This window comes from Phalacrocorax carbo, chromosome 14, assembly GCF_963921805.1.
Source record: "Phalacrocorax carbo chromosome 14, bPhaCar2.1, whole genome shotgun sequence".
Classification (NCBI taxonomy): Eukaryota; Metazoa; Chordata; class Aves; order Suliformes; family Phalacrocoracidae; genus Phalacrocorax; species Phalacrocorax carbo.
Genome location: NC_087526.1, coordinates 11,660,051 through 11,715,590, shown reverse-complemented (window position 1 = coordinate 11,715,590; position 55,540 = coordinate 11,660,051). Strand labels below are relative to the sequence as shown.

The 55,540-nt window shown below is 54.0% G+C and overlaps 3 protein-coding genes across 6 annotated transcripts; 2 read left to right on the top strand and 1 right to left on the bottom strand.

The window, feature by feature from the left end:
- Positions 1-7,762: 7,762 nt before the first annotated feature.
- Positions 7,763-13,371, top strand: LOC104042476 (neuritin-like). Its single transcript, XM_064465157.1, has 3 exons — positions 7,763-7,805; positions 8,327-8,474; positions 12,569-13,371. Exons 1-3 carry the CDS (start codon positions 7,763-7,765, stop codon positions 12,792-12,794), a joined length of 417 nt encoding a protein of 138 aa, XP_064321227.1. The 3' UTR covers positions 12,795-13,371.
- A 4,035-nt stretch (positions 13,372-17,406) lies between these two features.
- Positions 17,407-20,035, bottom strand: SYS1 (SYS1 golgi trafficking protein). The gene is made up of 3 exons (XM_064465733.1): positions 19,836-20,035; positions 19,021-19,088; positions 17,407-18,434 (listed from the first exon to the last, which is right to left on the bottom strand). The coding sequence occupies exons 1-3, from the start codon at positions 19,995-19,997 to the stop codon at positions 18,194-18,196; spliced, it is 471 nt and encodes a 156-aa protein (XP_064321803.1). The 5' UTR covers positions 19,998-20,035; the 3' UTR covers positions 17,407-18,193.
- Positions 20,036-20,073: 38 nt separating this feature from the next.
- SDC4 (syndecan 4) lies at positions 20,074-46,570 on the top strand. Of its 4 annotated transcripts, XM_064465737.1 has the most exons (6): positions 20,168-20,194; positions 23,617-23,700; positions 41,138-41,282; positions 42,214-42,266; positions 42,506-42,689; positions 43,965-46,570. In XM_064465737.1, the coding sequence occupies exons 2-6, from the start codon at positions 23,680-23,682 to the stop codon at positions 44,114-44,116; spliced, it is 555 nt and encodes a 184-aa protein (XP_064321807.1). In that variant the 5' UTR covers positions 20,168-20,194; positions 23,617-23,679; the 3' UTR covers positions 44,117-46,570. The 4 variants fall into 4 exon arrangements, with proteins under 4 accessions (XP_064321806.1, XP_064321807.1, XP_064321805.1 ...); XM_064465736.1 differs by lacking the exon at positions 23,617-23,700 and having other exon boundaries at positions 20,074-20,194; XM_064465735.1 differs by lacking the exons at positions 20,168-20,194; positions 23,617-23,700 and adding an exon at positions 26,928-27,085.
- Positions 46,571-55,540: the final 8,970 nt, after the last annotated feature.

The window sequence follows — 55,540 nt, the reverse complement described above, 5'->3', positions numbered from 1 at the left end:
CTTCTGGCAACAAGCTCTGACAGCTTCTGCCTGGCTGCCGGCCCTGGCTCAGCTGCATCAGACGTGCTGGATACCAAATGCTCCCCAAAGCTCTCCAACATGGTTGCCACAATCTCTCAAGCCACGCGTCCAATTTCATCCTGGCGATCCAGAGAAGTGTCCAAAGGCTCTGCCCGTCTAGCACTGGCAAACAACCTTCTGCTGACCTCATGGGGAGCCCTCCTTAGGATGTGGATGGACTGATCCAGTGCCTTCACCTGCCCCACCACTTCCTGGAGCATGGTCTCGGCCATCTCTTTAACCTCCCAGTCTTCTGCCAGCGTAGCTCGCAGCAGCACAGGCTGTACGCTGGTAGGCGCTTCTCCAGCACACTTTGGAGACTAAAATGATGAGCAGTTGATGAGTGAATGCGTTCCTTCACCTCAGTTTGCTTCCCTCTTCCTCCTCACAAGCCCCCTGCCCACACAAGTCCCTAGCAGTCAAGCTTGAAAAACTGGTTTCTCTGTAGGCCATCTGGCACATGGAGGTCTCTGGTCTCCCACGGCCAGGAGCCAAGTGTTGTGGGCACTTCTCAGAATCAAGCAGGTGCCATTTTGCTTAGAGCAAAGGGCGCTGTAACCCCCCTCCCTGGACCTCAGCATGGTGAGCCAGGTGCTGCGGACCCTGAACTAGATGCGAAACCAGCACCATGGACCGTGTGGCCATTTAGTGCAGCTCACAGGCTTGTGCTAAATGTGTGAGTCCGTCTGCAGACGTGGCCACTGGGAGTGCCCAGGCACGCTTTTGTGTCAGGACGGGCTAGTGCCTCGTGTCCGAGAGACACAGGAATGAAAGCGCCCGCTTCTTGGTCTCTGACAGCCACCCTCAAACGAGGGCACGTCGCGCTCCAGCCGGAGTCCAACCTCCTCAGCGACAAGCACGGCTCGCTAGCCCCCAGCGGCTGTGCTACCACACAGCAGAGGCGGCCTCCAGCATCTGCCCGGCTCCTACTCACTGGCCTCCCTTTGAGAGCGGACTTTTCGGAGGTGCTCCGGGTGCCTGGCTGTCTCCTCTTTTCCAGCTGCTGCTGCCGTTGGCGCTCAGCCTGCTGGAGGAAGCGTTGCTCTTTTTCAAGAGCCTCCAGTCTCTCAATTCACTTCTCAATCACAGTGAGATGCCTGTCAAGAGAAAGGCAGCTGAGAAGGAGCTACTCTGTCTGTCTCGCCCAGGCCATTTTCCACTCAGCCACTCCCATCGGGTGGCTTTGCTCCAGTAGTCCCTGCAGCAGCTTCCAGACTCCTGTCCAAGGCTCCAAATACAGACCGCGCCAATGTGTTTGCAGCTGGCACCGGCTCCTTCCACCGCTGGGCTTTGTTTGTTTACTGGACCATGAGGCTCCAGGACTTCTCTCAGGGACCACAGGCGCCCTTCGAGAGCAAGCATTACTAGGCCTTTTCTTACCTCTGCCTCCTCTTCCTCTCTCCATGTGGCAAACTCTTTCTTTGCTCCTGCAGCAGCCACTCTTGCAGGCGAGAAACATCGGCTCTCCCAGCGGTTCGGAGGCATCCTCTAATTTGGCCAGGTCTTGCAGAAGCTTCTTCTGAAAGGTGACACCAGGCTGTGGCTTGCTGTTGCCTGCACAAGCGCTCACACCCCTGCACCCCAAGGTGTCCCGTGGGCCTAGGACAGGGCTCTGCTTCAGCCACGTGGTGAGGGCAGAAGAGAAATGACCCCCTCGGGACTCTGCGGGCTTGCACAACCTTCCTGCCCGTGCCCACCCCAGGGCTGGCCCGGCTGTGAGACGGGTAGTCCTTTCCCTGCCACAATGCCCAGCCCTCATCTCTTCTGCACTGACCGCCTCCCCGAGATGCTGCAAGCAAAGCCCCAGCCCTCGGCACCGTGCCACTGACAGGTGTCCATGAACACTCCGCTTTGCCTATCTCCTCTCTCATGAACGTTTTCTCTGCCTCCAGGTTGAGTGTGGTCAGATACTGCCAGTACTCATTGAACTCCTTCAGAGTGCAAACCACCTATGCAGAGACAGCCCCCAAGAAGTGTCAAGCCAGCTACGCAGACTGCCTTCCCCCAGACAGCAGCGGGAGGGGAGCTGCTCCTCTGCGCTCCCTCCTGTCCCGGGTGGCGGGGCCCTGACTGCCCCCCACACTCTGCCAGGGCCAAGCGGCGCACCGGGCCTCGCACCAGCTGCCTCCTCAACGCTCGGGCAGCGCGGCGCAGCCCGAGAAGAGCAGGAGTGGGAGTTGCCAGAGGGATGCCGGCGCCGCTTCTGCTCCCAGGGCAACCCGCCCCACAGTGCTGTGTGTCCTCCGCCAGCAGCGCGCGGCTGCAGCAGGCGCTCTGGGGACCCTGCTTGATGAGGGCTGTTTTTATCAGCCAGACGTCCAAACCTACGTTGCCGTCACTGGTGATGTAACCCCCCTCTCTTCAGCCTCCGCAGGTTGTCCTTGTGGTAGGCCTGCAGGTGTGGGTCATGCAGGCTGTTGTATTCTGTGCTCAGTAGGCGGCAGTATGGATCTCCCAGATTGAAATAACCAGAGGGCTGGTGAAGCTGTAAATTTCTAGAGTGTGGAGGAGGCAGGTGAGAGCAGCAAAGAAGTGCCAAGAGGTACTTGTGAAAAGGTCAAGGTAGTTTGAAGACCAACAAACACTCTTCTCCATCCTTCTGAAGGTGCAGAGGACACCACAGCCAGACTGCAGGCCCAGGCTGGACTGGGCTAGACTGTGATGGGGTGGGCTGTGATGGGCTGGGCTGGGGAGAGAAGACAAACCCCACCAGCAAAGTAGGCATTTTAGGCCACCGTGAAGAACTACAGGCCTTGTCACAACAGAAACAAACCTTTAGAGTGAAAAGTTCAAGCCCAGTGGTTCAAAAGCAGCAAATGGATAATGCACTGAAAACAGTCTCCTCGGGGTTAGGCAGGCCCAAAGGGTGTGTCAGCTAACTCTGCCTCCATGGAAGTCTCTGCCTTGAGAAAAATGCACTGCAAGCTGGAGTAGGAGGACACTGCGCACATTAACCAAGCAGAGAAGCCTGAGCTTTTCCAAAGACGCCGACCAGGCAAGCAGGAGGAGGTTGGCCTCTTCCTCAAGAGTGCCCCGCAGGCTGCCTCGACATTGCTGGGTGGGCTGGAAGGGCACATTGCCCGGCACTCGGACACACTGCCGCCTGCTGCAGGCGGGGCCGCCGCCTCACGCTTGCACAGCGCCAGAAAACAGTCCCAAAAACTGACAGCTCCTCCTTTTTGTCTCCATGCCAGGGAGCCAGGAGCTTTCCTCTAATCCCTAAACTGAAGGGCTGCAGTGCTCACTGTAGAGCAGGTGGCCACAAGGGCTTCTTTGAATGACGGGAACCCCGTAAAAAAGGAGAGCTTTTCTACCCCTTTCCACTTCCTTTACCTTTTCCCCCAGCTTTGTCCTGCAGAAGACAGGCTTGGATCTGGGCAGCAGAGGGATTTTGACCCCAAGGGGGAGGTCCAGCAGCCCAGTACCTCCTTCTGCCAGTGGCCGTCTCCTGTTCCCGAGCTAGAAAGGGAGACACTCATGGGCACTCAGGCACTGCCTCCATCAGCCTCCCACACGGCAGTTGCTAGAAAGGCTTTCGCAACACTCCAACCCGGGAGAGCGCCAAGAGTGGCCCAAAGCTGCTCTCTGCTTCCATACCCCCAACTCCCACCCCTTCCTCCACCCCCGTCTGCAGGCCCTCCCACCAGTTTAGCTGTAAGCCAGGCTGGGCAGAGAGGCAGGACTCCCTGCAAACTCTGCAAGGCCCATCCACCTTTGGAGCCCTCTCAGCTCCCCCGGCACATCCCGAGGCCCCAGAGCAGCCCTGCATGTCCCAGGCTCCCGGGCTGAGCCCTCTCCATCGGCCTGTTGCTCACCTCTCCCCTATTCCCTGCTGCACTCAACAGTGCATCTACGTTTCGGACGCCAGCAGTGATATGGTGCTCCATGACTCCTTCCAAGAGCTCTCCTGGAGCTGCGACACTGCGCCAGCACCTCTCGCCCCAGAGGCACCCAGCTGCGGCCACCCCAGCTGGTCTCCCAGAGAGCGGCTATACAGCGCAATCGCACAATTTTGCATCATCACGTTGCTGCGCCACCGCACTGTTGCATCCTTGTGTTGCCGTGCTGCCACCAGGCTGCTGCCCGGCCGCCCCGGGGCCCACCTGGACTCACATGTGGGCCACCCGCTCTTGCTGACCTTGCTTTGAGCAGGGGGTCTCGACTAGGTGCTGACCTGCTGCCCCTTCTTCCTCCTTGGGACCTCTTTTTCCCAGCTGTGGTCTTCTGATGGCAGGGCTGGAGCCGTGCTGCCCGCAGGCTGCTGCTGCACTGGCTTTGGTAGACCATTTTTAGAGCCTTGCCCTGTCTCGGGCAAAGCAGCCCCCACGCAGGCAATGGCACTGACTCGGCCCCACCCCTGACCCAAGGCGCCATTTGTGCCCTGTACCTCCCCCAGCTTTCAGCTGTGGAGGACAGGGTGGGAGGCCACTGCAGCCAGTCTTGAGGGGAAAAGAGGGTAAAAGGAGTTCCCTGGCACATACAGAAAGGCAGAAGGAGGGCTCTGTGTCCTGCCAACTATTTGACTTGTCTTCCTGAGGGACTGAAGGCCTCCCTTCCCCAGGGGACGCTGCCTGTCAGAGGGTCAAGGGCCAAGCCTGTGCCAGGTCCCTTCTTCCCACCCTGGTGCCCTGGGCTGCCCCCTGCCCCCTTCCCAGGCCTGGCCAGGCGCAGGAAGGTGCCAGGAGCTTGGGAGAAGAGGAAGCCCAGAGCTGCTCCGGAGCTGGGAGCTTGGCTCGCACTCTCAGGCCATGAGCTGGGTGGCCCTTCTGGGTGGCTCATCCCCTACTGAAATTGAGCATCCCTGCTCCGGGCTCATGCCGGAGGGGTGCTCACCGGCCGCAGCTGGGTCCCGCCCAGAGCCTGAACCAGTGCCTTCTGTGTCTCTTTCCAGGCTGAAGCCATGGGAGCCCAGCCCTGCCCGCAGGGCAGCATTGAGCCAAAAAGCCACCTGTGCAGAGTAAGGAGCTTCTGGGTGCTGAAGCAGTCACTGGGCTGGGGTCTGTGCCCAGGGCTGCTCACCCCTGCCCTCTCTGCTCCTGTAGATCTGCAAGACCTTGCCACTCCCCAAGCTGCTGAAGCAAAGTGCAGGATCCTCTGGCTGCAGGCGTGGGCCTGTCAGTTCTTGTGGGTGCTGGTGGCAAAGGAGCCACCCAGCCTCCAGCCAGCTCCTGCTGGGGACGTGCCCAGGGGAGCAAGAGGGGGCAGGGATGCTGAGACACCCTTCCCACAGGTCTGCTCAGCTGGCCAGGTCAGGACCAATGCACTTTTCTGCTTGCCTTTCGGCTTAGAGAGGTCTGGACAGACTGGAGAGCTGGGCAATCACCAACCATATGAAGTTTAACAAGGCCAAGTGCCGGATTTTGCACCTGGGGCACAGCAACCCTGCATGCACATACGGACTGGGGAACGAGGGGCTGGAGAGCAGCTCTGCAGAGAGAGACCTGGGGGTTCTGGTCACCGGCAAGTTGAACACGAGCCCCCAGCGTGCCCTGGCAGCCAAGAGGGCCAGCCGTGCCCTGGGGGGCACCGAGCCCTGCATCGCAGCCGGGCGAGGGAGGGGATTGTCCCGCTCTGCCCCGCGCTGGGGCGGCCTCACCCCGAGTGCTGTGGGCAGTGTTGGGCACCACAGTACATTCAGGATATAAAGCTACTGGAGAGTGTCCAGAGAAGGGACACGAAGTTGGTGAAGGGTTTAGAGGAGAAACTGTACGAGGGAGCAGCTAAAGCCACTTGGTCTGTTCAGCCTGGAGAAGAGGAGGCTGAGGGCAGCCCTCATCGTGGTCTGCAGCGTCCTCCCAAGGGGAGGAGGGGGGGCAGGTGCTGATCTCTTCTCTCTGGTGACCAATGTCAGGACCCGAGGGAATGGCAGGGAGATGTGTCAGGAGAGGTTTAGGTTGGGTATTAGGAAAAGGTTCTTCCCCCAGAGGGTGGTGGAGCTCTGGCACAGGTTCCCCAGGGAGGCATCACGGCACCAAGCCTGATGATATTCAAGAAGCACTTAGACAATGCCCTCAGAGACATGGTTGTCCTGTGCAGGGACAGGAGTTGGACTTGATGATCTTTGTGGGTCCCTTCAAACTCAGGACATTCTATGATTCTATGATTAGGATATGCTTCCTCATGCTGGAGGTTGCGAGGTGTCTGCCAGCAGCATGGAAGTGGGGATGGAGGAGGAGATGGAGGTAAGACATGGAAATTGATATGGAGGTGGAGATGGAGACAGACCCACCAGCAGCAGGACAGGCACATGCACCCCCTCCACGGTGCGCAGTCAGGGTGGGTCACCTGCTGCTGGGCTGGGGCTGGGGTGGGTGGGCCCCACTGCAGGGACATGGCACCCACTTCCCTCATCCTGGTGGCACAACTGCCACCACCGTGCTGCCCTGAGCACCCATCCACTCTGGGAGGGGAGCCATTTCTTAGAGCCAGGCAACCCAAGTCTAACACTAAGCCCATCTGGGGCTCGGTGCTGGCAGCAGAGTCCTGCTCTCCCTAGCGTGTCACAGGGCTGTGGCAAATCTAATGCCCATCAGTGGGCTGACTGAAACCACCGTGCCACTTGCTTTTCTCCCAGGTCAGACGGAGGTGTGGGGCTTGGTGGTGTGGGAGTTCACATTAGAAGAGGGAGATCTGTAGTTTGTTGTATTGTTTTTTTGTAAATAAAGAGATTTATTATGTTTTTTCAGACCCATGCTCTCTGTCTTAGGCTTGCATTTGCTTTGGGCACATGCAGCGTTTGCAGAGTTGCGGTTTCCACTTGCAGTGGTTCCTGGGGCTGGAGGCAGCTGGGGGTGCTGGCACTGCCGCCCAAGGGCAGGGTGTACCTGTGCACAAGGGGGTCTCGCTTATGGAGGTCACAGCACTGGGAACTAGTGGGGCTCATGGGCTGCTGGAGAGCGGTGTCCCCATCAGCAAAGCTGTCACCAGCAAAGAGTAAGCTCTGACATGACCGACCCCTGCAGTGGTGCCATCAAAGCAGCCAGGAAACCTTTGCTCCTCTTCTTGCTGGAAGAAAAGTAAAAGGACTAATGGGGCAAGAGCCAGGATCAGGCCGTAGAGATGCAAAGTGCAAAATCTTGAAAGCTTTGAATCTACACACATTCAGGGCTTTGTTTAATGTCCTGCATTGCTTCACCCTGTGCCATTCAGAGCATTAAAAGTGTGGCTGCACAGAGAGAGATGAAACCTGAAGCAAAGCAATCCTTGCCCTGCGCTGATTCCTGCTGCTGGTAGAGACCCCAGCCCCTGTTGCCCCCTCGGGGTGACACATGGAGTGGGCGGTGCAGCTTGCTGGAGTGAGGGTGCCGGGGGGGCTCTCGGGAGAGGGTGCCAGTGAAGGGGTGCCATGGGGCCTGTGGGTGCAGTGTCCCTGGATGTGGGTGCAAGGTGTGGGGAGCCATGGGTGCTGGCAGAGAGTCCCGAGGGGATCCGATGCCGTGAGTCGGGGGGATGCAGGATCCAGGGAGCTGCGTGGTACGATTGGGCCGGGGGCGCGGGGTGCAGGAACTGGGGGTGCGGGCACGGGGGTGCTCCCGGGCGCTCCTAGCCACGGCCCAGCCCCCTCCCTAATTGGCTGCGGCCAAAGCCGCTCCTTAGCGGCGGCCGGGGCCGGGCGCCCTCCCCGCGGAGGCGGGGAGCGGTACCGGCAGCAGGAGCGGGGCTGGAGCCCGTGGCCAGGCGGAGGCGCGGAGCCGGCGGCGGGATGGGGCAGCGGCGGGGCACGGCCGTGCTGCTCCTCGCCCTGGGTAAGGCTGGCCCGGCGGGGTTTTGGGGTGCCCGGGCTGGGGAGGGACCGCGTCCCAGGTGGCCTCTGGGCTGTCCAGGCGGGGGGTGATGCGGACACCCCCCCCACACACACCCTTCCCCCGGGCTGGTGCCATGCATCTCTCCCCGGCGGGCCCTGGCTGCCCGTGCTGAGCTGGCGGGGCTCCCCCTCCGGTCCCGGCCCTCTGCCCCGGGCCGGGAGCGCTGGTTGCAGGTGAGCAGCCGGGGCAGGCGGGGAGCGGGGTGCCCCGGCTGCCCCCGCATCAGCTCACTTCCCTGGCAGAGCGGCTCTTTGGGGCTCTCTGCACACTCGGGCAGGGCTGGGCAGGGGCAAGGGATGGCGCAAAGTTTGTGTGCATCCTGCATGCAAGGGGGAGCTCACTGTGCCCGGGTGGCACCAGCACTGTGGTGGCCCAGGGCTGCCCAGTTCACCCTGGGGAAGGAGGTGGGCTCCATCCCCAAAAGTCTTGGTGCTCACGCCGACCCCCTTGATGGCCAGCAGGGCACCTGGCTGGGCTGCTGGCACCAGGCACCGCCTGCACCAACGTTTACCAAGGCTTCTCACGCTGCGTCCTCAAGCTGGGGGAGAACATGGCCGTGTACGAGGAGATGGATGGTACTGAGCTGCAGGGGTTGCACCAAGTCTGTGGGTGAGTAGGGCCCCACGCTGGGACCCCCTGCCTGTCCCACCCTGCAGGGCCTGTCCCCAACGGAGGGTGAGTTGGGGGGCTTATCTGTGGTGCATGGCCAGTGTGGCTTTTTGGCGTTGCCCCTGTGCCAGGTGCTGCTCTCTCAGCTCTTTTCCTGCACGCCTGGATCCTGCTGGTGCATGCACACGCACGCGTGCTCCCCACCTCGCTCTGATTTCAGATCGACGCGGTAAGCTCCCTCCCTCTGTCTGTCTGTCCACCTGCCACACGGCTCCAGCCGGAGTTTGTGTCTGTGGCCCTCAGCAATAGCTCCAGCCCCAGGACTCGTACTGCAACTCCCTGCACGTCTGCAGCTGGGAGGAGCAGGGGTGGTGGGACCAGACCACCCTCTGGGAAATGCTCCCCTGCACACCCAGGTTTCAGACAGGGACTCGCACGTTGCTGGGCTGTCTCAGGGTCCAGTGCTGTGGGGAGCAGCCTGCAACCAGCCTTGAGTTAGATCCTGCTGCCCAAACCAAGCTTTCTCCCTCCTTCCCTGCTGAGAACCTTTGTCTGGCTTGAATTTGCCCCACTCCTGGTTTTCATGTGTTTGTAACAGGTGCCTTGAGATGTCCGTGTTGGGAGGATGTTAACTTTAGCAGAACTAAAACAATAGTAAAAGAGTGGTGTGAGGCGGGTTGGGGGAAGGGTCTTCTCAAAAATCAAGCAAGCAGAGGCGGCAAGACGGGGCAAGTGAAAGGTGGAAATAAAATGCTTGCAGAGATAAATGGGGGCAGCCCTGTGTGCCCAGCAGCGAGTCGTGGGGAATGAAAAGGAGTTAAAGGAAACACAGGCAGCAATTAAGGGAAAACCCGAGTGCCTCGGGGCAGTGTAAACCTGCCTGGGCAAGGTGAGGGCTGAGCGCCCTGTGGGTCAGGCTTTCCAAGCCGCTGAAAACCACCTTGTGGGCTGGGAGGGGAAGGCATCGCCCTTAGTGGTGGGGAGGAGGCTCTGGGACTTGCTCCACCATGCCAACACAGCTGGCTGGCATCTGTGGGGGCTGTGGCAGGGCAGGGGTCAGCCAGGATGGGGCAGTCAGCATTGCTGGAGGCAGGCTGGGCTCCGAGTGAGCCAGCACGAGGAGTCAGTGCTGCTGCCAAGGCAAGCAGAGGGTCCCCAGCCCTCCCACCTGCCCCAGCTGAAATATCTGACTTTGGTTGTTGCCAGAGTAAAAAACACTCAAAAAACCCCTCTTGCTCAAGGACAACAGAAAACTAACTAGCCCCCACTCTTTAAAATTTTTGTTTATTCATTTTGTCCATGCATTCCCCTGCCAGCAAGCATGCTGATGGGAGGTTGGCTGTGACTTGCTTTTTCTTTTCTCTTTTCCGTGCGACAGCCTAGCTCAGGATGAAAGTCCTTTCTGGCATGTGGCTGAAGGCTGGGTTGAAATAGGAACTGCTCTGTTTTGGGCTGTAATATGTGCTTTTTTGAACATGTGGTTTCTCGGTATTAGAGAAAAAAATGAGCACGCTGCCCAGCACGTGCTGTGGTTGACTGCTGGAGGCATGATTCCTCTGCTGAAACTCACATGAAATGTGTGAGATGAGTTTGTTTTTTTTTTTTTTTCTACAGGCTTTGGGGCACTAACAGCAAAGAACAGGTCCTGGGACCTTCCCTGCAGCCAGGGCTGGGGCCCTGCACCTTCAGGGACATGCCAGCTTCTGCCAGTCCCAGTGCACAGCTAGCCCGGCTTGCCGTGGCGGGAGGGAAAAAGTGATGGTGTCCCAGCTTCGTGCCAGGAAATACTTCTGAATTATTAGCCTTTAACCTTCCACTTTGCCCATTGCTGTATGCTTTCCTGGTGCTGCGCTCCCCTCTCCGGGAGCGCAGATGAGGGCAGACCCAGAGCTGGGAGCCGGCACGGGGCTGGTGGCGTCTCGGCTCTGTGTGCGCGGTGCTGCCCCAGAGCCGGCCTGCCTGGCTGAGCAGATGGAGGCTGCGAAGGGTGAAACATTGGGAATTGCCATCCCGGCTGACAGCTGAACCAGGCAGGAGCTGTCATCCCCCTACAGGTTTAACCCTTTCCTGGCAGAGCTGCCTCCTGCTGCTGCTGCAGCTCGGGAGCGAGCGTGGGAGGTTACCTGGGTTGGCACCAGATTTTCTCATTATCTGGGGGCATTTATTCTGCCCCAGTGACTCGGTTTAATGAACTCCCTCACAGCTGGTGTTCTGACGTAAGCCCTGGTAGGAAAGCTAAGTAGAGTGCTCAGGTCTGCGTGTCTGTGCAAGGTGTCATCTCCAGCACAGGGCACTTGGGCTAAACCAAGCCAGCCCCTTTCTGTGCGCCGGGTGCCTGCTCGGCCGGCCGGGCTCTTCCCCCTTCCCGAGGGGTGCCTAGTGTGCCCGGTGTCCTGGCAGGCACTGGGAAGGTGGCAGAGCAATTGCTCCTGTCCTGTGGCAGTCCCCAGCTTGCAGCTGCGAATCATGGCCTGGAGGTGGTGCCCAGCCCCAGCTAATGTGGGACAGCAAACCTGAGGTGGAGGGGAGGGCAGGAGGGTGGGTGCCTCGGGGTGCCAGTCGCTGGGTGCTGTGGGCCTGTGGAGGCTGGGGAGCTGGCTGGGACCTAGGGGTGCTGCCCACGGCTGGTCCCCACCTTGCCCTGGTGTCAGGTGCCAGGACATGCTCCAAAGAAGCTGCAATATGAAATGCTTTTGCAAAGCGCTTTTCAGGTAAAAGAAAACTCTCTTTGAAAGAAGTCGGGGAAGGTTAGTGGAAAGCATGGCATAGAGCCTTATCTGTCCTTTGGGGAAGCTTTTGTTTTGGAGAGGAACCACTTCCAGAGCAGAGGATGGCCCACGGCATTTGCTGAGACTTTCGAGCTCCTGCTGTTTCATTTTGTGGGTTTGTACCTAACGAAACAGAGACCTCGCCTGTGAAATCAGCTGTGTCGGGGCTTACGGACATGCTAGTGTGCATATAGCAGCCTGCCAGGCTGTGGATGCCCTCCCTGTCACAGAGCAGCACCTACAGCTGCCTTTGGGGAGTCCCCTATGCAGTCTAATCCTCCTGTACTCTGGTGTGATGCCCATTCTGGTCTTCTCACGTCACGTCGGGGGATGTGGTATAGGCTGCTACCTGCTGTCCTTGTCCCTGGACAGCTGGAGCCCACCCTTCCCTGCTCAGCTTCACACCTGTGGGGAGGGAGCATGTTGGAAACAGCTCAAAACCAGCTTCTTCAGAGCCACTGTGCTTCTTCACCAAAGGTAAGGAAGGAGTTCAGGGAGGGGCTAAAGTCTTGGCAGGCTGGACACTTCTCTGGATAAATGCAGCGTGGGGTCACCCTGCATGGTGCTGGCCCCAGCATGCTGGACCAGTGGGGTAGTGTCCACTGTGCCCCTCCAGGAGAGTATTCCTGGGGGCTCTGTTTTTCAGCCCAGTTTCTGCTGGGGTTTTTTCCCTGCCTAGCTCTAGCTCTGGATCTGAAAAAAAAAAAAAAAGAATCCAAGTTGCCGTCCCCAGGGGAAGCAGCCAAGGGGGTCTTCAGTGAGCAGCTCCCAGTTTATTCCTACACGACTGTGGGTTATCTTTGCCCGTGTTGTTCTTTTTCCCTGGTGCTCCCCAAAAGCCTCTTTCCATTGAACAGCTTCTACTCACACAGGGTAATACCTAGCAGATAAGTAGAGATGTGTCTGACAAGAACATGGTGTAGCTCCTCCTGCCTCTGCCTGTACCTTAGTTATAAAGCTGCGATGGTCTGTGGGAGACTTTGTCCTTCTCCTTGCTTTGTGCTCATGTTTTGCCCTTGACTCAACTTGGAGAAATCTATGAATGAAACGTGCTGGCCTTTGTTCACAGGCTGTTTTATATACTCAGGGTACTCAGTTCCAAAGGGAAACATTGTTGATGGGAAAATAATGGATTTTATTGACTTCTGGGGCAGGAGGAAGCATTAAATAATTTCAGTGTGTTTGGAGTTTTATCTGAGAAGCTCTGGGAGATGGAGGGAATGACAAAATACTGAGGGCAGGCTTGAGGCAGCAAGGCTCTGCCTGACTCCTTGGCATTGTGCTACTGTGAAGGGACTGACAGTGTGGTGTCTGCCCTGGCTGCAGGTACTGGGATGAATTTCACACGTGTGCCCTGACGGTGCTTTGGGAGTGCCACAAGGAAGCAGCGGATGTCTGGGAGATGCTGAGAAGGGAGTCTCGAAAAATCAAATTTCAAGGCAGCTTGTTTGACCTCTGCAGCCCCAGCACGGCCCAAAGCTTTGCCTGGACCCACATTCCCAACATTTCCATCCTCGGTGTCCCCTTTATCATCACTTGGCTGAACTTATAAGCTGCAGCTCTGTACGTATCGCAGCAAAGGTGGTGGCGGCAGCGTGTGTTGTGGCATCTTTCTGATCACATTTCCAAACCTCTGAGGAACACACTGTGCAGTGCTCAGCGAACACTTGGGTCCATCCTGCACCTATGAGATGTGGAAGAGCTCAGCAGCATCTCCTGGGCTTTGCTATTTATCTGTAATTTGGGATAATGGCTGTCCCTTTCTGCCTGAAGGCACAGATGCAGATCTGGCTGACTGCAGAATTTGGGAAATTGTAGATCTGGGGCAGAGGATTTTGGGGAAAAATGATTAATTGGTTGTGAACGCTGGATTCTTTTGGACTCTTCTATGACTACTCCTCCTAAACCTGTTTACTTTGCTGGCTCTTACCACCAGACCAACTCTCCAGATTTTTGATTTGGGCACTGAAAACAAGAGGGGCATTTTCACCACTGATTCGTGAGGTGCAGGGGACAGTGTACATCCTGTCAAAGGCGGAAAAAGTCCTTACCACCCTGAACTGGCTTTTTTCCTTTGAGGACATGGTGAAACCCCTGCAGAATAATAATCACAGGTGCATGGCTTCTCTTGCACACATGTGGATTCTCAGGTAACTCCTGTGTTATGTGTAAATCCCTTTTCTAAGGAAACAGAGGGCAAAAATATTTGGTGGGAGAGGGAGTGTCAAGCTAGCAGGACAAAAAGGATTTATAGCAACTCTTTTGCTTTAAAGCTTTCCCCAGGGTACCTGTAAGCAGCTCTGTGGGTGGCAGAGTGTCATTCCAGAGTATTAAAGTTTTTGTTGTAGAGCCTACAGCATGGTAGAAGCTATTTGTCCTGGCTCGTGTTCAATAGCACAGTCTCTTCTTGTCTCCTGTGCAGCTCAGAGCGTTGTGAGTTTTGCAGCTTCCGTACAAGCATGAAAGGTTTTACGATGGAGAGGTGCTTGCAAGTGATTTCTGTCTAGGTTAGAAAACCACAATATTACGGGCCAGTATGAGGCAGTTCTGTGTTTTAAGGATGCTGATGTGGCTCTGTGTCCTGCCTGGCTGCACAGGGCCATAGGAGCCATGGTGACCCAGTATGGGTCTATAACCTGCTCCTCTGAGGGTCTCAGGCCAGTTGCTTGCTAAGATGAAGCACAGTGAGTCCTGATGGGACTTTCTACAGCTTCCAATGCATTCCCCGTGTGGTACTGCTGCTCCAGAATGGGGAAGGAGCTGGTTTTCATCATACTCTAATCAGGGCTCAACAGCTGGATGTAGGGGTGAGCTCCATGTTGGAATTATGGGATCCAGCTGTCTTTCATCAGATCTGAAATTTCCATGTTTAACTAGCAGCCTGACCTTCCTAGATGTGTCACACATCATGGGCTGTTTTCACAGGTTGGTTGGCCCCTTACCAGGACACTTGCTTTGCCTTCAGTAGGGGCAGGCAGTTGCTAACAGCGAAGGACAGTCCTGCGCAGAGCTGGGAAAGCTTCATAGCTCCTTGTGGTCCTGAGAAACACTGAAGAAAGACCTCGCACTGGTAGTTTGAGTGCTGCCTGCCATGGGAGTGGGTGCAGCAGTAGGTACCACCAGCCACAGGAGGTTCTGAAATGGTGCCCCCAAACATGAAAATCTGCTTTACAGTGTGAGCAGTGGATCTGGGGCCCTGCTGGCCCCACTGGATGCATTATAGGTGCGTGGGCAAGCTTCCCCTACAGCAAAGGATCTTTTTACCAATGGTGGTGTTAGACTTTTTAATGACGAGTGATGCTACTCTCCTTTAGCATTAATGTGTTCTTCCTCTTACCTCCCTCTCACTTAACACTCTGCTCCTGTGGCAGCAGGAGGGAACAAATAAATTAGGCAAAATCCAAAAAATAAGTCACAGAGGAGCAGCTGGTGTTCAGACAGCACTTCAGTGTGAGGCACATAGGCCTTCTACAGACAAGAGTTGCTACTTATGTACTCGGCATCTCAGGCACAGAGCCTTAAGATAAGTAGTGGAGAAAGGGTAAACCAGAGCACTGCAGAACCTGGAGTGAACCACTCGGTTGCTTTGTTTTTTCCTCTTATTCTGTTCCAAAAGCAGCCTATGCTGTCTGATCCTGTTCCCCTCTCCTGTTATCTCTTTTCCTGCCTGTGGTCTGTAGCTGGGAAAGACCAAAGCAGGTGGATATTGTATACAATGAAGGCTGGAGTCTTTTGGGTCCAAATCCTGTACCTGCTCTCTGTTTAGAAAAGGTGTTTTCCTAAAGCCATTAAACAAATAAGAACAATCCCCCAAAATCCCACAATTCTTAGCTTCTCTTTGGCATCTTCCCTGTTAAAATTTTCTACTTTTAAACAGCTTTGGGGAAGGGGAATGTAAAAGTCTCAGCAGAGACCTCCAAGACGTCTTCTTTTTGCAAAACCATGGATACAAATAGCTAGCTGACACTACCACTGTCTCTAAGAAGAGCAGGTGTTGAGGAGAATTTTCCCTGGAAGCAAATCCCTCAACTCTTGCACACAAAACCAAAAAAAAATCATTAAGAAACAAAGACCATCTGCCACCATTCAGGTATGGAGCAGCAGATTATTTTTTTTTTTAAGCCAAAGGCGCTCCTAAATCTGACTGATAGTATGTGACTGAAAATTAGGTCTCACAGTATGGGAGTGATGAGTTTCAGAGGTTCCCTCCTCAATCCGTATTTCATTTTTAGCACATTTCCCTATGACCAGGACAATTACAGTAGATTTTCTTTAAAAAAACCCCAGAAATACAGATTCAGTGCTCAAAGGCAAAGTCAGCAGACTTTCAGAAAGAATTTATAATCCTACAGCACACTTTATGCTGGTGCAGTGCAGCTTGTGGATGTCCTGCAGCCTCAGTGTTAAATCCACATTTGTCAAGGATTTTTCTTGTGGCCTTGCTCTGAGTATCTCCAGACAGAAACCTGTACCCAGAGTTCACCCTGCTCCTCCCTGCAGGGGAGGCTGCTGAAGCAGCTACAGCATCTCTCATGTATTCAGAAAGTAAGGAGGCAAGTGTTCCTTGCTCCAAAGTCTTCATTCCTGTTCTTACAGGGGAACAAAAGTAGGACCTCTTTAATAGCCTCACAGCAACTCCGGGATCAGCTGCCCATTCCCTTTAAGAAATGGGATGAATGTGGTTTCCCTCTGCGCTCTCACAGTCACTGTAATTAGTGTTCTAGCTCACATTTGCCTTAAGACCACCCCTGAAGAACACAGGAGTTCACACTGTGCTTTGGTGTGATGTTAAGCCTTGAATTAAACCTGCGAACTCTCCCTGTGCAGGACTGGGATGTTTGTTCTCACAAATAGCAACAAAAAGCAGGAGAGGACAAAACAAGCCTGAAAGTGTCTGATACCAAGCCCCCAGGCAGAGTGTGCCCTCTGCACCCTGATCCCAATCGCAGCGCACCAACTGCTCTTTTCTGAAGGAGATACTGGCACCTACTGGAAGACCAGTTTATTTCTAAGCTGAAGGTGACCGGAAGAAAGGCAAGTACCCTTATGTACGAGGAACGAGCAGATTTTGAGAAGGGATGAACTGTCCTGACTGTAGAGCAGAGCTGCGGGGGAAGCCCTAGAAAGGGTGGCCCTCCAGCAAGTGTTGGCTTCTGCGTAGAAAAAAAACTTGTGTAGACTCTTTCTCTGAAAGACTGCTGCTGTTCTTAAACTGTGCTTAAAGGGGTGTTGGTCAGGAAGAGGTCCTGGCAAAATCTCAGAACATAAGAAGTTCTGTCTAAACAAATGTAACTGGCAATCTTCCTCTGTGGCAGACCTGCCAAGTATTTAAAACATCAGGATGTTATCCTGCCCCAATTTATAGTATCTGAATATGAGAGCAGGAATTGAAATACAGCTTCCCCCAGTAACAGAAGTCAAAAGAGCAGCTTCAAAGAGTTTAGCAACTTCTGCATCTCAAATCATCCCACCACTTTTCAACAAGATGAATTAGCAAATAATTTCTGCAAATTAACACAAATATTAATATACAAAGGAAAGTTACTACAGCAAGATGCTGCACAGGAGAAAAATCTGTCTTTAGAACAGGCCTTGCCCTCATTTGGGATCACACAAACTGACCATCCCTCAGCAGAAACCAGGCAGGGTACAGGTCTGCTTGCTTGGGCTGCTGGAGGGACCATCCAGCTTTAGCCCCTCAGCAGTAAGGTGGTGTCCCTGCCTGCCCACAGGTGATAGTTATTTGAAGTGCCTCTCAATAAAGGCACATCCTGTTATTCTGAGAAACATGCAGCAGTCTGTTACTTCTCACCTCTACCAGACCAGATCTGTCACTAGACTTCTGAAGCCTGACAGGAAGAGCCAGACAAGTGAGAGCAGCAGCACATCTCCAGGACACCTTTGCAGGCTTCCCTAGGACAGCTCCATCCTCAGGCTGGACGTAGAATCACAGAATGGTTTGGGTTGGAAGGGCCCTTTAGAGGCCATCTAGTCCAACCCCCCTGCAGCGAGCAGGGACATCTTCAACAGGCTCAGGGTGCTCTGCCTGACCTTTAATGTTTCCAGGGATAATGGAAATGGGATGTAGAGACCCTGGATTGCTGACACTCCTCCTGAAGCAAGGATTATGCTGGCTGACTTCCAAGACAGCACTCACTGATGCCTTCATTTCAGAGCAGAGGTATGAAATATTTATTGTAGGAAATTTTATGTGCCCTAGACAGTGGGCATCTTACAGCCACATCTCCTCTGGCCCCGTCCTTCTGTTGCCATGATACAGACGCTCATGGTATTTCTTGAAGTGTTCAGCTTCCCAGGAGAACCGTAACACACTCACAGGAACATATTTTTATTATTATAAAAGATTTCTTCAGCAAACTGCTGTCTGACACCTCCGTGTATTAAACATGGAAACAGCAAACCAACCCATCTAACATAGGTTTCTAGGGTCTCAGCTGGTGATTCAGGTAAGTACAACTATTTTCTTTCTCCCCATCCATTCACTTCCTTGACTTTTTTTCCAACCAAAGCCCAAACAAGTTAGAGAAGCAGCAGCTCCCAGCCCCACCGCTCACTGCGCCAGCTCCCACAGGAAGAGCTGACCATTGCATTACCCATACTGGGCACTCCCACATCTGTTAAATTCCAGATGCTCCTCATGCATCAAGTTTTGCTACCTGGCTTTAACAGTCTCATGAGTGAAGAGTTTAAGAGCACACTCACCATACAGTCATATTAAATGCTTTGTGTTAACAAAATAAACATCTGCTCCTCCCCTGTTGTCGGCTGATGCCGGAGGAGACGTTCAAACTCATGCAGTCACCAAGGTCCGAAAGAAAAAAAACAAGTCTAAACAGACCTGCTGTGCTTCTTCAGTGATGGTTCTCAGGCATTAGATGCACTTGTGCTGGAAACAATGACATAATGCAGCATGTTGTTGCCAGAGCGAGTCTATACGTTGGATTTAGGGGCAGAACTGAGGGGGATTTCTCTGAGTTCTATCCTCATGCAGAGGTACTCCCCAATAGCAGCCATCAGTGCAGTGCACACAATGTGCACCAGCCACCATGTTAGAGTCGAGGGAAAGTGCGAGTTATAAATCCAGCAGCCCAGAAGGTGGAAGAAGTGAACCGTGACTGTGAAATCCAGGCACTGCTTTCCTCGGCGGATGAAGTACAGCAAGCCCAGAGCACTGCAAAGTAAGGACAGAGATTAATAACAAACTGCTCTATGCCTATGGAGAAGACAGTACAGCATTAGTGACCAGCAGCTGTCAGTGCTGATTATTTAGCTGTTTCAAAACTTCTTGAATGTTTTAAGGATGAGTTTCTTCTGACCTCTCTTCCAGCCGCTGCAGCAAGACTTACATGCTTACAGCCTTTTAATTGCATGACGGCAGGGAAATGAGCTTTTAATGCAGAGAGCCAGGCAGGAATTTTTAAACTATCTCCCCCAGTAATCTTTGCCCAGGGGCAAAACATATTCTTGTTTATAGATCAGTGTTTGCCAAGATCCATTAATTCTAACTTTCAGTAAAATCTCTCACAGAAGTAAATCTTATTCCCAGCTGCGAAACTGTGGCAGTGAAGTGAAATGCCTTATCCAGGATCTAGCAAGTCAGGAGTTGGCACCTCCCAGCTGCCCTCAGCAGACATACTAACCAGGCACAGGGCCTTTGGGAGATGTTTCGAGTGATGTGGTAGTTCACACTGAATTCTCTTAAAGTTTAATGTTAAGAAAGAACAAGACACAGGTGCTCCAGCTAGTTGCCAACTTACCAGGTGAGTGCATTGAGGATGAAAGCCATCATGGAGAGCCTCCCAGGTGGGGTTGAGAAGCCTAAAATCTACACGGGACTATTAGTAGGAAACCGCGGCGCAAATCACAGCCCACAGCACACAATCTCATCCCGTGGCCCAGCCGCATCAGCACTGCCCTGCGCTGATTATCATCCATAAGAGAAGCCTGAGCAGTTACAGCAGGTCCTTCTAAGAGGTCTGTCTCTCTGCCCTGGGGGTACCTATAGAAAAGGGACAAGTCCATTTCTATACTGAGGGGTACCACCCAAACAGGGTGTGGAGCATGTGTGTCTCCATACAGGGGTCACCTATACAGGGGAGGGCACCTGTCTTTATACTGGGGGCACCTATACAGGGCACCTGTCTCTATACTGGGGGGGCCACCCATACAGCGAGATGCTGTCTCTACACCGGGGCACCTATATGGGAGGGCGCCTGTCGCTACACTGGGGGCACCTACTCGGGAGGGCGCCTGTTTCTATACTGGGGGCAGCACCCATACAGCAAGGTGCTGCCTCTACAGCGGAGCACCGCCTTGCCAAAGGGAAGGTGCTGGGGGCACCTACACCAACAGCAGGCCTGTCTCTACACCGGGGGCCTGCCTATGGCGGCGGAGTTGTCCCTCACACCGTGGCGGGGGGAGGCCCGTCTCCATAGCGGGTGCTGTCCCTCACACCGGGGCCCGCCCGCCCGGGGAGCGGGCTCCGTCCCCCCCGCAGGGAGCCCCCCAGCGCGGCCCCGCCGCCACAGCGGCCTGCGCCGCCGGCGGCGCCCGAGCCACCCCGCGCCCTCACCTCGTCGCTGAAGACCTGGTGTAGGGAGGGCCCGGTGCTGCCCAGGGTGCCGAGCAGGGCGAGCCAGAGCCCGAGCGAGCTGTAGTAGCCCGCCTGCAGCAGCACCATCTGCGCCAGGATCAGCGCCGGGTCCCACACGTAGCTGCGGAACTGCGCCGCCATCGCCCGCCCGCCACAGCGCGCCGGAAGTTGGCCGCTGCAGCGCCCCCTGGCGTAGCGGAGGACCCGGCTTTGCCTCCCGGGACGGCGGGGCTTGAGCCGCGGACCCCCGACCACCGCCCCCTGACCCCGCGCCGGTCGCGATGCGGGTGACATCGCGTCACCGGGTGCTGCTGCCCCCTCCCCGGGTTCCGAGGCAGGTGAGCGCCCGGCCCCGGGCCGCCGGTCGGCCCCGGGGAGCTGAGCCTGCCCGTTAACGGGGCTTAGAACATAGATGAAACATAGAAGAAATGATTGTTCTGGGATGTTTCCCTTCATCTCCAGGCAAGTCCCCCCAGGCGCCAAGACTGTCGGTCGCTGCTGCCCAGCCGTACCCATTTTAGCTTTAGGCCATAGGGCACCAAGGTGTTGTTACGAGCCCCGGTGTGCCCTGGCAGCGCCTTTCCGTCACAGGGCTGGTCGTGCGTAGGGCTTGGCTTCTTGTGGGAGGTTTCTGCTCCTATGTGGTGGGTTTTTTTCGTGCCTGATGAAATGGCCAGATGCCAGAGTCAGCCGTACCCCCTCTTGTCATCTGCTCTTGGCTGCCGGAGCCCATTTGGTGGCCTGCATAAGCTGTCCTGCTTGCTTAGCTTCGGATGCGAGAGTTGTCACTATCTGATTACTGAAATCCCCAAGGCTGTGTGGGACAACAGAGCGTTTCAGAGATAAGGTCTTCACTGGAAAAAGGAGAGGAGGCACGCGCGGGCTGTGCGGGTGGACAGGGGAGTTGCCACAGAGCTCTTGTCACCTAGAAAAAGGAGGAGGAGGACAGAAGGGGAGCCCAGCTTTTATGGGAGGTGCTAGACCCACATCAGTCATGGGTGTAGAATATTTCTGGCTATGGGAACTCAGATAATGATCTCTGACATTCTCTTGTGACGTTTTTTCCATATCCCTGTATGGGAAGTTCCCTCTGCAGCTTTGCTGCGTGCTTTGCCTTCCTTGTTCTGTGGATGTCACTGCGGCAAGGCAGGTTTGACACATTTTCCTCCCTGTTCCCAGACCTGCCGCTCCTAGAAAGGGTTGTGCAAGGCAGAAGAGGCATGTGGTGGATGTGGGCCACTGCTGCTGAGTTCTGACTTGGGCCTTCAGAGAATCTGTTTCCGCAGAAGCTTACTTACCAGCCTTAGTCAGTGCAGAACCAGGCACGGGAAAATCCCAGCCCTATCAGCGCTGCCTGCTGCCAGCACATTGCTGAGCATGAATTGAGAGACTCAACACTTCCTCTGTTAACTCTTAGTAGAAATTGGTTTCCTTTCCTGAAATCTGTTGTGCATGGCTCTCTGAGGTGTGCAAACCACCACATAGATATTAATTTTCACTTTCCTCTTTCCTTTTCAAGCTTTTTAGGACTGACTTTATCCTTTGCCAGCAAAAATTGTGGTTGTTCAGTCATAGCTGACTAAAACTCTAAGCTAGTGTAACGGAAGCCCCGGTAGGACTGTTGGTATAGTTGCTGGATGTCTTTCCACAGCCAAAGTCATCAGCAACAATATTTCTGATTTATCCAGTAGTCCCTGGGACTGCAAGATATGAGCTGGTGTTTTGGGAGGTGCTGACTCGAATTCCTGCCAGATTCGAGTCTCCTCCCTGCTTGGTTGCTGCTGCGTAGTTGAAGGCATCGGCAGGGCAGCAGTCATGTCAGAGGTGTGAGCTGAGGCTCCCTCCTGCCTTGTGCGGGCAGTGCACCAGCACGGACGCAGTGAAGCGCTGTGGCACAAAGACATTTGTGCTCCAAGCCAGGTGGAGCCCAGTTCCTGAATTAATTTCCTGGCTGACTTCGCGATGGCATGTTGCAGGGTCACGTCTACCCATCTGTGCTCCTGAATTCAGCTCTCCCTGCTCTCCAGGCTGCTCCAGCTAAGGGGACTGTGTCCTCCTCCTGGAAGAGAGGGTGTTCTCCCCATGGGGACCCTTGCCCCTCATCCCTGCACTGTGGGAAGGGTTTAAAGTGGACCTGGAAAGCAAACATTTTTGGGGAAATAAGTGGCATTTTCAGTTTGCCTTTTCTTCCTCTTTAGTTCAAACAAATTACAGAGATGGCGGTGGAGGAAAGATGTGTTAAAGGGAAAAAGGATGTCGAAACACAGAGATATGCTTTCTAGGGTGCCATACTAAGTGCTGCTCGCCTGGCTTCTGGTTAGAACGTCCTTTTTTAACCAGCTGACTGTTTTGTGCATGACACCTGTGTGTCACAAAGAGCAGCAGGTGGAAGAAGAAGTGGCAATATGCCCAGGACATAGCAGATGCCCTGAGAATGTACCCAAACCACGTGCAACTATCCTGGTCACTTCTTTATCAGGAGTGTGGAAGAAGAATGCCCTGTTTAGCCAGGGATTCTTTCCTTAAGAAATAGCTGTATAGGATGGTATTGTTTTTCCTCCTCAGGAATCATTGCCTAAAACAGGAAGTTGTTTATTTAGGTGATCCATATTTTACCAGCTGGTTTACAAAGGGCAGTGCTATCTGAACTGACCTTTGCTGGGGTTTGTTTCCCTCTTGCCAGGCAGGTAGGATTTATGCTAAGGTGACCTTTTCTAAAGGGACAGTAAGGCTAAGATCATACATTTCCAAAATAACTCTGTGTTAAGTAGCTCAAAATGTGGCATGAGAGTTTTCAGTTGCTCCTCTACCCACACAGTGTGCTGATGTGGTTTTTCCAAAGAGCTCAGCAAACTGAATGGAACGGACTTTGGGAGTTGAGACTTTTTCAAACTACATAAGGCTTCTTAGTGCTTGAGAATCATGCTCTAAGCTCGTTTTAAAATCTGCCTCCAGGAACTGTGCTGAGCTTGGCTGAAGAATTCATGATCTCAAAGTGTCTAAAAGGGCTCTGCCTGTAGCCTTCTCAAGGTTATCTAGACATTTCTTTGTGTCTTGTAAAAAAGTGATTTCCCTCACCCTCCAGGTGCGCTGTATTTGGATGCTCCATGCCGCTTCCAGCATGTTTGTGTCATGTATTGGGAACTGGCAGGTGTTTATGTTTATTTTCAAGGTGAGAGCTGGTAACTGTTCGCTGTTGAACACCGGGTTAGGAACAATGGTGGCCAGCCAACGTTATATCTCTGCCAACTGTAATTTTTAAATGGAGAAGGGAACTGACACACCTTGAATGTGAGAATTCATCACCCAGAACAAATGTGTGGCTCAAGGCGTGTTTTATTTTTCTTCTGCTTTTCTCACTTGTAGTGAGGTTTTGGGAAAGTGCATTTCAGCTGTGCATTTTTTCTCTCTGGGCCTGTTTGTCCCATTGCTCTCAGTGAGTGTCATATACCCATGATTTTTCTGCATTATTCCAGAGAGAGGAGAATGTCAGCATTTTGAGAGGGGACATTTGAAGGGCAAAATGAAGCAGGCTATTTTATGTCGTGGGTTCACAGAACTGTATTATGATTTCTGTGGCTGTGTTTCCTTGCATATGAATTCTCTTGAGGTACGGTCACAGAAAGTTTTTGTGTATGGGAGGGAGGGAGGTGAATCTACACAGTGTGCTTTGAAAATGTCGTCAGTAAAGTTATGTAAATTTGTTCTCAGGGTTAGAAAATGCTTTAGGGTTGAGTTTAATTTTCTCTTCTGTTTCCAGAAGCCCAAGATTTCTATCAGTTTGCCTGAAGGATTGTGCATGCAGGTGTGACTCTGATGGACAATGTGGTGGTCCCTGGGCCAGGTAGGCACACTTGCTCCTTTCTGTCCTGTCAAAGCAGAGCTTCCCTAGGAGGGAAAATGGTGTCCTGTGCCATGCAGGGGGACTTTTTGGCAGTGGGGGTGTGTGTTGAGGGGTATGACAACCAGGAGGAGTATGGTGTGTTGTGCTTGTTTGAAGAGGAAGTTAACAGGCAAGTTAGCAGTGTTTGTAGCCACAATACAGACAGCTGGTTTTGAAAGCATCTTTGTGGTGGCTGCTTTACCTAGAAGGAGGTGTAGAGGAGTCATGGCCATACGCACACCAATACAGGTGCCATTTAGAGAGTTAGGGAGGAGTGGAGTGTTTCTGGCCACCTTGTGCTGCTGGGGCTGTCTCCTGGCTGGCAAATGTTGCCATGGCATGGACCAGTCTTTGCACATTTGACCCGGTCCATGCGCTCTTGTTCCTCTCCATCTTATGCTGCCCACCTCTACTGGGTATCCAGAGCTGGAGACTCACTGGAGCTGGGCTCCCCACCCACACCAGGAATGACTTTCTTCAGCTCTTCTGTGTGATGAAGTGGGGGTGCAAAGGAGGGGTAGTAATCTAGCCCACAGCACAGATTTCCCCTTCGTGTCCTTGGTGGCCTTGGATGCTGAGGTGAACTAGAGGGTAGGCAGTTCATCACAGTCAGGCAGTCCTGACCACAGAGTGATGTGTGCTACAGGAAGCTCCACCACAGCCTCCTCCAGGCTGGTTCCTACCTTTCCCTGGATGTATGTTGTCTTCAGATCTTATTTTATTTTTTTAAACTCCAAGCAGCACTCCTTGTCACTTCATATTATGCCAGCTGGCTCCACGGCCAGTTCAACACGGTGCTACCAGGAGATTCTTCTGCCAGCCGTCACCTATATAGGCATGGTTCTAAGAAGCAATGAGGAGACATCCTGGCCTAAGCTCGCTCTCTCTGTACCTATTCCTTCCCAAAGGAACAGGCAGTCGGGAAGGCTGCTTCACCTTAGACATCTTTTTGGTTCAAGGGTTAGCATATTAAGGTGGGACGGGGGAAGGCTACAAGGTCTCTTGGGATAGCTTTGTAGTGCTGGAGTGGGCTGAGAACCTGATCTGGCAGGGTTTGCATCCATACCTGGCAGATGGGAACATGGCACACATGCTTTGTAGTCTGTGCGTTGCTTCACCTGCTAAGAAAGTATTTTATTCTTTACAAACTAGAGCCCAGTGCAAACTGATGTGACTGCAGTATGAATAAGGGACCGATGCAGAGGGCATACTGGTATGGTAGTTCAGGTGCACCTTGGGATGTTCAGAGGCTGAAATGGATGCTTTCAAGCAAATTTTCATGATCAGGCAAAGTTGTTAATGAGAGAAGAAAGACTGAAAGAGTTAAACTGCTGTTGCGGGTTTTTTTTTCCTTATCTGTGTGGGATTTTTGCACTTGCCACTTATGGAGAAAACGCACAGAGAGCTTTCATTTTCAGTCTCCAAGAACCCTGTGATGTAACACCCCGCCTGATAACCACAGTGATGACATGCTGTGGGTCGCAGAAAATCAGTCTTGGTTTTCTGTAAATGTGAAGACTTGTCACTTGCGGAATGCTGCGAAAGCGGATACTACGTCCCTGCTCCCTCCCCTTTCTATGCCCTCCCCAGTTTCCCTTTCCCCCTTTATTTCCCTTCTCCCCCCCTTTCATTTGCCTCCCCTTCCCCCCTTTCCCTTTTCTCTCTCCTTTCCCTTTTCTCTCTCCTTTCCCTTTTCGCTCCCTACTTTTCCCTTTCCTTCCCCCTTCCCTTCCCCCTTCCCCCCTTTCCCCTTCCCCCGGGGGTCAGTGACTGTGGCCACGCCGGCTGGGGGGGGGGTCGGGGGCCCAGCCCGGCAGAGCAGGCTCCGCACCCCCACGGACACAGCCGCCCCCACCCCCCGGGTTCCCCCCCAAGGCTGAAGTGCTTCGGAAATCAGCCTGACAGTGTCCCCAGCTCCCGGGGCCGGCATGTGCGGGGTGGGGGGTGTGGGGGGTGTGCGTGTGTGTGCGGTGCCGGGGGTGCGGGGCGGGGGGTGTGTGTGTGCGCGGTGCCGGGGCTGCGGGGCGGGGGGTGTGTGTGTGCGCGGTGCCGGGGCTGCGGGGCGGGGGGTGTGTGTGCGCGGTGCCGGGGGTGCGGGGCTGGGGGTGTGTGTGTGCGCGGTGCCGGGGGTGCGGGGCTGGGGGTGTGTGTGCGCGGTGCCGGGGGTGCGGGGCGGGGCTGTGTGTGCGCGGTGCCGGGGGTGCGGGGCGGGGGGTGGGTGTGCGCGGTGCCGGGGCTGCGGGGCGGGGGGTGTGTGTGCGCGGTGCCGGGGGTGCGGGGCGGGGGGTGGGTGCGCGCGGTGCCGGGGGTGCGGGGCGGGGGGTGTGTGTGCGCGGTGCCGGGGGTGCGGGGCGGGGGGTGTGTGTGCGCGGTGCCGGGGGTGCGGGGCGGGGGGTGTGTGTGCGCGGTGCCGGGGGTGCGGGGCGGGGGGTGGGTGCGCGCGGTGCCGGGGGTGCGGGGCGGGGGGTGTGTGTGCGCGGTGCCGGGGGTGCGGGGCTGGGGGTGTGTGTGCGCGGTGCCGGGGGTGCGGGGAGGGGGGTGTGTGTGTGCGCGGTGCCGGGGCTGCGGGGCGGGGGGTGTGTGTGTGCGCGGTGCCGGGGGTGCGGGGCGGGGGGTGTGTGTGCGCGGTGCCGGGGGTGCGGGGCGGGGGGTGTGTGTGCGCGGTGCCGGGGGTGCGGGGCGGGGGGTGTGTGTGTGCGCGGTGCCGGGGGTGCGGGGCGGGGGGTGTGTGTGCGCGGTGCCGGGGGTGCGGGGCGGGGGGTGTGTGTGCGCGGTGCCGGGGCTGCGGGGCGGGGGGTGTGTGTGCGCGGTGCCGGGGGTGCGGGGCGGGGGGTGGGTGCGCGCGGTGCCGGAGGTGCGGGGCCGGGGGTGTGTGTGTGCGCGGTGCCGGAGGTGCGGGGCCGGGGGTGTGTGTGCGCGGTGCCGGAGGTGCGGGGCGGGGGGTGTGTGTGCGCGGTGCCGGGGGTGCGGGGCCGGGGGTGTGTGTGCGCGGTGCCGGGGGTGCGGGGCGGGGGGTGTGTGTGCGCGGTGCCGGGGGTGCGGGGCGGGGGCTGTGTGTGCGCGGTGCCGGGGCTGCGGGGCGGGGCTGTGTGAGCATTCGCGGCGGGGCGGGGCTGTGCGGGCATTCCCGGCGGGGCGGGGGCAGCGCCGCTCCGCCCCCGCGGGGGCTGCGCCGCCCCTATAAGCGCAGCGGCGGCGGCGGGGGGCGGCCAGATCCCGGTTCGCCACCGCCGGCAATTCTCACGCCGCCTCCTCCGCCTCGGCCATGCCGCTGCCCCGCGTCCCGCCGGTGCTCCGCGCCGCCCTGCTGCTCGGCATCCTCCTGCGAGCCGCCGCCGCCGAGTCGGTGAGTCTCCCCCACACGCACACCCGGCAGGGAGGGGTGTTCCCGGTGCCGGGGGGAGGGAATGGCCCGGCCGTTACCCGCGGGTCTCGGCACGGCTCCCGGCTCGGGGCGCGCTTGCGGCGGGTCCCACTCACCGGTAGCCCGGGAGCTGATGGCACCGCTGCCCGCCCGGGGACCGCCCCGGCCGCTTGCCCTTCTCCGGGGAACGGCGGGGCAAAACGGCTTAGTGGCAGTAGGGCAGCTCCCGTTCCTTCCTCCGGGTCCCCTGCCGCCGTCCCGGCCCCAGTGCTGCTTCCTCCCCGCGATGCCGAAGCAGCGTTGCCCTGGCCCGGTTGTGCCCCCCGCAGGACTCTTTCCCCCTACCGCTACCTCTCCCGGCGGCTGTGCCGCTCCTCCCGTGCCTCGTTCGCCCCCCGTGCGCTGGCGAGCCTCGTCCCGCTCCTCTGCAGCCAGGGCTGGTGGAATTAGAGCAGTACAGCGTACGAGGGCGTGTGATAGCGATGAACTGCTGCTCCCCCTTACCAGCCTTCATCTCCAACTGCTGGTCATGGACTTCAGTCCTTTAATCCCTCTTGTACTGGGAGCGTGTGGTGGGATAGGCACGCACAGCGCGTCACAGTGCCTGGGTAGGCTTTCCAGGCTCGCCCGAGTCCGGTTGTGCCGGTAGCGGATGTCTTTCTATGTGTATCAAACCTTCCTCGCTCCCGCATGGGAGTGAAAAAGTACGCGTTACCACGCAGGGAATAAGAGTCTCTTAAATATATGATATGGGGAAACAGTTTGGATGCTTCAAGCCGGGCGCACGTGGGATCTTTGCAGGGAAGCAGCGATTTCAGGACTCTGCCTTCCCTGCTGTTTGCTTTTCTGCGTGTCCATCCATCTTGCTGATAGTTCAGTCGGGGCAGATTCCTCTGCTAGTCTGAAAGAGCTGCTGAGATTAAGGTAACTGCAGGAAATCAGGGCTTCTCAAAACTAAGTTTAATCATCCACATTGCTTCCCTCTGGACTGAAGGCTGGGTGGACAGATCAGAACTGATAAGGCTTTGCTGCTCGGTTGCTCTCTGATAGGGGGACAGGCTTGGGGGGTTGCTGGTTGTGCAGTAGAAAACTCCCACAGAGAGCATCAGTAGTAATTGGCTACTACTCTCTGCTAAGACCAACCAGCCCAAATCCACTTTACTCTAATCTCGTGTCTTTATCCCTGCTATTAAGCACGTGAATTGCTTGTCTGAGAACTGGCCCAAACTAGTAGGGCAAACCTTTGGGGCAGACAGCATCTGGAAGTTGCGTTGACCATGTTTGGTATGAAATGCAACTTAGTGTCCCGGGGGAATTGAGTGGTCTGCAAGCATCAGATTTCTGCAAAGATGACAAATTTTGTACAGATGTATTCTGTAAATCCTTATATAGAACTCTTACAGAGTATTTGTATCTTTTAAGGTACCTAAGATGGAGCATATGCTTGAGAAGTAACACTGGCCTACTATAGAGACTTATCCAAACAAATTGTTTGGGTTACAGGCTGCTGGGGAGGAGATGAGGATGACACACTGTTTGGGAGAGTTCTGCTGGTGCTCCTCCCATGTTATTTTTTTTAATAGCACTGCCAAAACGTGCAGGGCCGCACGGCATGTGGCTCTTAGTTTTTCTGTGCGGGCAGGGTGAAGACAGGTAGCTGTTTCTTAACAAGACAGGGATTGTATTTCTTGTGCTTATGTAAGAGCACAGCTTTTGAGTGACTCGGTGCTTGAATGTTTCTCAAGCGTGTACAAACAAAAATGCCGTGGCTTTCTAGCGTGGATGGGATTTCTCCCCGTGAAGCAATCTTGGATGTGTAAGAGGGTGGGGACTAGCACTGAAGTGCCGAAGCGTGACGTTGGTGCTGAGGCTGTAGGTGGGTTGCGTTACAACAGCCCAGCAGCTTTGTGCAAGAGCATCGCCTGGCTCCCCAGGGGCGGGGGGAAGTTCGAGGGAAAGCATGAGGTCTCCCGGTGTTCCTTTGCCCTCTCTGGTCAGGTGCTTTAGAAAGCAAAGGCTGGGAGGGCAGGGTGCTCCCCTCTGCTTGTGCCGTGCTGTGCGAGGATGGGGTTCCTGCAGAGGATGCTTTAGGGGCCTGCAGCTGGGGATGGGGCCAAAGCCACTGGTGCAGCCGAGACATGGGATCAGTGGAGTTGATAAAGGACTTGAGGTCTGCCTTGCTTGGGCAGAATAGCATCGTTGGGCTCTCCCTGCACTTTTAGATGTTAAAAGTGCTGCGGGTGGCACAGGAGGGAAGCAGGGGGTGCTCCCCTGCAGCGGAGGTGTCTGCCTGCTGCAGGCTTGGGCTCTGAGTGCCCCGAGCTCAGCAGGTCCTGAGCAGTGCTAATGGGCTGCAAGCTTGTTCCAGCTGTCCTACTTCTCTGCCTTGGAGTAATCAGAGAAAGTCTCCATGCAGCACTAGGTCGTGTGTGTGTCCTCCACAGGGTAGACAAGCAAAAATCCCACCCAGAAGCTGCTGGCAGAGGATAGCTCAGGGAGAGGGGGGAAGGGCTTGTGCTGGTTGTGGGCTCTGTTTGCTGGTTTAAAGCAATCATGCTTGGAGGCCTCCTGATTGGCAAAGCTGGTGTCTTGTTGATGATAGCTGTGTTTGGAAAGTAGTGCAGCATTATTAATCTTAAAACCGGTTTGGCTTGTCCTACTGCCATTGATCCCCGAGGCCTGTTTTTTCTTTCAGCTCTTTGCCCAGTTTCTCATCTGTCCCTCCCAATCAAATCAAGACATTGCTATCTGCACGTTTTACTCTATTTTACCTCCTGACTTGGCAAACTCATGGGCCAGCTGAACATGCAAAGCAAATCCTTGCTTTGCTTCAGCCTCTTTAAAACAGCAGCAGCAGAATTACAGTGTCTATGGCAATGTCCCTTAGTCCTGAAGGGAAGGAGCCCGTCGTTTTGGTAGCCAAACCCAGAGCTGGCTGTCAGGATGAAAAGCCTGTAGTGTGTAGAAATAGCCTCTCTAGCACCTCGTACCTTGTCGAACTGCGTGCACAGCTCGTGGGGTGGGAGTTCAGGGGTGCACGGTCCCTCTGCAGCCCAGCACCTTGTCTGTACTAGACATAGAGGTACCCACCTGACCCCCTGCAGAGCTTGGGGCACAGTCAGGCAGACAGCACTGCTGCCCAATTCTCATCTGTCCTAAGTGCCTGCCAGCTGCCATGCTGGAGAGAACTTTCTTGTGGTTCAGAGTTTTCTGAACAGTTTTTACAAGAGGGAAATTGGGGCTCACCTTGGTACTTTTCACACTCACAACACCAGCGACTCATTAGCTCTTGGAAGTTGAGGATGTTAGCCAATGTGATTGCTTTCTTTCCTGCCCCTCCTGCTGTTGTCTCCCAAGGCCTTGGCACTTTGAGGTCCTGCAAAGGCCTATATTCAGTCCAACAATTGAAAGCTTTTTTCCCTATATGTCTTACCCTCTGGCCTCCCATCCAAGCCTCTGTTAATGGCTTTACTATTGCCTTGAGCTGTCTGAATGGTTGGGGTGGGGAGGCCATTTGCTGCTCTTAAAATGCCTGAAGTGGAACCTAAGGTGACCTTGCCGTGGTTTTCCTGTGGTGGTTTACAGCCTTCTCGATACACTTGTATCCCCCTTCCACCATGAAGCTAGAGCTGCTAACTTGACTTTGAGAGTGATGATGGAGAGGAGGGAACCTGGCTGGCTGCTTGGCGTGCAGACTTAAGCACAACTCCTGCAGCTACTTTTCCCTTCCCCCTGACTCCTGATGCTGGTAAATGCTCTGCTGAAAATGTGCTGGTTGCTTGAATCTACTTGGCTGGCTGTAAATTAACACACACAGTGCAATATAACCTGGTGTTAAGTTGTTCTCCCTCAAATGTATGGCTTGATGGGCTTTGTCTTTAAAACCAACTTTTGACTCTTTCATGTACCAACAGGGTGCTGTGGTTCTACGATCTGCAATGTAAGTCACTTAAGTTGACTCAAGATTAAGTTATTGTGGCTTGCTGATCCTGCAGAACTCCCCAGCTATCGCTTCAGCTAGACAAAACGGCGTGTCCATCTTTCAAAATACTTCCTTGCTCCTGAGTTAACATTTACCCTCTTCATCCTGCTCTTAGAGCCTTGCCGTTGCGTTCTCCCCCTCCACTCAGCAGAGCTTGTTCCTTTATGCCCTGTAACAACAGCAGGGTTGTGTTGCTCTTGCAGCCTCAAACTCAAAGCTGATGTAGTTGAAGCACTACAAAACCGATGGGGACAAACCCTGCGCACGCCTGACCTCTGGGCTGCTGCAGCGGAGCATGTGTAGCTGTTTGTTTGAGACTCGGTGGAATGCAAATGCTTCAGATTAAGGATTCAAATGATTTGCACTAGAATGAGACTCTTGTGATGAGACTGGGCTTGGTGGCTCTGAATAGCCAGGGCAGCCTAGTTAGTTTGACTTGTAATAAGGTACTGCTCTAAGGGGCTATAAAAGATCCTACATTAATGAGCTGTTAGGGCTACACTTCTAGGTTAGTTCAGACTTCTTTTTTTTGTCTATTAAGTTGTGCCTGAACGGCTGTCCAGTCCAGGCTGCTGCCTGTGACCAGCTCTGCTGCGCATCCCCGTCAGCCCTGACTCACAGCAGTCATGCTCTGACTCAGGGTTTCTGACTCTCGCCTGGCCTCACAGCTCCCAGAGACTCTGCTGTCACCCTCTGAGTAACAGCCCTGACCCAAAGCAATGACTCAGACTTCCGAGGTGCTGCAGCATAGAGGTGGATCTCCCCTTATGGGTTAGGAAAGGGGCGATAAGCAAAGCTAGTGCTGCTTGGCAGGCAGTCTGTGCTGCCCTCGGCACCGAGCGCCTCCACTGCTGCCTCTTGTCTAATCTGCCTCGGGTTGTGGCTTATGGTGGGCAAAAAGCTATCGGGCCCAGACATAGGACTGCTGCCAGTAGCTGAGCTGGTGTTGGCAAAGGCGGGTCAGAAAATGGTGTTGAACTGAGCAGCCACTAACTTGCTCTGGCAGCTCCGTGGTTGCTGTGTTTTCAGATGGATGCAGTTGGAAACAAGAGTTGCATGGGGGAGAAGAAAGCAGCAGCATTATCTGAAATGACTGAAAGCGTCCAAAGCAAGCTAAAGGAGCAGACAGCCTCTAAAGAGGGGGGTTAAATACTTAATCCTGAACCTGGAGAAAATGTCAGCGTAGGAGGGGAAAGCACACAAGATATAGCTGCGTCCCTCTCAATTTCTGAAGGCTGGCTGACTTCAAAAATACACTTCTTGTAAAAGTCTTAGTTTTGCTGGAAATATGCAGTCTTGTCAGTTTTATCCTTAAATCGTTTGAGGCTGAGGCTCTGATTGTAAAATGCCAAGAGGCTGTTGTTAGACAAATTATTGGGATAACTTAAAAATCAAAGCAGTTAATTAAAATCTCAGAGACACTCCTTGGGGCGGCAAGGAGACTGGGAGACCTGTAGCACTGTTACCCAAGCTTCTAGTCTCATGTCAAGCAAAAACAAGGTTTCTTCTTGCTTAAACAAATTGCATTCTGTCAGGGAAAGCAAAGCGTGCCATGGGAAGGATTTATTTCTTCTGATGTTGCTCTGCTTTGGCTGCTGAAGGGGAAAAGGTGTCTCCACCACAGTTCAGCTACAACTGTGCTGCTGTCTGCTGTAGAACTTGAATACAAAGCGATGTGGCTGTGCCCTGTTTACCTTGCTGCAAGGCTAACCCTGCCTCCTGCCCTTTAGCTGCCATTGCAGTCAAACTATAGCAATAAAAAAAAAATTAACTTGTGTTAATGACTGTGAAAGTGCATGCCTTGGCCTTGTGCTGAAATGGCCTGCATGGTGCAGTAGCCAGAAGTCTTGGTGCTTAAGATGAGGTTTCTGGAAGGAGGGTGCCTGTTGCGATGGGGTGCTGCTGCACTGGCCTAGAGTAGGACCCATAGGTGGAGGGCTGGACCCTGGCCAGCATGGTGCTAGGAGGGTGGCAACGCTTCTTTTGTGGGCGAGTGTGTCCCCCCTTTAAAAACAGAAAAACTTCTACCCCAAATGGAAATATAGTCCTTACTGATGTCAGGAGCTTTTGCTTGGAAGACTCTGTTCCCCAGTGAGATAAATATTTATTGCAAATCCACAGTGTGCAGTGGAGCAGACTCTGGAGTCAGGATCTTGCAGGAGACTGTTTACATGCGGGCTGTTCTTGGCGCTAATTCTATATTTCCTGAGGCCGAGTATGAGGAGCTGCTCCTGCGTGTTCGCTACTGAACGACTTGCTAGTCCAGCCAAGCGTAGGCTTTGCAGAACCAGGGAAGGAGTGACCAAAACAATAGCTGGATCCCTGTGCTCTTGGCTGTGACAGTACTGGTGCAGACAAGCGGTCAGGGAGTACTGGAAAACTGCTACCACCTGCTTGCCCCCTGCTCAGAGAGGGGAGGAAGCCTAGCCAGGAGTCCAGAGCTCTAAGAGAGGAAAATGCTCCTGGGAGTGACAGGTTTCCCAAAGTACAGCTGCATTATCCCGAGTAGCACATGCTGTGTCTGCTGCTTTCTGGGCCCAAGCCAAGACAACCTCTGCACAAGTCGGTAATGTCTCTATTAAAAAAAAAAAAAAACAAACCAAAACAAAAAACCCCACATGTACCAAAACCCCAGCCTCTGTTGCTGCGGCTAACTAGGAAAACCCCTGCTGTTGAAATGTTTGTTTGTATAAATGCTTACACGGGTATAGGCTGATAGCGGAGTGGGACGGATATGCCATCTCAAGTGCTTTTGTGCCGATAACTTCCTCTGCTACAATTTTTGCTGGCAGCTTTGCCAACAGAGCAAAACTCTAAATAGCATAACTGTGTTGGCAGAGCTCAACTGCCTGGGCTAAGCCTAAATCTTTGGACTACTACTTCTGATTAGATTAAAATGGATTGTGGGAGGGGAAGCATGTGTAGGGTGCAGCACTGGGAATCTTGACTGTACAAACAAGCTGGGATTAGCTGTATGGTGAGCCAGCTAGGAAAGTCACCCTTTGAAGTTGGATCTCTGGCTGGCTTAATTTTGCTAACGCTCCAGCATGAGGTAGTATAAAGATCCCCAAAATGCATGTCATGTGTTTCTTTCCAAGTGGAAATTCTGCTCCTGTGTGTGTCCAGGGAAATATTGGGGTGTAGCTGTATTCTAGGAAAGGGCAGTGAGGGCAGGCCTCTCCCTGGTGTGAGGGGGAAATATGATATATAAAATATTCCAAGCATGAAGTAGCAGTATGAGAGATTGTAATGGAAAAGCTGCTTTGCTGGGGCCTTTATGTTATTTTATTTTTTCTTCCATAGACCAAGATGTAATAGGAGGGAGCCTCCTGGTATAGAGTAGGGCAACTCAGAGTGAGTTGTGAGCTGGAAGAACTGAATCCTTTTTTTAACCTTCAATAGATATTTCCAGCTTCAGACCTGAGCCCTGGGTAGTGAAGTTTCTGAAAAACCTATGATCAGGTTTGTAACCACCATAAAAATATAATCTTGTAATGAACTAGGTGTGTATTGCTGACCATGACTGGGAGAACCTTCCGGGGGCACAAAATGGTTCTGCTGCAGTTGTTTTCCTCCTAAGTCACATGAGAGCTCCTGCTTTCCCCTCCTGCAGTTTTCCTCTGAACCTTATCTTTATTTGCCTCGGGGCAAGTGACTGACACACAGCCATCTGCAACTGCCTGCTGAGCTTTATCTCCTCTAGCTGGAGGGGCAAAGCAGTCATCTCCATCCTGCTCGGGCTCTGTAGGTCTCTGGAGGTGGTCACTGAGTATTTAGAGCAGCTATTTTGCCACCATCGCAGTAAACAGATCCCAGTATGTGCCTGTCTGGCAAAGGACTCAGTCTTTATGGCTTTGGTCTTGGTTGATAACGGGGCAAGAACAGTTAAACAATTCATTCCTTTGAAATCTCTCTGTCCTCCTGCTTGCTTCTATGGCATGACCTGAAAGGTACTGGTGTACAGTGTGGTCTGAAGAGAGCAGGCTCTGTGTAAGCAAACGCGTGTGAGTTAAAAGGTAACTGAGGTTTGACTGTAAGAGCATGGAAGCCTATTTTCAGTGAGCAGAGCCTGGGAGGATTCATCCCTGCTGCAGGGGAGACACCTGTGACAGCGGGTTGCTCTCCAGAGCCCTGGATTACGGTGTGATTGTCACGGGGATTATGCCTCTGCTGCCGCATGAGCCCCCAGGAGAGCTGCTTGCGGCGACACAGCTTAAATAGCCACGGGGGAGCGGGGGCAAGCGGGGGAGTGACCCAGGCTGAGGCTGCGTTGGTGCCGGACACGCGTTGCTGCGCCTGCCGCCGCGTAGCACGTGCGTTGCTGAGGGTGAGCATGTGGGGCGGGTTACGTGGCTGCAGGGGGACGGGTACCTGGTTGGACAGGGACTGGGGGCGCTTCTCTTAAGTCACCTTGGATGAGTGATGCTTTTACCAGCTGGACAGCTCGTCAGCCTGCATGCTGTTCTTGCTCTAGCTTATTAAGCCAGAACCTGCTCCTTGCCTGTATTACCGAGCACAGTTTGAAATATAAATATACTTTTTTCCTCTTTAAGAGGCACAAAGAGATAGTGTGTAATAACTGGTGCTGGGGTACTGGAGATGCAGTGCTATCCCCTGCTGCAGTCAGGAGCTGCCTGCAAGCCCTAGTCTGTGCTTCTGTCTCCAATTTTCCCCTTAGTCCTCAGAGGTGTAATGGATCGACCTTTGCAGCTCACTGTGGCGGAGTGAACCTGTACGGTGTCTGTCACAGGAGACAGGCAAGGCTGCCTTTGCCCAAAGCCAATCTACCTGTGGTCCTACTCTAGGTCTGCCTGAAAAGCATTAAGCAAAGGCACAGTAGTAGTTAACTGTCTGGAAGCCTTGGGGTGAGCCTGTCATGCAGCTAAACACACATGTGTGCCTAGATGGGAGCTGTTTAACCTCTGTTCCTTGGCACAGAGGCCAGTGTGGGCTGTGTGTGCTGCAAATTATGTGGGACAGATTGACCAGGAGTGAGAAAGAGGTAAAATGGTGCCTTCCAAGCATGAGCACAAGGAGCTAGCACAAGTAGATTTTTTTTTTTACTCTGGCTGATGTGTTGAAGGACTTAGGTGTGACCGAGATTGAAATATTGATATTTGCTTTGCTTTCATGACAAAAGCTACCTTTGGGGTTGGGTTCTGGGTTTTTTTTCTACACAGAGCTGGAGCATGGTGGGAGGGAGTAGAGTGGTTTAGGTGGAAATATAGGCCCTTCCCTTACTAGTCGGGCAGGAGCTGCCTCTGCTGGAAGTTCATGTTGCTTCTAATAACTTTACTTTTAATGCTTGTTAAGATGGGACGATAGAGCTCTCTTTGCCTGTTACCTTGCTGTGTGCCTCCCTCCCTCGGAGGTCAGCTCTATTTGGCTGACTTGCACCAGTCTGAGTCTCCATGTTCCCAGCTTTGTGTGGCTCTTCTATTTTCCTGGTCTGGGAGGCTGGCAGGCCTCAAGAGGGGGTGAGCTAAGCTCCTAACCCCTGCTCTTCTGAGCACTTTGTGTGAGCTTTAAAAGCTTCCTGGTTTGTGTACTCCTGCAAGAACTTGGTGGAAGTGACTGTATGGAAATTCCCTCTTTGGGGCTTGGTGGCTTATAGAGCTTTGCATCCTTGCATTGGGAAGGCCCCATTGGATTTGGTGCTCTTTGGTTCATGATGCAGGATAGCACGAGGGCCAGGGTGGTGGCTTTGCAAGAATGATCTCTTAATAACCAGGCTCCAAGGCTGACCCATGCAGGCAGCTGCTCATGTCGTTCAGGAGCCCTTTCTTGTTAAGCTGATCTAGACGTGCGTTGTGGTGGTATAAGGTGACACCTGCCCATGACAGCACAGGTCTGGGAAAGATGTTTCGTGTAATGCTGCTTGTGAGCTGATGCATACAACTGTCCCCCAGTACAGAGCCCCTGACAAAAGCCCCATGCATTTATCTGTCCCTGCAGGCTACAAAGAGTTAACAGGCCTGCACCTCTGCCCCCTCTTCTGCCACCTCCCAGGCTGGCTCAGCTTCATGTGCTTTTTGTCTGGGAAAGGTTGACTTTCACCTTGCTCCTGTTTACTCCTAGACTTGTGTACACAGGGCTGGGGAGGGAGGCAGGAGGCAGTGCCGTGTCTCCATGCCAGAGTTATGAACTTGGTAAAGAGCTCCCTGCGCTTAGGATACCCGAGTCCCTGCAGGTCTGACTTCCTTTGCAGCTTGCTGGCTGTGACCCTTCAGAGAAGCTTTTAATGAGCTCTGGTGTGTTTGATCAGAGAAAAGGGCCACCTGTAAAAGCTAGTTCCATGGCTGGAAAACTTTGTCTCTGCCCCAAAACAGCATTTGGGTGTTTTTGAAAGGGTTTGCAGAGGCTGTGGTGAGGATGTGTGGGCTGCAGCAGGCGAGGTGCCTGGGTTTGTTGTTTCCCAGAACTAGCCAGCGGCTGGGGAAATTCACACATTGGACAGAAACTTTGCCTGCTGCCTCAATAAAGAGAGCTGCTCTCTTTGAGAAGAGGCTAGTGGTATGCTGGGGCTCTGAGTGAAAGCCCCAGGAGCCCAAAATGGAGTGGGGTGGGCTAGGGATGGAGCACAGCAGGGCTGCAAGCCCTGCCTGGGGTGCCAAGGGTGTGATTCCTGTGCCTGAACTGAGCAAACAGTGTCTGGCTTCATCCAGTAGTGCAGCCTGTCTTGGGCTCAGACATGAGACCTCTGTGCCCGGCTTTTCCAGGAATGACGCTCATAGTTCACGTGCCTGACGTGCTGGTTGTCTGGCAGGGAATAAACTTTTTTTGTCACTGGCAGGCAGGAAAAGCTGCTGCTCCCCAGCATGTTGGTTAATCCCCCCTGGTGTTTACTGGGGATAAAAGCTGCTCCTTAACATGAAGGAAGAAATCCTGGAACTAGACTCCTGCAGAAAAGGTTGATTGCTGTACAGACCCCTCCTAGAGAAGAGCATATTAATAGTAAGGCTTGACTTTGGCTGCTGGGGTGAGGTGGGGCTGTGCCACTGCCCAGTGTGACTCTCCCAGCAAGTCCCTGGCCCAGCTCCAGTGCTGGGATAACAGGTGGTGGAAAGCAGACTCCGAGCAGTGCTGGTGCCCTTCTCCAGCTGGCAGTTGCAGAAGGTGTTAAGCTGAACGTGGCCAGGGGTGACTTGGCAAGGGCTGGCCATGGTACTATGGCGGTCTCCTAGATTTTTTTCCTCTTGCCCGCAGCCTGCCAGCTGAGAAGGAAGCGCAGGCACCTTCCATGGTGCCTCTTTGCCTGGTAGCAGAGCTGTAGGGAGTTCTGAATCCTCTTGGAAAGGGATGTGCTTTTCAAGCAGTTCTCCAGGGAGCTCTTTTTGTGGCACTTGGGAAGCCCACAGCCCTTGTCTGTAAGTCTGTGAAAGTGGCTGTGTGCCCTCTCACAGGTGTGTATGCAAGGAATGTGCCTGCTCCAGACCTGCCCTTCGAGCACAGCCCTCCAATGTTAACTCTTCCCAGGTTGCCCGTGCCCCAGCTCCCAGGAGGAGCCTGCTCCTTAGGAGAGCATGTGAAACCCAGAGGGTAGGTATGGAGGTGCCCAGCAGCCCTCTGACTTCCCTGACAGATGAATCTGAAAAATGAGGCTCAATGTCTACAATAAAAGTGGCTTCCAGGAACTTCCCTCTCCTTGCTCAAGCAGGTGATGAAGCTTGAGTTCAGGGAATGCTCCCGTATACTTATTTACACTTGTGAGTCAGGCATTTCCTTGGTATGTCCTCTGGCTTGTAAACACTGTCTGTCCTGATTTAAACAGGGTTTTTTGATAGCCAAACCTGGTGCATTCCACGGTATGTACTAATCACCATGGCTGTCTGCCACCACTTTGCTCACGGCTGGGCTGATCTGATAAGGCCAGCCTGCTGTCCAGCCATGCGGTGGCCTAAATGCGATTTTTCTTGAGCTGCCCTTGTTAGGACATCAGCTGGCCATGATTCATAACGAAGTACAGCATGAGTGGGCACAGGGGTGCGGCTCAGCAGAGTGCTCTTGCCAACATTGATCAGCCCTGGTGCGGCAGCTGGGTTATACGGATCTTCAGCAAATGTGCTCCCCAGCCCTGGTGTCCTAGCTCAGGCAGATGGGAACTGGGCTCTTCCCACTGCTTGATGAAATGGCTGGAAGCTCTCATGGGAACAGCTACTGTGTGCTGGCAGCCGTTTCCACTGCAGGTCTGGCTTTGGCTGGGTTTCATGTATCCTGAAATGAATTTGCCTTGGGGTGAGTGATCCATAATGTTAGGAATGCCTGGTTCCAGGATGGGGGGGCATTTCTTCCCAGCTGTCCTTCCTCCCCAGCCCCCTTCCTATCACCTAGTGCCAGGCTCAGGGAGAGTGGAGATGGGGTCTGGGAGGAGAGCTGGCATCAGCACTTCATGCCATCTACGCTGTTCGTTTGGTTATCCTCCAGTAGAGTTTCTGGGGAAACCAAAGATGCCTCAATAAGCTAATGAAAAGCACATCTAGTAGCCACTGCTCCTTGTGCAAAATGAGAAACACCTTGTCCTGACCACAAGGCCTTGTTCCTGGCAAAACCAGTATGCTAATGGACAGGGAAATCTGGGCTGGAGGCAGGGCTGGGGCTGTGGCCAGAGGAAGCTGACGCATGGCTTGTGGCTGACTGTTGGCCTTTGCTTGTGAGATTGATAGTGGATATAATTCCTCAACTGGTGTCACTGTTGGGCTGTAGGATGGGCTGCACCCAGCCAGGTGAGCAGGAGGGCTGATCTCAGCTGCTCAGGGTCTTGCTGCTGCCCTGGTGAAGCAGGCTCCGGTGGTGCAACCCAGCTCTAACTGTCCCTGTGAGTCTCTGATCCTTGCCCTTCTGAGGCTGTAGCTTGTGGTGGACCTGTACATGAAGGAGATCCCTCGAATGTGTAAGACACTGGAGTACATTAAAAAATACTCTCCTGGGTAGTTTAACCTTCAGGAACTGAGCCCAAGTTCTAGGAGACACCCAGGGAATGGGTTCCCAGTCTTTCTGTGGGGACAGCATGAAAGAATGTTGATGGCTTAGCCCCTAGCTATGGGACCCATCCATCTGCATTGTGCTTCTTGCTAGGGGGTACTTGACCCCTTCCCCTATCATGGTGATGACTTCATGGCTGTGGAAGCATCTGGAGCTGCTGGAATCTGTGGGCTGGTGTTGAGCAACCTGAGAGCTCGTACCTATGGTACCCTCACAAGGGCAGGCCCCAGGGCTGTAGAGCAAGAAGAAATAGTCTGGGAAAATTGCATAACCTTGGTGAGGGCAGGAGGTTTGGGCTTGTGGCTCCTTGAAGATCCAAGTGTAAAATGAGCTCTGGTGTATAAATGGCCATTGTGGCCAAACAGCTGATTCTCTGAGAGGCTGTCCTGCCGCTTTGCTGCATTCACCTGACCATAGGATGGGAACTTCATTTTACAGACTTGTTTGTTTACATGTGTTTTAAGAGATGAGGTGGGGAAGCTCTTCCTTCAGGCAAGTCATTACTGATAACAAGTGCTCTTGAACGTCACACTATATTGCACTGCAATTCAGCTGAACTGACAGACCAGTTTTTAACCCTTGGGTGATTAAAATAGGTTTGTTCTCAATACAAGAAGCAACAATTTGCTTTGGTGTGAGGCTTCGGTGCTATGCAAACAACTGACCTATAGGTGCCAGACTCTTTTCTCTGGGAGTAGCAAGTCTTTCCACATCCCGCCCCTTACCCCAAACTGAAGGTATTGCTTTTCTAAATGCTTTTGCTACAAACTCCTGACCAAGATACTGTTGTGTTATTTTTCACCCTGTGGGTTCAAGTGAACCTCCTGAATCTGTAGTCCTCAGGAAATTCCCCTCCCAGACTGGCTCTCACTTCTGTTACGAGAAATTCATGGGGAACTCAGCTATTTCCAGGCTGATGAAGATGATGCTTTTGGCGGAGAGGAAGTTCAGCATTTAATGTTCTTCTGATGGAAGTAGTGTGCTCAGCACAGGCTCTGAACTCCTGACCGTTTGTGAAATGCTTCTGAAGAGTTGCCTGATACTTAACACTTCTCCACCCCCATTTACAGGTGAGGGAAACTGAGACCATGGATGCTGGATGGCTTGGCTACCCTGCCTCTGGAGACTTGCCAGATGATGAAGACATTGGTGAATTCAGGCCTCACTTAACTTCTGATGATGGGTTAGATATAGATGAGGCATCTGGGTCTGGAGGTAAGCAGGGAAGTGGGGGAAATGGGTCTTCATCAGTTGATGCTGTGAAATTTCTTCCAACACCAGCCTATGAGTGATGGGCTAAGTGCACAGCCAGAGCTCCACAGGGAATGACAGTGTCAGGTGGAGATGAGAAAGCCATGTGAATCGTAGTCACTCACAGATGAGAACAGTGAAAGTGACTGTACCATGATGTTGAATCACTTGGGGAGGACAGATAGAGGCCAGCCAAGCTTAAGCTTGTCTTACTGCAAGTGAAAAGGCATTGCACTGGCTGGATCTCTTTCTTTTTGAACTTCTGAGGAACTTAATAGTTTGTTTTTAAATTTTATTTTTATTTTATTGAGGCAGTGTTAAAAGGCTTAAAGTTAGTATCTCGGCTGAGGCCAAACAAGGTAAAGGACTAACTGGTGTTCAAGTGAACTCTGTGACATGCAAAGCTCCCTGCCCAAACCAGTTTCTGTAGCTCCATGTCCCTTTTACGTGAACATTTGTTTTCCCTAAAAGGGAGAGAGCAAGTGCTGAAATCGGTGCCTGACATGTTTGGGCAGATCTGTTAACTAGAGGGCTGGTGAAGTATCCTTTAGGGATGGGTGGTAAGAGCGTTGCCCTCCACTGGCATTAGCTTAGCAAACTATAGCAGACCTGCTTTGCAGGGCAACTCCTGGCAGTCTGGAGCATGGACCAATGGATCCAGCTGAAGATCCCTCCCATGTGAGAGGTGTTGGTCTCATGGCCTTGTGCAATTAAAGCTGTTAAATAGCAAAAGTGCCTGTAGATAAGAGGGAATTGTAGTCACCAGAGAACAAGAGTCTTAGTTTGTCTGCAGTTGCTGGTATTGCAGGAGGTGTCTGAATTCTGGAAAAATGGTATGTAATGAGAGGAGAACTTAGTGTCCTCTCAACTTTTTTTTCCTCCCTGCTCTCTGCAGACTACTCGGACTCTGAAGATGCCATGTATCTGACCACCATAGATACTCCTGTGGTAGGTATTGCCTCTGCATGTTTTAAGCAACACGTAGCTACTCTGGTCTGTCTGTGAAGCTTTCTGAATACCCTTCCCCCTGCAAGACGTGGCATCAAGATGAATTTACCTGCATGAGCAGGATCAGTGTACTCATAAAGCACTAAGCAAACTCTCTCTTCCCTGCATGCCCTCCTACTTTCAATGTAGGTAGGCTGGGTGCTGCTTACTGATGGGTGTGGCTTGTCTATATTCTGTAGATATCTGACAACTATATCCCTGGAGATGCTGAGAGAAAGATAAAAGATGAGAAGAAAAACACAATGGTGGACAATGAAATCATTCCAGACAAAGCTGTACCTGTTGAAGAGAACCTGTCCAACAAGATCTCCATGGCAAGCACAGCCAACAGCAGTATCTTTGAAAGAACAGAAGTTCTTACAGGTAATACTCCACCTTGTCCTGATAAATCATTAATACTATAAATCAAAATGGCTTCTATTGTTCCCTGTTTCTCTGGGGAGCAGTTCCTGCTGACGGGGGAGTTGGGATGCATTACCTCTGTGACTGCCTGTAGCAGGGTCACTTCTGCCTTCTAGCCCTTAAACAGCAGAAGAGCCTACTGCTTGCTTTACTGGGGTAGACAGCTTGGTTTTGAGCCTGCCAGCTGACTGTTGGCCTAAGTGCCACACAAGTCACGTGGCAGCTGCTCTGCACCCAGATATTACCTCAACAAGAGGTGTATCTAGCCATAAATCAATGACTTCATAGGCTTTCATATCAAATGCAGGCGTTTTCCTTCTAACCTCTGCCCAAGTCCTGCCTTTTTTGAGCCTTGCCAGGAACCAAACAACTAGTCTAAGGGCTGTGAACACCTAGTCAGCTGTTATGAATCTGAGTGCCTCTGTCTAGAGCAAAACCAAGTGACTGGCTTCCCCTCAGCATGTGGGACAGATCTGTCTCAAGGCCCACTTCATCAAGCACTTGGCCTGATGGTCCAAGAACAAACCTTGGCACATCTTGCTGATCTGCAGCCATCCTCCCAGTCGGAGGAGCGACTGGAAGAGTGGATTGCAAAGCCACCTAACAAAGAAGCCGATTTAGTGCAATGAGTAGGTGTCACAGCAAAGGATAAAGTTCACTGAAGTCTTGTGGCCACCCTTGGTGTGATGAGTGAGAAAATCTTGGTGGTTTTTGTGGGTTTGTGGCCTTCAGTTGTTGGGGTGATGTTGAGAGGGAGGTGATGGTGGTGGTAGTGGGATGTTGCTGTTTAACTGAAATACAGAGTCCCCAGAGTGTGCTCACACGCAGTTAAAGCATTCAGCTCAGACCTATACCATTTTCCTGGAGTTGATGCTGTTTGTGGGTTGTGGTGGGGCTTTTTGGGGTGGGGGGTGTCATGTTTGTCTCCACACAGGGAAGATGTCTTTCTGCCAAAAGTTTTCTTGCACGAATCTGGAACATTAACCAGTTTGTGTTAATGTGGAACATGTGATTATTCTATGGTTGGCTTGAAAGCAATTTCTGGCCTTTTCCAATAACATCTGCTGTTGCTGAAAATGCCAGCACATATGGCGACAGGCACACGGGCAGCACTGGGACTCTGGAGGCAGTTCTGGGGGCTGGTACTCTTGAAGCAGACTTTTGAGATGTAGCTGATGGTTTGGAGTTGTCCAGGAGTTTAGACTTACTCTATACTCTATTTTTTTTCCTCCCCAGCTCTCATTGCAGGAGGGGCAGTGGGCCTCCTGTTTGCTGTCTTCCTGATCCTCCTCTTGGTCTATCGCATGAAGAAAAAGGACGAAGGCAGTTATGACCTTGGGAAGAAACCGATCTACAAGAAAGCCCCTACAAATGAGTTCTATGCTTAAAGCTCAGCAGCACCTTGTGCCCATCAAGGGACAAACAGACTGTGTGGAAACACTGTGCACTCGGATGAGATGTGCTGAACAAATACTCTTTTTGGATTGAATTTCAAAGCGACTTTGAGGAAAAAAAACTTCCTACGTGACCCTTCCCATCCCACTCAGCTATCAAGGGCCCAATGAAATACAAAGAGTCTGAAAAAAATCCACAGTGTATTTTTTTTTCTAAAGCTAGTGTAAAAAGAATAAAGATGCCAAATTTTCTGCTTGGTTATATAGAGGGTGTATAAACACAAAACAGACTGTATGGGAGCAAACACCATGTGTTTGCATCCAGTGTGCCGTGCTCAGATTGGCTGCTTCTATAGAAGATAGCTTTTTTTATAAACCTTGCTAATAGATGTCTTGCAGCAGGCTGTTGATGTGAAGCATTTTGTGGAGAACTATTTATGAATCTCTTACACTACAGATAAATGTTGCCTTATCAGGGAGTAAAAGGCCCATAGGGGCTCAAAAATCCCTGAATGCCACAAAGGGCCTATGGGAATGTCTTCCCCAGGAGACTTCTGTCTCTTCCTGTCCACCACAGGCAAGGGTCATTAGTCCATGAAATCAGGACAGCCAGTTTTGTTTGGCTATGATGACACCCTTTCCTTGCCTTCGGTCTCTTACCTTTTTCTTAAGGATTGCTTGTAGGATTTTTTTATAACAATTTTAAAGAAAATAGCCTAATGTTTATATAAAAAGTTTGTAGAAATTGTTTTGAAATAATAAAAAAATCTACTTTTTTAATTTCCTCAGATTTATTTTTTCAATCCCTTTGTGTTTCCTTTGGCCGGGCATTTCTCTAGAGATATTGTTTTATGATTCATATTCTGAACCAAAGCAGAGTTAGCTACAGTGTGTTACAGGTTTCTTCTAGTTCTATAGCAGCTACTGTAGAGGCTAAAAGATATTTATGGTTTTCCCATAACTTCTTTAGGATTTGATTTTTTTTAATAGAGTTATTTATAGTTTCTGAAATGGCTGTTCTCACTTGGTAACTTTTATCCTCCTTATGTAAAACACTAATATAATGAGTCTCTGAAAACTATTTAAGCTTTATTCTGTGAATTTTAATTATAAATTTAAGGCAACAACTTCTAGGATTAATCTGTATGCAAAATTGGATTAAAATATGATTGAAGTAGGGAAAAGACAAGAGTGTTTCTAGCCTGTAATATATTATAATCAGTCTTATAAAGCTATATATTATATATTTTACTGAGAAATATACAGTGAAGAGTGAAAAGGCTGGAGTCAATTCTTCAACAGCCTTACTGTGTGCAAGAGGCTTGATCTCGCTTGTGCTGCTGTTTGTCCAGCATCTTGTCTAGAGCACAAGTGGGCTGGTGCTAGGGAGGGCGGCTTGGAGCAGCCCGAGCCCTGAGGCTCTGTCGCCGTGTCCTGGGCTGCGCCTGGAAGCAGGCTGCAGTCAGGGATGTGCCGGGTTTGATCCTCTGAGTTAAAGCAGAGATCCCTGTCTCTGTTCTGGGGCTGTTTTGAAGCAGGTGTTGGAAGCTTGCAGTACGGGGAAAATAACTTTGTGTTGGGGGCTGGCTGTGCCACGAGTCCCTGGTGGTACTGTGCCGAGTACCTGCCTCTTGCAGAAGGCTGGCTTTGGTAGGTCTAAGTCTGCCTCGGCAGCATCTCCCAGCTGGGAGCACTGAACTTTCAGACTGCTAGCTCTGAACCTCCTGCCATGGGTTTTTCTTAATCTATCATGTACCTAACTCCTACCTCTACTGAGAGTTAGACCAATTCCCCCAGTGCTCCTAGAGCAAAGGGTAACGCGTGTGCCCGATACCTCTGTTTCAGGAGGGTGTTACAAACTACTTCATGCAAGTTGTGTCCTACTGCAGCTCTCTGAATCTGGTGTGGTCTAAGATAAAAATCTGAGTGTAGGTCCCTAAACTGTGTAACTGTGTAGGCAGCACAAAACTGGACAGTTGCGAAGGCTGTTTAGAATCTCCTGAAACCTCCTTACTGAGGCTTTGTTGTAGGCTTGAGGACAAATTTGTAGATGCAAGGGAATAAATTCAGCTTCAGCAATAGCAGCTGCTTCTCAGAGCTGTGCAGGCAAAACGGAGATCACAGGGGGCCATGTATTGAGACATCGCTGAGAGAGGACTTTTCCCTGGGCTCCTCCTCCAGCTTGACTCACTTACTTGGTTCCTGTACAAGTGTGTTCAGGGAAGCTGCGGGCTCTGGGAGGCGCTGAAAACTGCACAGAGGTCACTGCAGACTGGGAAGGAGAGGGAGGATTTTACTGCCTGTGGACAGCACTACCAGGAAGGCAGGAGTGGTGTCTGCTTCTCGGGATATTTAGATTCTCTTGTGTAATTGCTCTTGGGGATTTTCCACTGCTTTACTGATTATTTTTTTTTTTCCCCAAATAAACTGGTACTTTCTAAAATTGGCTTTTTGGACTGTTTCTGATCTGAAATTACTTTTGGGAGCTGGATAAGAGGGAGCTCATGTTTGTGTAACTTCTTGGTTTACCGAAGGGGGAGGCACGCTGGGATCCAGCTTGGTGGTGGCCTGCAGCTCAGAGGGGCTTTGTGAGCTGCTCTCCAGCTGTTGTCAGCATCTGGCCCATGAGTGACTCCTACAGGACCAGTGTCACTGGGTTTCTGGAGCTACTGAAGCTCCTCCAGGAAAGTAAAGCAGACAGAGCACAGCAGGAGGATGTCAGCCCATCCTTTCTCTGGTGATCAGGTCTGTGATGACGCTTTGAGAGGGCTGTCCCCTTGCAGCCGGAGGGGACAGAGGGAGGTAGAGATGGGCTTGCGCGTGTCCGCTGGCAACAGCAGTGTGTTCCTGTGACTTCAAACATAGTGGAGCAATGTGCAGAGGGTCTTGCTTGACCAAGTTTGACTGGTGTGGGCCTTCAAGTGGGAGTAGAGCTGTTCCAGCTTCCCTGGGACCAGTTGCTCTGGGAGCAAGTCCAAAGGGGGTTCCATGCTGTTTTGGACCAAAGCAGCTCTTAAGTGAGATCTAGAAGAAGCTGCTGCTTCTCCAAGCCCCTCTGCTCTGACAGCTCGGTGCTATCGAGGGATGGGACCAATCTGTCTCCCTCAGCATGTGGGAGAGGGCGGGCTGCGTGGAGACCCAGGCTGCTTGGTGGGAAAAGTGCCGAGTCTCCTAAGAAGCGCTGTATTTAAATGGATTATTGTCCTTGAAAAAAATCTAATTCCCTTCTCCCTGGTGGGAACTCCTGCCCCAGGTGGTTAGTATTAACAGGGATGGAGGAAACAAATTAGGACTAGTACACAGACTCCCTCCGGGGTGAGGGAGTAGCAAACACTTGCTTTGCTCCTTGTTGCCTGGGCTGTCACCGGTGTGCTCTCAAAGCTCTTCTGAGAATCTGCTTCTGGTACTGCGAAGACAACTCGTGCTCGCTGGGCTGGTCTTTGCTCTGTGGGAGCTGCTGTTTGTCAGTACATCGGTGACATGCGCCTGCGATCTTCCTGTTCTTGTGCCGTGTGTGGCTGTGACAGGGTCTTGGACGTGCTTCTTGGAACAACCTATGTTTGTCTTCCTTCCCCCCTCCCCTCCCCCTTTCTCTCCTGGGCTTCATCTCTCTGTTGCAAGAATCGCGTGTACTTTCCAAAACCGCCCTTAGCGTAAAAGCGCCTTGTTTTTGCAAAGCAATCTGGATGGGTACTCTGCAAATCCCTGGAGCACAAGCCTGGCTGCCTGCCTGTGCTTGCAGAGCCGCAGTTCCTGGGATGGATTTGTCACCGTTCCCTCTGCCTTTCTGCCCTCCCCAGCCAGCCTGCCTATATCTGGTGTTAGCTGAGGGGCGACTCACATTAACACCTTGTGAATTCCTGGTCTTCAGCTCTGACCCCTGAGATGACGCTCAGTTGTTTTTCCTCCTAGTGCTGCTCTGGTTTTAAAAACAAAACCCTGAGGGCTGTCTTCACCTGGCTTGAAAATTGCTGTGGAACCATCCTGGGTACTGATGTGATCAAGTGGCCATGGGCAGGCAGCTCTGCCCTTCCCAAACGCTCCCTGGCAGGAGAGGCCTCTGGGAAAGAGCATAGGAACTGGAAGATGAAGAGTGCCCTTTACTTTATGGCTTCCGGGGGGGTTTGAGGTAGAGTTCATGGGTGTTTGGGTCCCTTGTTTTGCAGGGTGAGCCTCAGTACTGAGGTATGTGCTGTGCTGCACTGTGTGCCAGAGAGGGTCACAGAGATGGTGTGCAATAGTGTTGGTGACAGCGATGTCCTCACCTCCTCTAACCCTCTGGAGGGCACAGGGCACCCACCTCTCTGGGCAGGACACCCAGACTGCCCGCAGAGACCGTGGAGTCTGGGTGGGTACAATTCCTGCAACCCAGAGACATGGTGTTTCCCTCAAGCATCCCCCAGCCCGCTGGGTGCTGAGCAGGGTGCACAGCTGGGCTCCCCATGGCTGCAGGCAGGGGAGAGGGTGAGCAGGGAGAGCCCAGGGGGTGGGGGTCCTGGTGCAGCGCTCCCCGGCCCACTGGGGCTGGAGGGCACCAGTGGGGGTCACTGGGCTCCCCAGTCAGCCAGGTGAGCTGGGGCTGTGTGGGAGGTAATGGGGCAGGTTGTCCTCAGGGCTGGGTCCTGACGGGTGAAAACCTTCCTCCTTTGCTGCAGGGATGTTTCCATCGATGGGGCTAAACTCCTTCAGCTCCTCCTTCGCCCTCCTCTGCCCCATCTTGCTTGGTGCCAGCTCCAGTGCAGGCGGTGCTGCCCAAAGGTCTGGCGTCCTTGGGGCGCCGAGCCCGGCGCGCACACCCAAGTGGCTCCTCGGGGGTTGTGTTTTGGAGAGGCTCTGAGGAACAGGGAAGCCGGGATGCTCGCTGTCCCGGGACGGAGCAGCGCTGCCCACGCAGGCTGACAACAAACACCCCGCGGATGAGGAGGGTGGGGGTTTGGTACCAGCGGTTGCATGGGAGCGTAGCAGCGCTGTTCTGGGTTTCGACTGCAAACTCCGGACTGCCGCTGCCTGCCTGGTTTCCCTGCCCAGCCCTCCCGCCTGCCCACCAGCCCCCTTTTCCTGGCAGCCCTGGCAGAGCCCCGCCGCCGGGCCCACCCGTGACATCCCCCCGCCCCGACACGGCTCCCGGGGCCGTCCCCGCCCGCTCCGCCTTGTGTCTGCTGCCACCTCCTGGGCAAACCCCGCCCGCCACGGACGGAGCCTTGCCCGCCCGCAGCCCCCCCGCCGCCCCCCTGCCCGCCCGCAGCCCCCCCGCCGCCCCCCTGCCCGCCCGCAGCCCCCCCGCCGCCCCCCTGCCCCCCCGCCCGCCCGCAGCCCCCCCGCCGCCCCCCCGCCGCCCCCCTGCCCGCCCGCAGCCCCCCCGCCGCCCCCCTGCCCCCCCGCCCGCCCGCAGCCCCCTCGCCGCCCCCCTGCCCCCCCGCCCGCCCGCAGCCCCCCCGCCGCCCGCAGCCCCCCCGCAGCCCCCCTGCCCGCCCGCCCGCCCGCAGCCCCCCCGCCGCCCACCTGCCCGCCCGCAGCCCCCCTGCCTCCTCAGACGGGAGTGAGCTCTTCCCGGGGTGCTCCCCAGCCCGGGTTTGTGCTCCTTACAGGAAGGATTCAGGGAAAGCATTGTCAAGGCATTAGCTATGTCATTTTTCATCCCAGCTATTGCAGCCAAAGATGATGGGCAGCTTTACAGAGGTGGCCTGGGCTCTGAAAGGCATCTCGGACCCACAGGGAAATACAATTTCCCTGCAAAAAGCATTAAAAGAGCCTTTGTGGGGCTTTGCTGCAGGGAGGAGCAGCACACGGGTGGCCATCACAGCAGACGGAGGGCCATCACCCATATCAGCTGGTTACCCGGGGGTGGGGGGGGGCAGTGTGAGCCCTGGGGGAAAGGGGGACCCCAGAGTGGCTGGAGGTGTTCAGGCTGAACAAGGCCCAGCAAGGTAACTGACCTGGCTTTCCCCATGGGCACAAGGCTTGCATGTTTCATGAGCTCAGGGCAGCATCCTGTGAGCTTATCCCATGCCCAAGACACCCTGACCCACGGAGGGTGAGCCAGGCTGGACAGGGTGTGCCTCCCTGACAACAACCCCTGACTCCCGATGTAAGGATCTTTGTTTTGCTTCTGAAGACGATCAGCCCATGCTGTAGCACCCTGGCTCACCTGCACCCCCTCCCGCCCAGTGCTGTGGGGATGGGCCCTCTCCTCTCCCTTTCCCTAGCAGAGCAGGTGGAGATGCAGATCCCCTGTCCCAGCATGGAAACCAGAAGGGGCAGGGATTTCTCCTGCCATCCTGAAATACTGGTAGCTTAGGAAAAGTGTGGGTGGGAAAAGCTGTAATGATACATTCAATCTGGGAACAGATTAAATTTAATAACGCCAGTCACTGCAGCAAAGGTGCGTCTGATCAATGCAGTGAGACAAGGCAGAGCTCGATGGTGGGGAACAGACCCCAGGGGAGCAGCTCCTGTGTTTCTGGTGTGACCCCATGGCATTGGGCGCTCAACCGAGAAAATCCACCTGCAGCTGTGCTGATCTTAGGGTGGCCATGGCTGACCTGTTCAGAGAGGTGCTTGGGGGTGCCAGCCGGCCTGCTTCACGGAGGAACCCACCACCCAGCATGGGGGTCCTGCTGGGCTGTGGGGACGGTGGGTGCTGGCAGTGCCAGCAGCCCCCCCAGGCCCACGCTGTGCTCGATGGGATGCCCTGCTTATCCCAGCCCGGGGTCAGCATGCTGCAATGAGCTGCCACGTTCACAGCTCCAGGAGACACATCCCCAGAGCCACCGGCAAGCCCGGACCTGCGAGTGCTGTGCTGAGCATCGTGGAGGGTGTGGTGGAGCCAGCCTGGCTCCCAGCGGCACCCCCAGCCTTGGGGCAGGGGTGGGTGGTGGCTCAGTGCTGAGCATGAACTCCTGGTGATCTCTGGGGCAGGGATGCTGGTTCGGCTCAGCCTCCCCATCGCGTGATTTGCCATGGGCGGGAAGCCTAGTGGGGCTGTCCTGAGCCCTGTGGGTGTGTCTCTGTTGGGCTGCAGGGACAGGAAGCTCCCCTAGGACTGGTGGGCTCTCATCCCGGGTGCTCACCTGCATGGCCAAGACAGCCAGATGTGTGGGGTGCTGGGTGCCAGCAGCCGGTCCCTGTGTGTGTCTAGCCCAGGCAGTGCTTGTGCAGGATCTGCCCACCAAGGCTACGGAGGCTGTTGGGCTCATGGCAGGATTGTTTTGCAAGTCCATCCTTGGCAAAGGTGATCCAAAACCCTGGTCCTCTCCTTGAGCCTTTCCTGGGTCTTCCAGGAAGGTGGTGGCTGGGGCCCTTTCATGCACATCTCCTTGCAGCAGGCTCGGGAAGAAGCACAGCCTGAAGGCAGAGCCAGACCTTGGGGCTCCCTAATGTTGAAGGCAACCTGCTGGGACCAGCATGAGGAGCAGGCTGGCATACTCTCTCCTGCCGCTACCCCAGCTAGTGACCGTACCACCAATGATCAGTTCCTTGCTGGAAACCAGTTTGTTGCAGCTGCAAGTTCATTGCTGCTCTGCATCCCAAGGGTGGGAGTGTTCCAATGTGGGGCAGGGCAAGGGCTGGATGTCCCCATACCTCTGTGGGGTTTGGCATGGGCAGGGATGGACACGAGTGTGGATGTCCTCATGGCTCTGCTCAGCCAGGCTGGTGTGAAGGCTTGGGGTGCTGGGGGTGCTCCCAGTGCCGAAAGCCACTGGCTCATCCACGGGCACTGCCCTTGCTGCTGCCATGTCACACTCCCAGCCCTGGGGCAGGAGGGAGGCTCGGGGCGTATTGCCCAGTGTTGACATTGCAGAGGGAAAAGACCCATTTTTTAATCACCGGCTGGTTATTTTGGGGAAGCGGGGGGTGCAGGAGGTGGGCTGGGAGCCCCAGGCACGAGGAGGGAACAATGGAGCCACTGTGCAGCTGAACTCCCTGGCTCCTGTCAGAAAGGTCCAGCAAGGGATTTTCAGCACATTTCTATTTCCCCACTCAGGTATAATTACACGGGTGAACAAAGAGTCCTTCAAATCTGCCTGTGCCCCAGCACAGCCCTCGGGGGCTGCACGCACACATGCATGTCAGCTCTCAGCAGGGTGCAAGGGGACCGTGACCATGCACACTGGCAAAGGCAGTCCTGTGGGCCCAGTGATGCTGGGTAGTGTCATGGGGACAAACCCTGGGTGCATCCCCAGCTCCCCTGGCAGCCACAGCCAGGGTGGAGGGACTTCTCTCCCACAGCCACACTCCTGGCCGTGCACCCCAAGGCAGAAAACAAAGAACAAATCTCACCTGGCCTCTCAGCACTGATCTGCTGCTGTTAATGTAGCCGTAAGCAGGAGTGGATTTAATGAAGTGCCTTTTCTTCTGCCCCGTTGGTGCCTTGTCCCAGTGTAGGAGCCCCTGTGAGCTCCCTTGCTGGGTGCTGCTTTGGGGCTCGGTAGTGGGGCAGCAGCGGGGGTTGCTGCCTTTCCCCCGTTCGTGCAGACAGCTCCTGGCAGCCCCTCGTGCAGGTTCAGGATGGATGGCTCCCCACAAGCAGCATGCTGGGGGTCCCATGTTGGTCCCACACAGGTCTGACAGGCGGGGACCACGCCAAGCATTCCCTTGGGGTGTGGATGTGCGAAGGGCTAAAGCCCCTGTGCTGCTTCCCTGTACCGTGACGCCTGGCCCTGGCAGGGCTGAGCCCTTCACGCAGGGTCTTGCTGCAGCCCAGCTTAGGCAGGGACCGTCAGGCAGCAGCGGAGGTAGGCAGGGTTTTGCTGGGGCAGCCCCATTCCCCAGTGAGGTTCCCAGGGCCACACTCCCTCTCTGGGAACGGGTTTGTGCTGGACCAACTGTGCTCACACGGCAAAGCTGTAGCAATTCATTCCCTCTGTAATTTTTCCAACTCGTGCCTGCCGCTCAGCCCACACCCTGAAATCTCGGGGCTGCTCGGGGCTGCGGCTGGGGCCATGTGCCTGTTCTGGTTGCAGGGAGCAAGGACATATCACTGTGGGGTCAAAGGCCTCCAGCTGCTGCTTCTCCTCCCAGCTGCTGCTCCTGGCAGAGCCCGGCGCCTGTCCTGACACCCCGGTCCCTCTGCAGAGACCTGCCAGAGTGAGGTTTCCCAGCCAGGCCTGACGCAGAGGTGAGGGGCATCAATGGGGGAGTTTGGGGCTTCATCCTCAAGCTGTCCCAGCACAAGCTGGCCAGGGCAGGAGGCCAGATTTAACAGGGCAGGGGGCATGGGGATGCTTGCAGCCAGCACAACTGTGCAGCTGGGGTGCTGGCGTACTGCATGCATGGCACTGCATGATGCTGCCTGCTCCCCGCCATGCTCTGAGCAAAGCCGTGCCAGGGTAGCACTGAGTCCGACAGCCCTGGGGCTGCAAACAAGCACCCAGGGGTGCTGCTCAGCTCCTCTGCCAGTGGCTCCACAGATGCCGAATCCTCACTGGGCTCACGGGGAGGGACCTGCACCCGGTCGGCTCTTTCTCAGCGCTGATCCTAACAACTGTAACTGTCTGCCTGGTTTGCATGCCTAATTACAGCAACGGTACATGGAAATCAGGCCTGTGATTTTCAAGCCCGGTTATTTATTTTAACTGTTTAAAAATCCACTTTCCTTCACCAGTGAACCTTGAGAAAACTGTCTGTATTTTTCTTTTGAAAGGGGAATGAAAGCAGAGTGCCAGCTCCCTCCATCCTGCCCCCACTAGCTGGGTTCCCGGACCCTCCGTCAGCACTGCAGCATGGGGCCAGCTGTGGGGAGCTGTGTCCAGTGCTGACCCTGCACCCCTCATCCAGCCACCAAGCCCCAGCTGCAGCCCTGGGGCAGTGATCCAGCCCTGCATCCCAGCAGGATGCTGCCGGCCCCTGGGCTCAGTCCTTCCCTGGGATTCAGGGAGTCCGGTGCTTGCCAGGAGTGAGCCTGTTTTCAACTTGTTTTAAGAAAAAAAAAAAGGAAACCCAATTTTCCACAGGCTTCTTGGCTGCATGGGCAGGGCTGAGTGCCTGGAGATGTGGGCACAGAAGCGTGGCAGTCTCTGCCCCTGAACAGCCCGTCTCGGGACATGGGCTAATAATATCCACTCCTGGTGTCGCCAGGGATGAGGGCACCCACGGGTGTCTCCAGCTTGCTCCATCTGTAATGCAATTTGGAGTTGTTATTTTTTAGAGTCTGGCCAGCAGGGCCACATGCCTGGGCTGTTCCAGATGCACTTGGAGTCTCTTGAGCAGGTAATTGTAATTCCTCAGTGACCCAGCTCAGCTTATTTTGGCCCTGGCGTAGTTTTGCATCCCGCCACCCAGCTGGGTTATTTATAGCTCTGTCAGAAAAAGGATAGAGTCAGCACAGGTTTTCTGGGCACTGCTCAGATCTACAGCCCTGTACGAAGGGCTGTGCTGGGCTGGGGCCAGGGGTGCCCTTGGAGGCATGCTCAGGGTAATGGGACCCCCACTGGGGTCTGCAGGTCGGGCTGGGACCAGTGCAGGGGCTTGGTAGGGAGGGGGATGTTTTTGGCTCATGATGCAGTAACCGTTCCCTTGGTTCAGTCTTGTGGGCTGAGCCCTTTCATGCACCAGCCCTGGGCATCAGCCCCAAGGGCACCACGTTTCCAAGAAAGGGGTGTTTCTCTGCACCTTTCCCCTGGCTGATGCACAGCATCCCCACATCCAGCATCCTCAAGACCTGGTGATACAGGCATTCACATGAAGCAGCGTGGGCCACGGACCCACTGGACTACCCAGAGGCTCTGCCTGCGGGTACAGGACAGGGACAGCCCAGCTGAAGGGCTTAGGGCTGAGGGGGACAGGCTGCTCTGGTGGGGTGGCCCCACTTGCCCTGTGTCTCCAGCACTGGCTGCAGCAGCTCATCCTGATGCACGGTCCCTGGTGATGCTCACCTGTAGCCCCACGCTCCTCCACAGGGCACAGGCAGGGACCTGGGAGCTCTGCCACTGCCCTGACCTCGCTCGTGTTGGGGAGGTGGTGAAGCCACAGCGCAGCAGAGGGACCTGCCCTGGGCTGCCCTGGCCAAGGCAAACATCTCACTGGTACAGAACGGCCCCCATTCCTTACAGCCCCCTGGACAGCTCCCCACCTCTGCCCACCCCTCGCACTCAGGGGGGTGCAAAACCCCCTTTAACTGGAATTTTTCTGGCCTTTCTGCAAGTATGGTTAGCAATTGCCCTACAAGCAAGCCAGCCAGCCAGCCGCCTCAGTGCCAGGAATGGTGGATTTGGGCTGGGTGAGCAGGGAAGGGACATTCCCCACATCGCCTGTGTGCCTCCCTTGCCCTCTGCTCTCCAGAAAACACTCAACCCATCAGGAAACCTACTGCATGGTCTGGGGCAAAATGCAATGCAAAGGCTGTTTAAAAAAACAGCCAAACCCTCTGAGTTGGGCAGAAAATGTCCCCCAGGGATGGCCAGAAATGCCCAGGTGCTC

What these genes read in the sequence shown, in the direction of transcription:
- LOC104042476 (XM_064465157.1), top strand. Translation starts at nt 7,763, where the DNA reads ATGGGGCAGCGGCGGGGCACGGCCGTGCTGCTCCTCGCCCTGG. An exon ending in CGTGCTGCTCCTCGCCCTGG is followed by an intron (nt 7,806 to 8,326) that starts GTAAGGCTGGCC and finishes GATGGCCAGCAG; the next exon opens with GGCACCTGGCTGGGCTGCTG. An exon ending in GGGTTGCACCAAGTCTGTGG is followed by an intron (nt 8,475 to 12,568) that starts GTGAGTAGGGCC and finishes CCCTGGCTGCAG; the next exon opens with GTACTGGGATGAATTTCACA.
- SYS1 (XM_064465733.1), bottom strand. Translation starts at nt 19,997, where the DNA reads ATGGCGGCGCAGTTCCGCAGCTACGTGTGGGACCCGGCGCTGATCCTG. An exon ending in ACCAGGTCTTCAGCGACGAG is followed by an intron (nt 19,089 to 19,835) that starts GTGAGGGCGCGG and finishes AGTCCCGTGTAG; the next exon opens with ATTTTAGGCTTCTCAACCCC. An exon ending in ATCCTCAATGCACTCACCTG is followed by an intron (nt 18,435 to 19,020) that starts GTAAGTTGGCAA and finishes CTTACTTTGCAG; the next exon opens with TGCTCTGGGCTTGCTGTACT.
- SDC4 (XM_064465734.1), top strand. Translation starts at nt 35,263, where the DNA reads ATGAGCCCCCAGGAGAGCTGCTTGCGGCGACACAGCTTAAATAGCCAC. An exon ending in TGAGGCATCTGGGTCTGGAG is followed by an intron (nt 41,283 to 42,213) that starts GTAAGCAGGGAA and finishes TGCTCTCTGCAG; the next exon opens with ACTACTCGGACTCTGAAGAT. An exon ending in AAGAACAGAAGTTCTTACAG is followed by an intron (nt 42,690 to 43,964) that starts GTAATACTCCAC and finishes TTTCCTCCCCAG; the next exon opens with CTCTCATTGCAGGAGGGGCA.